General features: G+C 39.5%; 1 protein-coding gene across 1 annotated transcript; it reads left to right on the forward strand.

The window, feature by feature from the left end:
* The first annotated feature begins 5,079 nt into the window (after window positions 1-5,079).
* FAM124A (family with sequence similarity 124 member A) lies at window positions 5,080-42,232 on the forward strand. The gene is made up of 2 exons (XM_053705558.1): window positions 5,080-5,841; window positions 41,271-42,232. Exons 1-2 carry the CDS (start codon window positions 5,080-5,082, stop codon window positions 42,030-42,032), a joined length of 1,524 nt encoding a protein of 507 aa, XP_053561533.1. The 3' UTR covers window positions 42,033-42,232.
* The last annotated feature ends 29,857 nt before the right edge of the window (window positions 42,233-72,089 follow it).

Genomic DNA, 72,089 nt, shown 5'->3' on the forward strand with positions numbered 1-72,089 from the left:
ACAATTAAACCTAATACTACACTATCATTAAATTAATTAAATAAACTACCTACAAATAACTACAATTAAATACAATTACATAAACTAACTAAAGTACAAAAAATAAAAAAAGCTAAGTTACAAAAAATAAAAAATTAAGTTACAAACATGTTAAAAATATTACAACAATTTTAAGCTACTTACACCTAATCTAAGCCCCCTAATAAAATAACAAACCCCCCCAAAATAAAAAAAATCCTTACCCTATTCTAAATTAAATAAATTTCAAAGCTCTTTTACCTTACCAGCCCTTAAAAGGGCCATTTGTGGGGGCATGCCCCAAAAAGTTCAGCTCTTTTGCCTGTAAAATAAAAATACAACCCCCCCCCAACATTAAAACCCACCACCCACATACCCCTAATCTAACCCAAACCCCCCTTACAAAAACCTAACACTAATCCCCTGAAGATCATCCTACCTTGAGTCGTCTTCACTCAGCCGAGCCACCGATGGAACTGAAGAGGACATCCGGAGCGGAAGAAGTTAATCCTCCAAGCGGCGCTGAAGAAATCTTCCATCCGATGAAGTCATCATCCATGCGGCGCTGAAGAAGTCTTCGATCCGGCCGATGTCATCTTCAAAGAGGCGCTGAAGAGGTCTTCTATCCGGGCGAAGTCATCTTCCAAGCCGGGTCTTGAATCTTCCTTCCGCCGACGCGGAACCACCTTCTTCACCGACGGACTACGACGAATGACGGCTCCTTTAAGGGACGTCATCCAAGATGGCGTCCCCTCAATTCCGATTGGCTGATAGGATTCTATCAGCCAATCGGAATTAAGGTAGGAAAATCTGATTGGCTGATGGAATCAGCCAATCAGATTCAAGTTCAATCCGATTGGCTGATCCAATCAGCCAATCAGATTGAGCTCGCATTCTATTGGCTGGTCGGAACAGCCAATAGAATGCGAGCTCAATCTGATTGGCTGATTCCATCAGCCAATCAGATTTTTCCTACCTTAATTCCGATTGGCTGATAGAATGCCCCCACAAATGGCCCTTTTAAGGGCTGGTAAGGTAAAAGAGCTTTGAAATTTATTTAATTTAGAATAGGGTAGGGATTTTTTTTATTTTGGGGGGGTTTGTTATTTTATTAGGGGGCTTAGATTAGGTGTAAGTAGCTTAAAATTGTTGTAATATTTTTAACATGTTTGTAACTTAATTTTTTATTTTTTGTAACTTAGCTTTTTTTATTTTTTGTACTTTAGTTAGTTTATGTAATTGTATTTCATTGTAGTTATTTGTAGGTAGTTTATTTAATTAATTTAATGATAGTGTAGTATTAGGTTTAATTGTAACTTAGGTTAGGATTTATTTTACAGGTAATTTTGTATTTCTTTTAGCTAGGTAGTTATTAAATAGTTAATAACTATTTAATAACTATTCTAACTAGGTAAAATAAATACAAAGTTACCTGTAAAATAAATATAAATCCTAAGATAGCTACAATTTAATTATTAATTACATTGTAACTATCATAGGGTTTATTTTACAGGTAAGTATTTATTTTTAAATAGGAATAATTTATTAAAGTATAGTGTAGTGTTAGGTGTAATTGTAACTTAGGTTAGGATTTATTTCACAGGTACATTTCTCTTTATTTTAGCTAGGTAAGCTATTAAATAGTTAATAACTATTTAATAGCTATTGTACCTGGTTAAAATAAATTGAAAGTTACCTGTAAAATAAAAATAAATCCTAAGATAGCTACAATATAATTATTATTTATATTGTAGCTATATTAGGGTTTATTTTAAAGGTAAGTATTTAGTTTTAAATAGGATTCATTTAGTTAATAAGAGTTAATTTATTTAGATTTATTTAATTAATATTTAAGTTAGGGGGGCGTTAGGGTTAGTGTTAGACTTAGGTTTAGGGGTTAATCATTTTATTACAGTGGCGGCGGCGTAGTGGGGGGCAGGATAGGGGTTAATAAATTTATTATAGGTGGCGACGGTGTAGGGGGGCAGGATAGGGGTTAATACATTTAATATAGGTTGCGGCGGGTTCAGGGAGCGGCGGTTTAGGGGTTAATACATTTATTATAGTTGCGGTGGGCTCCGGGAGCGGCGGTTTAGGGGGTAATAACTTTATGTAGTTGCGGCGGTGTAGGGGGGGTCAGATTAGCGGTGTTTAGACTCGGGGTACATGTTAGGGTGTTAGGTGTAGACAGCTCCCATAGGAATGAATGGGATGTCTGGCAGCAGCGAACTTGTACTTTCGCTATGGTCAGACTCCCATTGATTCCTATGGGATCCGCCGCCTCCAGGCTGGCGCTTTGAAAAAGTGCCGAGCGTACCTGCTAGTTTTTTGATAACTAGCAAAAGTAGTGAGATTGTGCCGCACTTGTGTGCGGAACATCTGGAGTGACGTAAGAATCGATCTGTGTCGGACTGAGTCCGGCGGATCGAAGTTTACGTCACAAAATTCTACTTTTGCCGGTCTCGAGCCTTTGATAACTAAGGCGAATCAGCCTCGCCACAAATACGCTGCGGAATACGCAGCGTATTTGAGGTTGACGGCTTGATAACTAGGCCCCTAAAGCTAAAATTAACTCTACAAGCTCCCTACATGCTCCCTAATTAACCCCTTCACTGCTGGGCATAAAACACGTGTGGTGCGCAGTGGCATTTAGCAGCCTTCTAATTACCAAAAAGCAACACCAAAGCCATATAAGTCTGCTATTTCTGAACAAAGGGGATCCCAGAGAAGCATTTACAACCATTTATGCCATAATTGCACAAGTTGTTTGTAAATAATTTCTGTGAGAAACCTAAAGTTTGTGAAAAAATTTGTGAAAAATTGAACAATTTTTTTTATTTGATCGCATTGGCGGTGAAATGGTGGCATGAAATATACCAAAATGGGCCTAGATCAATACTTTGGAATGTCTTCTAAAAAAAAATATATACATGTCAAGGGATATTCAGGGATTCCTGACAGATATCAGGGTTCCAATGTAACTAGCGCTCATTTTGAAAAAAAGTGGCTTTGAAATAGCAAAGTGCTACTTGTATTTATTGCCCTATAACTTGCAAAAAAAGCAAAGAACATGTAAACATTGGGTATTTCTAAACTCAGGACAAAATTTAGAAACTATTTAGCATGGGTGTTTTTTGGTGGTTGTAGATATGTAACAGATTTTGGGGGTCAAAGTTAGAAAAAGTGTGTTTTTTTCCATTTTTTCCTCATATTTTATAATTTTTTTAATAATAAATTATAAGATATGATGAAAATAATGGTATCTTTAGAAAGTCCATTTAGTGGCGAGAAAAACGGTATATAATATGTATGGCTACAGTAAATGAGTAAGAGGAAAATTACAGCTAAACACAAACACCGCAGAAATGTAAAAATAGCCCTGGTCTTTAAGGGAAAGAAATTGAAAAATGGCCTTGGTCCTTAAGGGGTTAATAAAGAGGACAGCACCTAAACTGAGAGTCCATCAGTCTTTTGACAGGAGACATCTAAACATTGTGTGTGAGAATTATGCTTGTCAGCTGATCTCCATTAAAAATGGACAACCTCTGGGGTCACACAATGACCACAGCACCAATGCTCTATCTTAATCCACTCTTGATTTTACCATGTATCTTTTTCACAACAAAACAGTCATTATATCCCATGGCTGCCAGTGATATACAAATCAATAATTGAACCTCTTTGGTTGCCAGAAAACGGAAGAAGGTTTCCATTTGTGGCATTCTGCTCTTTTCAGAGTCAGATTTGTTCTTGTAAAAGTTCAACACACTAAGATCTGTGCAAATCCAGATATTAGTGTGTTGAACTTTCACAAGAATAAATCCGGCTTCAAATAGAGCTTAATGCCACAAGCAACAAAGGATCCGAATGCACAAGTCTAGTTGCTAATAACACATCTAAACTGTAAAGATTTGACCCCCTCTTGACTGCCCCTCATTTTTTTCTGCTCCATATTTGTAATGTATTTAGGAATATGAGGCTTTTTACATTTAATACTCAGGGACTATAACGAAACTGGACATTTAAAGGGACACTAAACCCACATTTTTTCTTTCATGATTCAGATAGAGAAAACAATTTTAAACAATATTCCGATTTAATTATGTTATCTAATTAGTTTCATTCTTTAGATATCCTTTTTTAAAGAAATAGTAATGCACATGGGTGAGCCAGTCACACAAGGCTTCTGTGTGCAGCCAATAATCAGCAGCTACTGAGCTTATCTAGATATGCTTTTCAGCAAAGGATATCAAGAGAATAAAGCAAATTGGATAATAGAAATAAATTAAAAAGTTGTTTAAAATTATATGCTCTTTCTAAATCATGAAAGAAAAAAATGTGGGTTTTATGACCCTTTAAGTGACCAGTATTTTTCTGAAGATTTTACTGGACAGCCTGCTAAAATACTGGACTGTCTGGTTAAACACTGGGCACCTGGAAACCCTAGTGAGAAGAAGTGAGGAGAAAGCTGTTGGTGTTCCTGGCTGTTACTTAGCACCACTTACTGCAGCCTTTTTCTGCAGGTTGCTACACACACTGCTACTACATAGTGCTCAGAACACATGCACGTTCCTGAGCTTGCTTCAATAGACCCTCATAGGAGGGGCTAAGTTTCAACCAAGGAGACCAGAGTGAAAAGATAATAAAGTAAATTGGAAAAAAAATGTTTTATTAGAAGTTATATCTAAATCCTGAAATTTAAAATTGACTTTTGCTCTGTTCCTTTAAATAGTTGTTTTAGTCAATTTATGTTCTTTTAGCAAACCTGATAAAAAAAACTTTTTGGTATCCAAAAGTTTTTTAAATTAGAGCTTGAGAGATTGTTTTATTATTGCATTCAAAATAATTACATATCTGATGGAACTGATGTGCTTCAGTCCCACATTCTCTATTATAACACTGGTTATGATTTAGTTTTCTTGTTACAATCACATACTCAAGTTCTGAAATTTGTAATGCAAAATGGTTATTTTGGAATAAATGTTCACTTCAAAATTTAGGACATCAAAACTAGAAATGTAATTGACAGAAGCTATAAATAAAGTACAATCTGGAATAGTTATGAACAATCTTCTTTCTTCAACAGGTGAACTCTCAGTGGAAGATTTCCAGGACCCTTTCCTAGTCAGTATCCATATTATTGCTGATCCTGGTGAGTCCAGAACTCTACAAGATGCCATTGACAAGCTGCTTGCATGGATCCATCCTGACCTTCAGCTATTCCGTGTCTCAGAGCGAAGGGTTTCAAAAAAAAGAAAAATTCCTAAAGGATTGACATCACAACCTGCTGTCGCCGTGATTCTGTTTTTGCAAGAAGAATATGGTGAAGAGCAGATCCTACATCTTCATGAATGTTTTCGGAAACCACCTTGGCAATTTCATCATACAGAGCGGGTGCATGGAAGATTTCTCCCTTACATGCCGTGCAACCAAGACTTCTTCACTCTTGCACATGGAACACCGCTGTGGGCAATTAGACAAGTGCACTATGGGAAAGAAATAATCCGATTCACTATCTACTGCAGTTACGAAAACTTTGTAGATATAATGAAAATGTATGAAATAATACTAAAAAAATCTGTTTGGAAGAAAAAAGCAGATTTTTGTGTCTTTCCGATCTATTCAAACATGGACGTTGACATAGAATTTTCTCTAAAAAGACTACTTAAAGGGCAAACACCAGTGCCCATGGAATCATCATTGCTGGAGTTTAGAGTGAAAGACTTTGGACAACTCATCCCACTCTTGCCCAACCAATGTAGCCCCATCAGTGAAGGTAGATGGCAAACTGAAGATCATGATGGGAATAAAATTTTATTACAGGTAAGTAAAGAATTTGTCAGTCTCAAGTTATATCCTGAGCATATTATGTATAAATACAATGGCCTAGATTTCAAGTGAAGCGCTATTAATAGAGCAGGGTGTGCTCTATAGCGTGCAATCTGGTATTATAAGTCAATGGTAAAACTGAATAACCAATGGTTAGCACAGCTCATATTCTTTTAGTGGTTCAATGGATAGCACAGCCACATTAAACATTGCTTTTATTACAACTTGAAGGTTGAGTGCAAAACATAAAGTGAGTGCTAATAAAGTTAGCATGACTTGAGACCTGAAGTAAAGTGTTAGGGCTAGAAACAAGTATAACAAAACACATGTGAAACATATTTAAATAAAGTATTACACTCATATTTATACATTATAAATATAAGTTTATTATTATTATTTAAAAAAAAAAAAAAAAGTATAAAAAGTGTTAAAAAGAGATATATGTCAAGGAGTTTGACTGGGAAGGACTCAAAGGTGCATTTGTGTGTGTGTGTATATATATATATATATATATATATATATGTGTGTGTGTGTGTTGTGTCTGTGTATATATACAGTATATATATATATATATATATATATATATATATATATATATAAAAATATATACAACACACAGAGAAAGTCCAGCACTCACGTACAAACTCTAATCTAAGATTAAAAGCAAAAATGGAAGGGTTAGTTACCGCATTTGGCCAAATGGGACAAGCCCAGGTACCACGACAAGGTCCCTTCCAAAAACCTGGGACCCTAAAACAGCCACACAATGCAAGCTCTCAATCCAACAAACTGGTAACTAACCCTTCCATTTTTGCTTTTAATCTTAGCTGAGAGCTTGTAAGTGAGTGCTGGACTTTCTCTGTGTTGTAATTATTTGTTTTGTAATTTTCCCTATGGTTCTTGCACCCAGACCTGTCTGGGGTTAATTGCCTGTGACTCTGGGGACAGCACAGCTTCCAGTGAGCACCCAGGGCTGAGCATGTTGCAGGGTCATGGATGTGTACCCGGTCCGGTATGAGAGTGCAGTCCCCTTCCGTGTTTTGTATATATATATATATATACTGTATGTCTATTTGTATGTGTGTATGTATATGTGTTTAATAATGTTTTCTATGTGTACATATGTATAGTATTTGAACACATATATACACACATATACAGACACACACACAAACATATACACATTTGTATATACACCTTATGTCCTTCCAAGTCAAACCTTTTTTTTTTAATAGAAATACTTCAAATACTTTTGTTCTTAAAGTAATAGAAAATGCTTTTTTATTTTTAAATATATATCTATATGTACACAATATATATCTATTTATATTCATACAGATATGTAACTATAGATATATATTTTAAATAAATACATAAATATATATCCTATATTTGACCTATATTTAAATAGTTATTGTCCTGTCTAAGTTATGCACTCTCCTCTTCCTTGTTATTTAAACGTTATTCAGGAATAAAAATCTTAAAGGGGCATAATAGTGAAAAAAAATATATGCTCTCATTCGTTAGAGCATGTAATTTAATCACTATGGCCTAGATTTAGAGTTCGGCGGTAAAAGGGCTGTTAACGCTCCGCGGGTTTTTTTCTGGCCGCACCATAAATTTAACTCTGGTATCGAGAGTTCAAACAAATGCTGCGTTAGGCTCCAAAAAAGGAGCGTAGAGCATTTTTACCGCAAATGCAACTCTCGATACCAGAGTTGCTTACGGACGCGGCCGGCATCAAAAACGTGCTCGTGCACGATTCTCCCATAGGAAACAATGGGGCTGTTTGAGCTGAAAAAAAACCTAACACCTGCAAAAAAGCAGCGTTCAGCTCCTAACGCAGCCCCATTGTTTCCTATGGGGAAACACTTCCTACGTCTGCACCTAACACCCTAACATGTACCCCGAGTCTAAACACCCCTAACCTTACACTTATTAACCCCTAATCTGCCGCCCCCGCTATCGCTGACCCCTGCATTACACTTTTAACCCCTAATCTGCCGCTCCGTAAACCGCCGCCACCTACGTTATCCCTATGTACCCCTAATCTGCTGCCCTAACATCGCCGACCCCTATGTTATATTTATTAACCCCTAATCTGCCCCCCACAACGTCGCCGACACCTACCTACACTTATTAACCCCTAATCTGCCGAGCGGACCTGAGCGCTACTATAATAAAGTTATTAACCCCTAATCCGCCTCACTAACCCTATCATAAATAGTATTAACCCCTAATCTGCCCTCCCTAACATCGCCGACACCTACCTTCAATTATTAACCCCTAATCTGCCGACCGGAGCTCACCGCTATTCTAATAAATGTATTAACCCCTAAAGCTAAGTCTAACCCTAACACTAACACCCCCCTAAGTTAAATATAATTTTTATCTAACAAAATAAATTAACTCTTATTAAATAAATAATTCCTATTTAAAGCTAAATACTTACCTGTAAAATACATCCTAATATAGCTACAATATAAATTATAATTATATTATAGCTATTTTAGGATTAATATTTATTTTACAGGCAACTTTGTAATTATTTTAACCAGGTACAATAGCTATTAAATAGTTAAGAACTATTTAATAGTTACCTAGTTAAAATAATTACAAATTTACCTGTAAAATAAATCCTAACCTAAGATATAATTAAACCTAACACTACCCTATCAATAAAATAATTAAATAAACTACCTACAATTACCTACAATTAACCTAACACTACACTATCAATAAATTAATTAAACACAATTGCTACAAATAAATAAAATTAAATAAACTATCTAAAGTACAAAAAATAAAAAAGAACTAAGTTACAGAAAATAATAAAATATTTACAAACATAAGAAAAATATTACAACAATTTTAAACTAATTACACCTACTCTAAGCCCCCTAATAAAATAACAAAGCCCCCCAAAATAAAAAATTCCCTACCCTATTCTAAAATACAAATATTACAAGCTCTTTTACCTTACCAGCCCTGAACAGGGCCCTTTGCGGGGCATGCCCCAAGAATTTCAGCTCTTTTGCCTGTAAAAAAAAACATACAATACCCCCCCCCCAACATTACAACCCACCACCCACATACCCCTAATCTAACCCAAACCCCCCTTAAATAAACCTAACACTACCCCCCTGATGATCTTCCTACCTTGTCTTCACCATGCCAGGTTCACCGATCCGTCCTGGCTCCAAGATCTTCATCCACCCCAAGCGGGGGCTAGACATCCACTGAAGAAGTCCAGAAGAGGGTCCAAAGTCTTCCTCCTATCCGGCAAGAAGAGGACATCCGGACCGGCAAACATCTTCTCCAAGCGGCATCTTCTATCTTCTTCCATCCGATGACGACCGGCTCCATCTTGAAGACCTCCAGCGCGGATCCATCCTCTTCTTCCGACGACTAGACGACGAATGACGGTTCCTTTAAGGGACGTCATCCAAGATGGCGTCCCTCGAATTCCGATTGGCTGATAGGATTCTATCAGCCAATCGGAATTAAGGTAGGAATTTTCTGATTGGCTGATGGAATCAGCCAATCAGAATATAGTTCAATCCGATTGGCTGATCCAATCAGCCAATCAGATTGAGCTCGCATTCTATTGGCTGATCGGAACAGCCAATAGAATGCGAGCTCAATCTGATTGGCTGATTGGATCAGCCAATCGGATTGAACTATATTCTGATTGGCTGATTCCATCAGCCAATCAGAAAATTCCTACCTTAATTCCGATTGGCTGATAGAATCCTATCAGCCAATCGGAATTCGAGGGACGCCATCTTGGATGACGTCCCTTAAAGGAACCGTCATTCGTCGTCTAGTCGTCGGAAGAAGAGGATGGATCCGCGCTGGAGGTCTTCAAGATGGAGCCGGTCGTCATCGGATGGAAGAAGATAGAAGATGCCGCTTGGAGAAGATGTTTGCCGGTCCGGATGTCCTCTTCTTGCCGGATAGGAGGAAGACTTTGGACCCTCTTCTGGACTTCTTCAGTGGATGTCTAGCCCCCGCTTGGGGTGGATGAAGATCTTGGAGCCAGGACGGATCGGTGAACCTGGCATGGTGAAGACAAGGTAGGAAGATCATCAGGGGGGTAGTGTTAGGTTTATTTAAGGGGGGTTTGGGTTAGATTAGGGGTATGTGGGTGGTGGGTTGTAATGTTGGGGGGGGGTATTGTATGTTTTTTTTTACAGGCAAAAGAGCTGAAATTCTTGGGGCATGCCCCGCAAAGGGCCCTGTTCAGGGCTGGTAAGGTAAAAGAGCTTGTAATATTTGTATTTTAGAATAGGGTAGGGAATTTTTTATTTTGGGGGGCTTTGTTATTTTATTAGGGGGCTTAGAGTAGGTGTAATTAGTTTAAAATTGTTGTAATATTTTTCTTATGTTTGTAAATATTTTATTATTTTCTGTAACTTAGTTCTTTTTTATTTTTTGTACTTTAGATAGTTTATTTAATTTTATTTATTTGTAGCAATTGTGTTTAATTAATTTATTGATAGTGTAGTGTTAGGTTAATTGTAGGTAATTGTAGGTAGTTTATTTAATTATTTTATTGATAGGGTAGTGTTAGGTTTAATTATATCTTAGGTTAGGATTTATTTTACAGGTAAATTTGTAATTATTTTAACTAGGTAACTATTAAATAGTTCTTAACTATTTAATAGCTATTGTACCTGGTTAAAATAATTACAAAGTTGCCTGTAAAATAAATATTAATCCTAAAATAGCTATAATATAATTATAATTTATATTGTAGCTATATTAGGATGTATTTTACAGGTAAGTATTTAGCTTTAAATAGGAATTATTTATTTAATAAGAGTTAATTTATTTCGTTAGATAAAAATTATATTTAACTTAGGGGGGTGTTAGGGTTAGGGTTAGACTTAGCTTTAGGGGTTAATACATTTATTAGAATAGCGGTGAGCTCCGGTCGGCAGATTAGGGGTTAATAATTGAAGGTAGGTGTCGGCGATGTTAGGGAGGGCAGATTAGGGGTTAATACTATTTATGATAGGGTTAGTGAGGCGGATTAGGGGTTAATAACTTTATTATAGTAGCGCTCAGGTCCGCTCGGCAGATTAGGGGTTAATAAGTGTAGGTAGGTGTCGGCGACGTTGTGGGGGGCAGATTAGGGGTTAATAAATATAACATAGGGGTCGGCGATGTTAGGGGTAGCAGATTAGGGGTACATAGGGATAACGTAGGTGGCGGCGATTTGCGGTCGGAAGATTAGGGGTTAATTATTTTAAGTAGCTTGCGGCGACGTTGTGGGGGGCAAGTTAGGGGTTAATAGATATAATACAGGGGTCGGCGGTGTTAGGGGCAGCAGATTAGGGGTACATAAGTATAACGTAGGTGGCGGTCGGCAGATTAGGGGTTAAAAATTTTAATCGAGTGGCGGCGATGTGGGGGGACCTCGGTTTAGGGGTACATAGGTAGTTTATGGGTGTTAGTGTACTTTAGGGTACAGTAGTTAAGAGCTTTATAAACCGGCGTTAGCCAGAAAGCTCTTAACTCCTGCTATTTTCAGGCGGCTGGAATCTTGTCGTTAGAGCTCTAACGCTCACTGCAGAAACGACTCTAAATACCAGCGTTAGAAAGATCCCATTGAAAAGATAGGCTACGCAAATGGCGTAGGGGGATCTGCGGTATGGAAAAGTCGCGGCTGAAAAGTGAGCGTTAGACCCTTTAATCACTGACTCCAAATACCAGCGGGCGCCCAAAACCAGCGTTAGGAGCCTCTAACGCTGGTTTTGACGGCTACCGCCGAACTCTAAATCTAGGCCTATCTATCTTGTGGATCTTGGTGCAGAGAACCTCTGGTACCAAAAGGAAACTACCACTGACCTAATTAGCAGTACTAGTTGCATAGCTTGGTTGTGTGACTAGTTCTGCTGATTAGGTTAACAACAGTTTCAGCTTGGGACTAGCAGTTCTCTACAGCTCCCCAAGGGGTTCTTTAACTATGCATTTAATTCCATTGCAGGAGTTAAACACATCAATCTGCAGGGTTGATAGTGATAAGAGGACATGCTCTAGCAAATGAGATAATGTAATTTTTTTCACTATAATGGCCCTTTAAAGGGAAGGGTGATAAATGAATTGTTCATACACTGATGTGAAAACTGTATTTCAAGGATTTCCTCTTCCTAAAAAAATAAAATCTGTGGATATATTTATCCACACTGTAGGTATTATGTTTGCAAGATGGATCCAAATGTACATATGGAGCAAAGTTGTTATTTCCATTAAGCAGTTTGTCATGTACGTAGGAAGGAAGACGTATCAGGGCTGACAATTCCACACATTAGATTTGACCTTGGTCTTAAATGGACGTAAAGTCAAAGATAAACTTTCATATTTCAGAAATAGCATGTGATTAAAAACGACTTTCCCATTTTTTTCTATTATCAAATTTGCTTTGCTTTGTTCCTATCCCTTATTGAAGAATATTGCTAGGTAGGAGCTCAGGAGCGTGCACGAGTCTTTAGCAGTCTATAGTAGCAGTATTTGGATCTATGTATAAGATTGATATAAACAATGTTGCAAACACCACTGTCAGATGACTATAGAAACATGCACCTAGGACTACTCTTTAACAAAGGAGAGCTAAGCAAAATTGATAATATAAAAATTGGAACGTTGCTTAAAAGTAGGGTGACCATATTGCCGCTTTAAAAAGGGACACATATGAAAAATACATACATGTTTAAAGAAATGTTTTGTATAAGAACCCTGCCATATGTATTTTTCATATGTGTCCCTTCTTAAAGCTGCATTATGGTCAGCCTACTTAAAAGGTGTCCAATCCATTGAAGTTTAATTTTGCCTTTACTGCCTGTATTTAGTTATACCAAATACAAGGGCGTTAGGTGCACTGTATAGTAGAAAAGTGTTAATTTCTCTGATAAAAAAAAAATTAAAGAAAGAGAAACAAATATTTTTTATACTACCCACAAAAACTCTGTAACTTCCACAAAGGACTTAAACCTGTGAGTAGTCTTTCTTGGAATGCACAAGCACAGCCTGTAATTGATTGTGCAACTTCCACTGCTGATGTGTCCTGCTCAGGACCAGCAATTCTCTGAAGCTCCCAAGAGTGTTTAAAGCGACATAAAACAAGTTGGGATAGAGACAAAATATAATAATATGTACTTAATTACTTTACCTACAATTTTTTTTACTGCAGTGCCTCGCCATTAACCCTTTCTTTTAAGTTTATGAATTGTACAGCTCTAATTCCCCCCACACATTTCCTTTTATGGCTGTATCTATATCTACCATTGATTTGGTAGACTGCAGAAGTGAACACTCATTGTATGCTGGAGCATTACTAGAAGCAAATAAACTGCTGTGAAATACAATGCCTGTGTTTCTGATGCTAAAGAGATGCTTAACACTGATAAGGAGAGGTGGATTAGACTACTCAAGACAGAATAGCTTTGTAACTAATTTTGCTTATTTTTGAAAATTATTTTAAAATACTTGCCAGCAATTTTTAAACAATTGTATGCAAACTATTTTTACTTAATTAACCCTTTTAGGATATGCACAGATCTCAACCTGTTTTATGGCAATTTAACCCATTTGTGGTGTTAAAAAAAAAAAGTTTGCACTCCAATGTTGATATCAGAGATCCTTAAAGGGACATGAAACCCCAACATTTTCTTAAATGATTCATGTGTGGGGACTTCTAAGAACTAGATATGTTTATACTTTTAATCAATATTAGGCAGAAATGTTGGGCCTATGGTTCTTATGTGCCATTTAAATCTTTGTTTCTATGTTTATATAAAACATACCATTTTAATCAACTTTCCAATTTACTTCTATTATCAATTTTGCTTCATTCTCATGGTATCCTTTATTGAAAGATCAACAATGTACACATCACTAAGTCAATGACAAGAGGAATATATCTGCAGCCACCAATCAGCAGCTATTTTCCAGCAACTGAGCCTACCTATATATGCTTTTTAACAAAGGATACACAGAGGACAAAGCAAATTAGATCATGAAAGCACATTGAAAAGTTGTTTAAAATTGTATGTTCTATCTAAATCATGAAATAAACTTCTTGGCTTTCCTATCCCTTTAATGAGGTTGAAGAAGTCTGTTTATTGACTGTTTATTGATTATTATATTGATTATTATATAGTAGGAATAAGGGTTCATTTAGGAGATTTAGATTTTAGCTGCAGTTCCAAAACCTAAAGGGACAATTAAACACCTTGTAATTATTATTGAAATTATTATTATTATCGGTTATTTGTAGAGCGCCAACAGATTCCACAGCGCTAATTACAATATTGTTTTGCAGTCTTGCAATGAATTAACACAGTGAGTGACTTTGAAAATGTTTTTGATTCATACACACCTTGTTTGCTGCAGTAGTTCTTCAACAGCCAAAATCCAACCACCACTTGCCTTATTTGGGTGAGCCAATCTGAACCTGTTATTGGAGAAGTCCCAGCTGGCCACAATTGTGTTAGCAAAATCCCCATTGTTTTGCAGTTCCTTATCTGATAATCTCTGCTGAAGCAGATAATTGGCAGATATGTGACAGGGTTACAATTGTGAAGTCTGTCACACTTCCAGTTATCAGAATCTGAAAACTCTCAATTTTCAGTCTTAAAGGGACATTCTTGTGCAGACATGCATGCTGTAAAGGGGCACTCACATCAAAATAAACTTTTATGATTCAGAAAGAGCATGCAGTTTTAAGACACTTTCCAATTTACTTCCATTGTAAAAAAAAATTATGTTTTTATATGCACACTTTCTGGGGAACAAGCTCCTACTGAGCATGTGCACAAGCTCACAGGATATATGTATACTAGTCTGTGATTGGCTGATGTTTGTCACATGGTACAGGGGGCTGGAAAATGGGAGAAAAAATAAATTTGACAGAAAAAAAATCTAATGCTTATTTGAAATTCAGAGTAGTTATTATTATGCACTTGTTAATTATGCAATTCTACTATATTTAGTGGTCCTTTAATTATAAACACACCAAAGTCATTTTTTTTGCACTAGAACATCCCTTTAAATTTCATGAACGATGGAAAAATAGATAATAAAATTATAATGCAAAGTTGTTTTACTACACTTCCTTAGATATTTTATATTAACATTTTAACACTCCATGAAAGTAGTTTGCAACTATGTATAACAGTGCTACAAACATTGTTGCAAACTGCTTCCGTAAATGTGCATACTCCTGAGCTCCCATGAGCCTACCTAGATTTATGCTTCAACAAAGGATACAAATAGAAAAAAAGCACATTTGATAGTATAAGTAAATTGGAAAGTTGTTTAAAATTATATGCTCTGTAGAAAAAAGTTTGATTTTGACTTTACTATCCCTTTAAGGGACATGAAAATCAAAATGAAATGTAAATGATTAAGATAGAACATGTCATTTTAAGACACTTTTAAATTTAAAATGTACTTCTATTCTCAAATGTACTTTCTTCTCTTGGTATCTTTGGTTGAAAAGCATATGTACATGTGATCAGCAGCAATGCACTACTGGGACTGGGAGCTATCTTGTGATTGGTGGCTAAAAAAAATTGCCTCTTTTAATTGACTCACCAGATATGTCCAGCTAGCTCCCAGTAGTGCATTTCTGTTCTGGAGCTGAGTTTAACTATGGGCAAGGGTTAAACATATAGTTATAAGCAAGCAATAAGGCAATAATAAAATGCTCTAACACATTTGAGCTTTTTCTTTTTGCACTTTTATGTCCCTTTAAGAACTCCCTAATTTTCGAGTTGCAATGGGTTTTTCTGCAATATATTAGTTTCACAAACAGATTTTATTGAATCTACATAATTGTCTCCATACACTGCTCCTCTGGGGATAAATACAGTGATTACAAGTGCAGTTTTTCTAAAAACTGGAGTTAAAGATTGTAAGGAGACCTCAATAGAGAAATATACAGCCATCCTTTTCCTTTCATCCTATTGGCTGATTTGAATTTGAAGAATCAAATCAGCCAATAGGAATGCAATGGTACCCCTATATAAAAAGGGTACCTTGCATTAAATTTTCAGTATGTGGATGGAGACCGCATGAAGAGGACCTCCATGTCGCCTGGCTGAAGATGAGGACTACGCCTCCATCGCTGATGACCATGCTGCCACCCCCAGGATGAAGATAACAGATGGACCGCGGCCGGGAAGAAGATGGACCCGCGATGGATGAAGATGGAGTGCCGCCCATCATCATTGGTGAGTACCAATTTTGGTCTTAGTGTTATTTATTTTTCCCGGGTTTTTGGGGGGGTTTCGGGTCAGAAAAAGAGCTGAAAACCTTTTAAGGGCAATGCCCACCCAAATGCCCTTTTCGGGGCAATGGGTAGTTTAATTGTTTTTTTTATTAGGATTTTTTTATTTTGGGGTGTTGGGGGTGGGGGGTTGTAAATGTTACGGGGCAATTGTTTTATTTTATGCAAAGGAGCTGTTAGCTTTAGGGAAATGCCCTACAAAAGGCCCTTTCAATGCCTATTGGTAGTTTATTTGTAGAATAAGGTTTTTTATTTTGGGGTGTTTTTTTGGGGGGGGTATTAGAATAGAATTATTTTTGGTAATTTCGTTTGTTATTTTTTGTAAGGGTAGGTTTTGTTATTTTTTTGTAATGGTAGGCTTGTTCGTTTTTGTGTAAATGTTAGGTTTGTTTTATTTTGTAAAGGGTAGGTTTTTTATTTTTGTGTGTGTAAATGTTAGCTTTTTATTTTTTGTAATGTTATTTTTTTTTTAGGGTAAGCTTAAGTTTAAATTTTATTTTATAGAAAAGTTTTTATTTATTTTAAGGTAGTTTGGATAGTTTTAATTTAATTTATGGGTATTTTAATTGGGGTTAAGTTAGGGGGTTTAGTTATTAGTTTATAACTATGCGATGTGGGGGGATGGCAGTTTAGGGGTTAATAATTTATTTAGATATTTTGTGGAAGGATTTGCGGTTTAGGGTTAATACTCATATTTAGTGTTTGTGATGTGGGGGTGGCGGTTTATTTAGATAGTTTATTTAGATAGTTTGCGATGTGGAGGGATGGCGGTTTAGGGTTTATAAGACTAGGTGCTTATGGTAGTATTTTTTCACTTTTTTCTTCTTCATTGATTTCTATGGTAGAAGATATGCACCCGCACGCCAAAGCTCCCCTAGTCACGTTTGCAATTCTCTGGCTACCACTAGCGAAAAAAATTATTTTTTTTCAACTTGTAATACAAGCAGATCCTGAGAATTGCAAAAACCATATCACTAGTGGTGTTTTTGCTAACGGTAAATTTAGATTTACCGGACGACTTGTAATCTGGCCCTAAGTGAAGATGCCACTATTGCTTAAATTAGAAATCAGTTTCAGCTAACAATGTCATTAAATCATTTACAGCTATTTGTCTTCGGTATGTACAACAAACCCTAGTCTAAACGCATATTTGACAGATGACTTGTGAAATACTAAAATAATTGTTCTTGCTTTTATTTGTTTTTATTCAAGGTTAGAAACTTATAATTATTATTTTTTTTTGTTCCCTTTTTTTCCCCCTAAACAAATTCTGTTTCTTCCCAGAGTCAGCACTGGTAACTTTAGTATATTGTGTAAGAGCCTATCTTAACTGTATGCTTCCTGTTCTCTCTGGTAAAGGTGCCCTGGTGAAACAACTAATGACCTCGCTGCTACTAAATAACATGGTCGTTATCCCTTATAATCCTTTTCACTTTTTGTTGCCTTTCGTATAGTTGACCTCACTCACTTTCACATCCTATTTATCTTGGCAAGGAAAGAATTTTGCTTTGCTTTTTGTCCATGCTTAAAATATTCTTTTGACAGTTTTCAAATTCTTCTGTCCACAAATGGGTTCAAGTAGTGTGTTGACCACTGTTTTTGTTATCTGTCCTTTTAACCAATTACATTTTTTTTTTTACTTTTTAGCTTTAATTATCACCTTTGTGGGATTTTTGGAACCAACTTTGTCCTTCAGTGATTTTTTATTTATCACTTTCTGCCCCCTATAATCATATTAAACTGATTGTAGACTTTAAGTATTTACTGCCTATTATATAAAATTATTATTTAAAACAGGGGCACTTTCACTGATTACATTTTTTTAAGACGCTTAATTTCTAAAATATTTACCATTTAGAGACGGAAAACATTGCGCCGTTCCTCCGTGCGATGGGCTACATTACAAGTGAGGCACTATCTTAATGTGTGCCTGTATAGAGGGACATTTGCCCGTTTACGGGCGCACGTTAAATAACCAGCCATTACAAGTGTCTGTTTAATGTGACTGCAAGCTCACATTTTTACTTTGCGCTAAGCACACTTAACCAGAGGTCAGATCCCTGGTTAAAAATTAAAAAATTGCCCCAGTTGCCCCCAAAATAAAGAGGACAGTGCAGTAGCATAATATAAGTATATAAACATTTGGATTTTTAAAAAAATAACGGCACAAAGCAGTTATAAGGGGTTATTGTGAGTGGTTGTGGGGTATTAGAAAAAAACAGCACCTAAAGTGCCTTTACATAGGAGTCAATGGGGGACTGTGTTTTCTCCATAAATATATATGTATATGCTTATTTACATATGTTTATATGTGCACATAAGTGCAGCAAGCTCCATTACTTTCAATAGGAGACATCTCGCCACTTGCAAGGACTGCCCCTTTTTACAATGGTTGGTGAGAAGACTGGTGAAGTTTAGATTAGGGGGCCCTATGGGCCCGATTATCTAAAGCTCTCCACTCAGACGAGATGATCCAAGGTTTCTCGTCAGTATGGAGTGATCCCTAATAAAAATCATAGAAACACAAATTGTCGTTTGAAAGTTAAATCCTCTCATCAATCTAGGACTAAATGTAAATAATAAGCTTGACACTGTATAATGCAAAGCATAGTCACAAATCACCTGATTTCAGACCTGCCAACTTTGAAAAATGTTTTATAGTGTGCACTCATTTGCATATTCAACAATGTCACAGGAAGTGATGTCACAGGAAGCGTGTATAAACCAGTAATGGTGAACACATACAAAAACACACATACAAAGGCACACACACACATATGCAGTATATATATATAGATATATATATACACACACAAATGTAGCACCACTTTAAAATATACTTAAATCAGTTATGATATACATAATTACAAAAGTATCCATGTCCCTAAATCGCTTAAAGTAATTGTAAACTTGAGCATAGTCGCTCAAGTCATAGAAAAGAATTAAAAAAATGAATGAGACTTTCATTCATGAAATGTGTAGGATATACTTATCTTTTCATATTTTCAGCTTGTAATGCCAGAACGGTAAGCGATGTTCCGCCGCCTGCTATATCCGTTAATTGATTGACAGATGACTCCTCTGAAATCCGCTAATCATTACTAATATTACTATTTTAAGATGTGCCTTGACAATAGTCACACCATTTACAGAATCAGTACCTCTTTGCAGAGCCCAACAAATTGACAGAGACTTCAACTACAGACTTGATCTGTTGCTAGATAAATTTATATTCAGTTTCATATCACTCATTTTCTTCCATATACATTCATTTTACTCTGCATTATTTTACATATTCTCTTATTAAACCATTGAGTGAAGTGGAGCAATATTTACTGTTAGTGAATAAAATGCAGGTGGCAATTTTGCCTAACATTTGATAACCTGCAGTTACACTTGTGAAGATTTCTAATCGTAAACAATGGGACAAGTTTTTACAATACAGGTGGCCCTCGGTTTACAACTGTTCAATTTACACCGTTCCAGAATAACAACCTTTTTTTCCAGTCATGTGACTGCTATTGAAAAGCATTGAGAAGCAGTGCATTTATTAAAATAGCCAGTAGGTGGAGCTGTCCACTTGTGTTGCAGCAAAGCCAAGCAAGCTGAAATTAATCAGTTTAACCAGACCTGAACTATCGAGCAGATTTCAAAGGAACAAGTTCTTCCTGTCTATAAATCAGTCCAGATTGGAATGCATAGAAATAACTGTTTGCAGAAAAATGCAAGTGAAGTCTGTGTTGTGTGATTATTTTATTAGGTTTATAATGCTGTTTAGCAAATGTTTTTGTTCATTTAACTTAGTTTAATTATATATTCTGTGTTGTGTGATTATTTTATAAGGTTTATAATGATGTTTAGCATTTAAAGTCTTCATTTCAAAGCTTTAAAAATAATGTATTAGGTGTTACTTGTCACAATTTTGAGAGGGGCCTGGAACCTAACTCTCTCACTTCCCATTGACTTACATTATAAACTGGGTTTCAATTTACAACGGTTTTGATTTACAACCATTCCTTCTGGAACCTAACCCCAGCGTAAACTGAGGGCTACCTGTATATGTTTCCTATTGTGAATATGCATTATTATAAGTAGAATTGAATACAGTGCCATTTTAATATATTTTTTAATTGACTACAGTTAAAATTTTGTTTTAAAGAATTAAATTGCTTTAAATGATTAATTTCACAGCAGCCAGTTTGTTCATATATAATGATGAGGTTCCCAACCTTTTTGCTATATATTTTACATGGTTTCCAAGTGTTCTATTAAATCAATCCAGTGATAGACTGACTGTGTGCCACAAAGCAAGTAGATACAATCAGTGTAGTACTGTAGTGTATAAGGGAGAAGGACAAAGACTAAAGTGGGCTCCTTAGTCACTGACTCACCGGTCTCTGTACTCTGTAGTCTGTGCCGGCTGATCATGTATCTTGGGATGCCCTCAGCTGGTGGGTGGGGACTCTGCCCCCCTCTTCGTATTTCAACAAAACATCACTGACTAGAACAGGAGCGTGCTGCTATCTGGTTCTGTAAGGGGAGGGCTCTGTCTTCTTGGCAGCGCAGCAATCTGTAAGTTATATGCACCAAGGAAGGGAATAACAGCTGCATACAACTAGCCAATCTCACTGGTTCCCAGGTCACTGTGTTATTGATGTAGATCACCGAGTGACCATAAGAAAACACAGCAAATCATGTGTCACACAGCCAGACAGTGTGAGCTGGCAGGTCTGTGATTTAATATAAACAATCTAAATGATGACTCCTATTATTTCTGTGTTTGTAGCACAGGTGATCTAATACACATAAGCCAACAGAAATGTATACTTTCCTGAAAAAGCGAAAAGTAAATGTCTGTACACGTCCTTTAGGGTAATGACAATACCATGTGCAGCAAATCATTGGAGTGAAGCAGTTGGTGCGCAGACCAACTAATCGAATGAGATTAGTTCTTGCAACTCTATTTGAGAAGCAGAAATGAAAATAGAAGATCAATCTAAAAGATAACACTATCCAAAAAATAGGCAACTAGCACATCTAGGTAAGTATTGCCTTTACAATAATCCTATAGCATTTTATTAGCATAAATAGATTTGTGACCAAGGGTACATATGCCTTGAAAAGCAAAATTCCAAATACTGTTCTAAGTTCAGTGATTTTTGCAAAGTATAAGCCATACCCAAATGTCACATCAGACACCGCAGCTTAGTAGCCCATCTGTCAACCACATACCTGTATCAGATCTGAACCATTCCCCAGCAGCACCTCTGGCAGCCTGTAGCCCCTGATTGGCTGTAGCACCTGCAGCTTTTTTGGGGGTGAAAAAAATTACAGATAAAGTTAGTTTGGAAAGAGAGTTTAATTTATAATATGCATAAATGAAACATGCATATTTTAAACACTTTCCGTACTGCAGTCATCCCTGAGGTGTAGCATTAAAGTTAACTCATAATTTTAAATGCCCCTTTAATGAAAATTCTGTCATTAATGTTTCTAACGACATAACAGTTATTATATTAAATATAGCTTTGTAATGTTTCCTTCATTTTGTGTCATTATGTAGTCGATTAGGCCAGCAATGACCTAATATCATAGTAGTCAAAGCCAAAAACAAAAAATAGAGTCTCTTTGCATTTGATTTCCTGGAGATTCAGTAAGGATGAAATCATCTAACAAAAACAGTAAGACACTACTCATCAATGATGAACGATCTTGTTATTGCAAACCTTGTATTTACCAAAGCGTACAACAAATGAATTAATGTACCAGATGTGCATAAGTCAAAGTTGTCTTTGTCTTTCTTAACTTTAAAAAAATGTTAATTCCCATACACTTTGGCAATGCATCTTTGCACCTTTAAAGTGATTCATTTTTGGAAAAACATTATGCTACGGCAGCAAAAACGTACTTTGTATTAACAAACCTATTCTACACCTGTTTTCTCTTAAAGTGATGGTAAACGTAAAGAATTAGTGAGCAAAAATACTAACAGTAGCGTTTTTATTTTCTGTTAGTGCTATAAAAGTCGTTATTTGCATACTGTTTTTACTCGCACCCTTCTTGTGATTCTTCACCTGCCCCTCTTCGTACACTTTTTTTTTTTTTTTTTTAAATAGTGGCGTGTGTCATCCAATTTTAGTGTAGGTGTGTGTGTGAAGCGCTAAGCTAGACCCACCTAGCCAATCTACGATGACTGCCTCCTTCCCTGACAGTTATAAATGAGCAAATTTTCAAAAATGGAATATGTAGATGGCGCTTTAAACTGTGGGAATGATTTTCAAGATACAACAGAAGTATGAGTATAAGTACAAATATATTTCAATAATTTGGCTGAAAAAGAATCACTTAAAAGTGAATTACAAATACTATTTTAATAGGTTTCTGCAGTCTTAGCACCAAAAAATCGATAAATATAAATAAAAATATTAATAACAATAATCAATTCAACACACCTCATTCATATCACTCATTCATCGGAAACTACAATGAAACATCAAAAATTCGTCTAACAATTTAAAGCATTATTACACTCCTCAGGTTATAATTTTAAAAGACCCTCTATCTAAACAATCAGCAGCAATTCGTTAAATGTTCAATCCAAACGTATATACAAAGTGTCCTTTTTGATTCGAAGTAAGTCTCCAAATGTAACTGAGAGCAAAAAAAAGAAAAGGCAAAAAGTATCTTATAATTTCAGGGTTAATTCCCTTTAAAGTTCCTTTAAAGTAGGTTTTAAACACGGGAGCTGCTCCTTATACAGGCAAACTGTTCACAAATTTTCTGTTTACTTTATTATTCAAGATTCCACAGTCAATTGTACGTTAAAGTTGGACTGACCAACTTATTATTCTTCTTTATTATTTCATTTTACAGTTGGATTATAGAAGTATTTTACCATACTTGTATCTTCTTTTGTGGTTTATTTTCTGCGCTTGTGAGATACAGGTTAATATATAATATTTTATATTCTGCACGCTATTGATATTGTTATTTGTTTTCATATACTCTTAAGCTCTTGCGAGCGCTCCCTAGTATATTTTGTATATTTATGTAGAATTTTTATAGGCTTGTAGAGAGATTACTATATTCTAGTTGGAGTGTGTAGTATTTTTTATTTGGCGCTGGTCACTGCATTCTTTGCTTTACCATAAATATGATTTTACATGTTTTTAGCTACTTGACTGCAAAGTGCTCCAATGCAGTTATGTGTCTATATATGTTTTTATATGTGTAAATATCTCTGTAAATACATATATACACATATATATATATACATAAATACATATGTACACTTATATATACATACATATACAAATTTAGACTTGTGTATGTAGGTATCTGTGTTAAATCTTAGAGCCCTTTTCTCTTGTTAAGTGTGTTCAGTCCACGGGTCATCCATTACTTATGGGATCTATTCTCCTTCCCAACAGGAAGTTGCAAGAGGATCACCCAAGCAGAGCTGCTATATAGCTCCTCCCCTCACATGTCATACCCAGTCATTCTCTTGCAAGTCTCAACAAAGAAGGAGGTCGCGAGAGGAGATAGGAGTTTTTTACCTAATTATTCTTCAATCAAAAGTTTATTATTTTAAAATGGCACCGGAGTGTGCTGTTTTTTCTCTCAGGCAGTATTTAGAAGAAGAATCTGCCTGCGTTTTCTATGATCTTAGCAGACGTAACTAAGATCCACTGGCTGTTCTCGCACATTCTGAGGAGTGGGGTAACTTCAGAAAAGGGAATAGCATGCTGGGTCTCCCGCAAATGAGGTATGTGCAGTAATATTTTCTAGGAATGGAATTGACTAAGAAAACACTGCTGTTACCCATATGATGTAAGTACAGCCTTTAATGCAGTAGTAGCGACTGGTATCAGGCTGATAAATCTATGCGCAGTTGAGTTATTTTTTAGGGACTAGAATTTGACTGAGAAAATACTGTTAATACTGAAATAAATGTATGAGCCTTAACTGCAGTAGAAGCGACTGGTAGCAGGCTTAGTGATAACTTTGCATAACACTGGAAAGTTGTTTTTAAAACGTTTACTGGCATGTTATTCGTTTTGTGAGGTACTTTAGTGATAAATCTTTTTGGGCATGATTTTTTTCCATATGGCTAACGTATATTTCTGCATAGAAACCGTTGTAACAGGTCTCCCACTGTTGTAATATGAGTGGGAGGGGCCTTTTTTAGCGCCTTGTTGCGCAGTTAAAATTCTAGCACAGTCTTCCTGCTTCTTCCTCCTTGATCCAGGACGTCTCCAGAGAGCTCAGGGGTCTTCAAAATTCATTTTTGAGGGAGGTAATCAGTCACAGCAGACCTGTGACAGTGTGTTTGACTGTGATAAAAGCGTTAAATCATAAATTGATTATCCGTTTTTGGGTATTGAGGGGTTAATCATCCGTTTGCTTGTGGGTGCAATCCTCTGCTAAATTCATACATTTACTGTTAAAATTATTGGCTATAACTGAATTAGTTCATTGTTATTTCAACTGTGACAGTTTTTTGTGTTTTTAAAAGCGCTGCAGCGTTTTTTCTATTGCTTGTAAATTTATTGAAAGATTTTTTCCAAGCTTGCTAGCCTTCATTGCTAGTCTGTTTAAACATGTCTGATACAGATGAATCTACTTGTTCATTATGTTTAAAAGCCAATGTGGAGCCCAATAGAAATATGTGTACCAATTGTATTGATGTTACTTTAAATAAAAGTCAGTCTTTACTGGTAAAGAAATTATCACCAGACAACGAGGGGGAAGTTATGCCGACTAACTCTCCTCACATGTCAGTACCTTTGCCTCCCGCTCAGGAGGTGCGTGAGATTGTGGCGCCAAGTACATCAAGGCCCTTACAAATCACTTTGCATGATATGGCTAATGTTATGAAAGAAGTATTATCTAATTTGCCTGAGTTAAGAGGCAAGCGCGATAGCTCTGGGTTTAGGACAGAGCGCGCCGATGACACGAGAGCCATGTCCGATACTGCGTCAAAATTTGCAGAACATGAGGACGGAGAGCTTCATTCTGTGGGTGACGGATCTGATCCGGGGAGACCGGATTCAGAAATTTCAAATTTTAAATTTAAGCTTGAGAACCTCCGTGTATTGCTAGGGGAGGTGTTAGCGGCTCTGAATGATTGCGACACGGTTGCAATCCCAGAGAAATTATGTAGGCTGGATAAATACTATGCGGTACCGGTGTGTAGTGACGTTTTTCCTATACCTAAAAGGCTTACAGAGATTATTAGCAAGGAGTGGGATAGACCCGGTGTGCCCTTTTCCCCTCCTCCGATATTTAGAAAAATGTTCCCAATAGACGCCACCACACGAGACTTATGGCAGACGGTCCCTAAGGTGGAGGGAGCAGTTTCTACTTTAGCCAAGCGTACCACTATCCCGGTGGAGGATAGTTGTGCTTTCTCAGATCCAATGGATAAAAAATTAGAAGGTTACCTTAAGAAAATGTTTGTTCAACAAGGTTTTATATTACAGCCCCTTGCATGCATTGCGCCCGTCACTGCTGCAGCGGCATTCTGGTTTGAGTCTCTGGAAGAGGCTATTCGCACAGCACCATTGGATGAGATTATGAACAAGCTTAAAGCCCTTAAGCTAGCTAATGCATTTGTTTCGGATGCCGTTGTGCATTTAACCAAAATAACGGCTAAGAACTCCAGATTCGCCATCCAGGCGCGCAGAGCGCTATGGCTTAAATCCTGGCCAGCAGATGTAACTTCTAAATCTAAATTGCTTAATATTCCTTTCAAAGGGCAAACCTTATTTGGGCCCGGCTTGAAAGAAATTATTGCTGACATTACTGGAGGTAAGGGTCACACCCTTCCTCAGGACAGGGCCAAATCAAAGGCCAAACAGTCTAATTTTCGTGCCTTTCGTAATTTCAAGGCAGGAACAGCATCAACTTCCTCCGCTCCAAAACAGGAAGGGACTGCTACTCGTTACAGACAGGGTTGGAAAGGCAACCAGTCCTGGAACAAGGGCAAGCAGGCCAGAAAACCTACTTCTGCCCCTAAGACAGCATGAAGAAAGGGCCCCCTATCCGGAAACGGATCTAGTAGGCGGCAGACTTTCTCTCTTCGCCCAGGCCTGGGCAAGAGATGTCCAGGATCCCTGGGCATTGGAGATCATATCTCAGGGATACCTTCTGGACTTCAAAACTTCTCCTCCACAAGGGAGATTTCATCTGTCAAGGTTATCAACAAACCTAATAAAGAAAGAGGCATTTCTACGATGTGTACAAGACCTCTTAGTAATGGGAGTGATCCACCCGGTTCCGCGGACGGAACAAGGGCAAGGTTTTTACTCAAATCTGTTTGTGGTTCCCAAAAAAGAGGGAACCTTCAGACCAATCTTGGACCTGAAGATCTTAAACAAATTCCTAAGGGTTCCATCGTTCAAAATGGAAACTATTCGAACCATCCTACCCATGATCCAAGAGGGTCAGTATATGACCACAGTGGACTTAAAGGATGCCTACCTTCACATACCGATTCACAAAGATCATTATCGGTACCTAAGGTTTGCCTTTCTAGACAGGCATTACCAGTTTGTAGCTCTTCCCTTCGGGTTGGCTACGGCCCAGAGAATTTTTACAAAGGTTCTGGGCTCGCTTCTGGCGGTACTAAGACCGCGAGGCATAGCGGTGGCTCCGTACCTAGACGACATTCTGATACAAGCGTCAAGTTTTCAAAATGCAAAGTCTCATACAGAAATAGTTCTAGCATTTCTGAGGTCGCATGGGTGGAAAGTGAACATGGAAAAGAGTTCTCTGTTCCCACTCACAAGGGTTCCCTTTCTAGGGACTCTTATAGATTCTGTAGAGATGAAGATTTACCTGACGGAGTCTAGGTTATCAAAAATCCTAAATGCTTGCCGTGTCCTTCATTCCATTCCAAGCCCATCAGTAGCTCAGTGCATGGAAGTAATCGGCTTAATGGTCGCGGCAATGGACATAGTGCCATTTGCGCGCCTACATCTCAGACCGCTGCAACTATGCATGCTAAGTCAGTGGAATGGGGATTCTGTCCCCTTTACTAAATCTGGACCAGGAGGCCAGAGATTCTCTTCTCTGGTGGTTGTCGTGGGTTCATCTGTCCAAAGGAATGACTTTTCGCAGACCAGATTGGACGATTGTAACAACAGATGCCAGCCTACTAGGCTGGGGTGCAGTCTGGAACTCCCTGAAGGTTCAGGGATCGTGGACTCAGGAGGAGAAACTCCTCCCAATAAACATTCTGGAATTAAGAGCAATATTCAATGCTCTTCTAGCTTGGCCTCAGTTAGCAACACTGAGGTTCATCAGATTTCAGTCGGACAACATCACGACTGTGGCTTACATCAATCATCAAGGGGGAACCTGGAGTTCCCTAGCGATGTTGGAAGTCTCGAAGATAATTCGCTGGGCAGAGTCTCACTCTTGTCATCTGTCAGCGATCTACATCCCAGGCGTGGAGAACTGGGAGGCGGATTTTCTAAGTCGCCAGACCTTTCATCCGGGGGAGTGGGAACTTCACCCGGAGGTGTTTGCTCAACTGATTCTTCGTTGGGGCGAACCGGAGCTGGATCTCATGGCATCTCGCCAGAACGCCAAGCTTCCTTGTTACGGATCCAGGTCCAGGGACCCGGGAGCGGTGCTGGTAGATGCATTAGCAGCCCCTTGGGTTTTCAACATGGCTTATGTGTTTCCACCATTTCCGTTGCTACCTCGACTGATTGCCAGGATCAAACAGGAGAGAGCATCGGTGATTCTGATAGCGCCTGCGTGGCCACGCAGGACCTGGTATGCAGACCTAGTGGACATGTCGTCCTGTTCACCATGGTCTCTGCCTCTGAGGCAGGACCTTCTAATGCAGGGTCCTTTCAACCATCCAAGCCTAATTTCTCTGAGGCTGACTGCATGGAGATTGAACGCTTGATTCTCTCAAAGCGTGGTTTTTCGGAGTCGGTTATTGATACGTTAATACAGGCTCGGAAACCTGTTACCAGAAAAACTTACCATAAGATATGGTGTAAATATTTATATTGGTGTGAATCCAAGAGTTACTCATGGAGTAAGGTTAGGATTCCTAGGATATTGGCTTTTCTACAAGAAGGTTTAGAAAAGGGTTTATCCGCTAGTTCGTTAAAGGGACAGATTTCTGCTCTGTCTATTCTTTTACACAAACGTCTGGCAGAGAATCCAGACGTCCAGGCTTTTTGTCAGGCTTTGGCTAGGATTAAGCCTGTGTTTAAAACTGTTGCTCCTCCGTGGAGCTTAAACTTGGTTCTTAAAGTTCTTCAGGGTGTTCCGTTTGAACCCCTTCATTCCATTGATATTAAGCTTTTATCTTGGAAAGTTCTGTTTTTGATGGCTATTTCCTCGGCTCGAAGAGTCTTTGAGTTATCTGCCTTACATTGCGATTCTCCTTATCTGATTTTTCATTCAAACAAGGTAGTTCTGCGTACTAAACCTGGGTTTTTACCTAAGGTTGTTTCTAACAGGAATATCAATCAAGAGATTGTTGTTCCTTCATTATGTCCTAATCCTTCTTCAAAGAAGGAACGTCTTTTGCATAATCTGGACGTAGTCCATGCCCTGGAGTTCTACTTACAGGCAACTAAAGATTTTCGGCAAACTTCTTCTCTGTTTGTCGTTTATTCTGGTCAGAGGAGAGGTCAAAAGGCTTCGGCCACCTCTCTCTCTTTTTGGCTTCGTAGCATAATACGTTTAGCCTATGAGACTGCTGGACAGCAGCCTCCTGAAAGAATTACAGCTCATTCCACTAGAGCTGTGGCTTCCACCTGGGCCTTTAAGAATGAGGCCTCTGTTGAACAGATTTGCAAGGCTGCAACTTGGTCTTCACTTCATACCTTTTCAAAATTTTACAAATTTGACACTTTTTCTTCTTCGGAGGCTGTTTTTGGGAGAAAGGTTCTACAGGCAGTGGTTCCTTCTGTTTAATGTTCCTGCCTTGTCCCTCCCATCATCCGTGTACTTTAGCTTTGGTATTGGTATCCCATAAGTAATGGATGACCCGTGGACTGAACACACTTAACAAGAGAAAACATAATTTATGCTTACCTGATAAATTTATTTCTCTTGTAGTGTGTTTAGTCCACGGCCCGCCCTGTCTTTTTTTTGAGTCAGTTCTAAATTTTAATTAAAACTCCAGTCACCACTGCACCCTATAGTTTTTCCTTTCTCGTCTTGTTTCGGTCGAATGACTGGATATGACATGTGAGGGGAGGAGCTATATAGCAGCTCTGCTTGGGTGATCCTCTTGCAACTTCCTGTTGGGAAGGAGAATATATCCCATAAGTAATGGATGACCCGTGGACTGAACACACTACAAGAGAAATAAATTTATCAGGTAAGCATAAATTATGTTTTTATTGCAATTGTTTTCAATCATTTTTATCAGATAGTGTTATATAAAACTTGTGTTTTGTGAAAATGTTTTGTCTTGCGTAACAGTTAACAGGAGCTCTGAAGTTGCATTATCCCAATGCACGTTAAATTGAATTGCTCTCAAGCTAACACGTTTACTTTCAACCTGTACTTCCGCCGCGTGCAAAGAGCTGCAATAAACCCCTTTTTCATATAAAGATACCAAGAGAATGAAGAAAATTTGATAATAGGAGTAAATTAGAAAGTTGCTTAAAATTGCATGCTCTATCTGAAACACAAACAAAAAATTTGGGTTCAGTGTCCCTTTAATCTTGCATTTTAATCTCATATTGCTAAAATTACAATGTTGTGCAAGCATAATGCTTCCATGGCAGAACGAAAAAAGCCATTCTTTTGTTATCAGGGTTAAACTATCCCACTTCAAATGTCATTTTTTTTATTGTGAGCAGCTAACGGTTTTAACTATTCTCCAATCGAAGTGGGTATTTGAATTACAGCGCAGCATTAAAAAGTAAGTTATAGCGCATCTTCATTACAACTGATTAAACTACATCTAAAATATTGCATTCCGTATCTTTTTATACAAAGGGGAAAGTTTTCCATCACTTTAAAGGGACAGTAAAGTCATAATAAGACATTAATGATTTAGACAGAGCATACAATTTTAAACAACTTTCCAATTTACTTCTATTATTTAATTTGCTTCCTTCTCTTGTTATCCTTTGATGAAAGGTTTATCTAGGTAAGCTCAGGATCAGCAAAGAACCTAGGTTCTGTCTGCTGATTGGTGGCTGCATATATATACCGATTGTCATTGGTTCACCATGTGTTCAGTTAGAAACCAGTAGTGCATTGCTGCTCCTTCAACAAATGATACTAAGAGAATGATACAAATTTGATAATAGAAGTAAATTGGAAAGTTGTATACAAATGTATGTTCTACCTAAACCATGAAAGAAAAATGTTGGTTTTCATGTCCCTTTAAGGAATTTTTTTTTTTACTTACCCAGAGCATAAAACTACGCACCTGTTATTTTTTTTTTATGAAAGCACTAACCTGTAGAGTTGTACAGCACCAGGAAGCATGCCTGGATCACTTTCTCTGTCCCTTCTAATATTAGTGATCACCTTTTACCATGCTCTGAGCATATGTACATATGCCTCATACATCTGCAGTATTGCACCTGCTCAGAGAGCCCACAATGACATTTGTAAGCAATGAAACAAAAGGCAGGTATATTATAAATAATGCAATCCTGAAATGTAAGGCTTTCATGTGCATTGCAATTGTGAGTTTTATGTCTCTTTAAAGTATTCTAGTGAATTAGAGCATATTATTTATCTGTTTCTTTTTTAATGTTGGTCTTATCTACATCCTAAAATAGTGATAATGGTTAATTACTAGTTTAGAAAAGCAGATTAGAAGCTTCTGACTATTCTACTTAGATAAATAATTTATGTTAAATGTTCAGATATATTTGTTTTGATCCCTTTAGCTACTTTAGCATTTTTAAAATAATAGCACCACCTGCTGGAATTTATATATCAATGCACCTGTTCCATCATTGTAAGACCACAATAGCGTGTAATTAGGGCTAAAATAATATTTATTAAAGGGACGTACAACCCAATTTATTTTCTTTCGTGATTCAGATAGAGCATACAGTTTAAAAGAATCTGTTTCCAATTTACATTATTAAATTTACTTGGTATTCTATCCTTAAGACAATACCTATTTAGGTAATGTGCACGTCTGAAAGACTGTATGGCATAATTTTTGCAAGAATGCTTCTGAGCGCAAGAAGTAAAGAAATAAAACGTTTTTGAATGTACACTATATGGCAACTGTATGTGGACTGTCCCACTAATAATTTAATTTAGTTGTTTTAGCCACAACTTATTGCTGACAGGTGAATAACTCCAGCACATAGCCATGAAATCTACATAGACAACCACTAGTAGTACAATGGGTCATACTAAAGCCCAGTGACTTTAACCATGGCACTGTCATAGGATGCCACCTTTGCCACAAATTAGTTTGTTAAAAATGTTGCTGTACTAGATCCGCACAGTTAACTGTAAGCGCTATTATGGTGTACTAAAAGCTAAGTCACAAAATGGTAGACCACACAAACTCATAGAGTGGGCTGCCAAGTTCTAAAGCGCATACGACATAAAGGGCTAGATTACAAGTGGCACGCAAACGGTTGCAAGCAAGCAATAAGGAGCTTATAACTCTCTGCATGCACTGGAAGAAACGTATTACACGTTGAAAGTAAACAGGCACAATTTAATTTAACGTGCATCGGGATAGCGCAACTTAAGAGCTTTGGTTAACTGTTATGCGGGACAAAAAAAACATAATTTATGCTTACCTGATAAATTTATTTCTCTTGTAGTGTATTCAGTCCACGGGTCATCCATTACTTATGGGATATATTCCCTTCCCAACAGGAAGTTGCAAGAGGATCACCCAAGCAGAGCTGCTATATAGCTCCTCCCCTCACACGTCATATCCAGTCATTCGACCGAAACAAGACAAGAAAGGAGAAACCATAGGGTGCAGTGGTGACTGGAGTTTTAATTAAAATTTAGATCTGCCCTAAAAGACAGGACGGGCCGTGGACTGAATACACTACAAGAGAAATAAATTTATCAGGTTAGCATAAATTATGTTTTCTCTTGTTAAGTGTATTCAGTCCACGGGTCATCCATTACTTATGGGATACCAATACCAAAGCCAAAGTACACGGATGATGGGAGGGACAAGGCAGGAACTTAAAAGGAAGGAACCACTGCCTGTAGAACCTTTCTCCCAAAAACAGCCTCCAAAGAAGCAAAAGTGTCAAATTTGTAAAATTTTGAAAAAGTGTGAAGTGAAGACCAAGTTGCAGCCTTGCAAATCTGTTCAACAGAGGCCTCATTCTTAAAGGCCCAGGTGGAAGCCACAGCTCTAGTGGAATGAGCTGTAATTCTTTCAGGGGGCTGTTGTCCAGCAGTCTCATAGGCTAAACGTATTATGCTACGAAGCCAAAGGGAGAGAGAGGTTGCCAAAGCTTTTTGACCTCTCCTCTGACCAGAGTACACGACAAACAGGGCACGGACTACGTCCAGATTATGCAAAAGTCGTTCCTTCTTTGAAGAAGGATTAGGACATAATGATGGAACAACAATCTCCTGATTGATATTCCTGTTAGAAACTACCTTAGGTAAAAACCCAGGTTTAGTACGCAGAACTACCTTGTCTGAATGGAAAATCAGATAAGGAGAATCACAATGTAAGGCCGATAACTCAGAGACTCTTCGAGCCGAGGAAATAGCCATCAAAAACAGAACTTTCCAAGATAAAAGCTTAATATCAATGGAATGAAGGGGTTCAAACGGAACCCCTTGAAGAACTTTAAGAACCAAGTTTAAGCTCCACGGAGGAGCAACAGTCTTAAACACAGGCTTAATCCTAGCCAAAGTCTGACAAAAAGCCTGGACGTCTGGAACTTCTGCCAGACGTTTGTGTAAGAGAATAGACAGAGCAGAAATCTGTCCCTTTAACGAACTAGCAGATAAGCCCTTTTCTAAACCCTCTTGTAGAAAGGACAATATCCTAGGAATCCTAACCCTACTCCATGAGTAACCCTTGGATTCGCACCAATATAAATATTTACGCCATATCTTATGGTAAATTTTTCTGGTAACAGGCTTCCGTGCCTGTATTAAGGTATCAATAACTGACTCCGAGAAGCCACGCTTTGATAGAATCAAGCGTTCAATCTCCATGCAGTCAGCCTCAGAGAAATTAGATTTGGATGTTTGAAAGGACCTTGTATTAGAAGGTCCTGCCTCAGAGGTAGAAACCATGGTGGACAGGACGACATGTCCACTAGGTCTGCATACCAGGTCCTGCGTGGCCATGCAGGCGCTATCAGAATCACCGATGCTCTCTCCTGTTTGATCTTGGCAATCAGTTGAGGTAGCATCAGAAATGGTGGAAACACATAAGCCATGTTGAAGACCCAAGGGGCTGTCAGAGCATCTATCAGCGCCGCTCCCGGGTCCCTGGACCTGGATCCGTAACAAGGAAGCTTGGCGTTCTGGCGAGACGCCATGAGATCCAGATCTGGTTTGCCCCAACGATGAATCAGTTGAGCGAAGACCTCCGGATGAAGTTCCCACTCCCCCGGATGAAAAGTCTTAGAAAATCCGCCTCCCAGTTCTCCACGCCTGGGATGTAGATCGCTGACAGGTGGCAAGAGTGAGACTCTGCCCAGCGAATTATCTTTGAGACTTCCAACATCGCTAGGGAACTCCTGGTTCCCCCTTGATGGTTGATGTAAGCCACAGTCATGATGTTGTCCGACTGAAATCTGATGAACCTCAGTGTTGCTAACTGAGGCCAAGCTAGAAGAGCATTGAATATTGCTCTCAACTCCAGAATATTTATTGGCAGGAGTTTCTCCTCCTGAGTCCATAATCCCTGAGCCTTCAGGGAGTTCCAGACTGCCCCCCAACCTAGAAGGTTGGCATCTGTTGTTACAATCGTCCAATCTGGCCTGCGAAAGGTCATACCCTTGGACAGATGGACCCGAGAAAGCCACCAGAGAAGAGAATCTCTGGTCTCTTGGTCCAGATTTAGCAGAGGGGACAAATCTGAGTAATCCCCATTCCACTGACTTAGCATGCATAATTGCAGCGGTCTGAGATGCAGGCGCGCAAATGGCACTATGTCCATTGCCGCTACCATTAAGCCGATTACTTCCATGCACTGAGCCACTGACGGGCGTGGAATGGAATGAAGGACACGGCAAGCATTTAGAAGTTTTGATAACCTGGACTCCGTCAGGTAAATTTTCATCTCTACAGAATCTATAAGAGTCCCTAGAAAGGAGACTCTTGTGAGTGGTGATAGAGAACTCTTTTCCACGTTCACTTTCCACCCATGCGACCTCAGAAATGCCAGAACTATCTCTGTATGAGACTTGGCCATTTGAAAGCTTGACGCCTGTATCAGGATGTCGTCTAGATATACGGAGCCACCGCTATGCCTCGCGGTCTTAGAACCGCCAGAAGTGAGCCCAGAACCTTTGTAAAGATTCTCGGGGCTGTAGCCAACCCGAAGGGAAGAGCTACAAACTGGTAATGCCTGTCTAGAAAGGCAAATCTTAGGTACCGATAATGATCTTTGTGAATCGGTATATGAAGGTAGGCATCCTTTAAGTCTACTGTGGTCATGTATTGACCCTCTTGGATCATGGATAGGATGGTTCGAATAGTTTCCATTTTGAATGATGGAACTGATGGAATTTGTTTAAGATTTTTAGGTCCAAGATTGGTCTGAAGGTTCCCTCTTTCTTGGGAACCACAAACAGATTTGAGTAAAACCCTTGCCCTTGTTCCGTCCGCGGAACTGGGTGGATCACCCCCATTACTAAGAGGTCTTGCACACAGCGTAGAAATGCCTCTTTCTTTATTTGGTTTGCTGATAACCTTGAAAGATGAAATCTCCCTTGTGGAGGAGAAGCTTTGAAGTCCAGAAGATATCCCTGAGATATGATCTCCAACGCCCAGGGATCCTGGACATCTCTTGCCCAAGCCTGGGCGAAGAGAGATAGTCTGCCCCCCACTAGATCCATTTCCGGATAGGGGGCCCTCTCTTCATGCTGTCTTAGGGGCAGAAGTAGGCTTTCTGGCCTGCTTGCCCTTGTTCCAGGGCTGGTTAGCTTTCCAGCCCTGTCTGTAACGAGCAACAGGTCCTTCCTGTTTTGGAGCGGAGGAAGTTGATGCTGCTCCTGCCTTGAAGTTACGAAAGGCACGAAAATTAGACTGTTTGGCCTTTGATTTGGCCCTGTCCTGAGGAAGAGTATGACCCTTACCTCCAGTAATGTCAGCAATAATTTCTTTCAAGCCGGGCCCGAATAAGGTCTGCCCTTTGAAAGGAATATTAAGCAATTTAGATTTAGAACTCACGTCTGCTGACCAGGATTTAAGCCATAGCGCTCTGCGTGCCTGGATGGCGAATCCGGAGTTCTTAGCCGTTAGTTTGGTTAAATGTACAACGGCATCAGAAACAAATGCATTAGCTATCTTAAGTGCTTTAAGCTTGGCCATAATCTCATCCAATGGAGCTGTGCGAATGGCCTCTTCCAGAGACTCAAACCAGAATGCCGCAGCAGCAGTGACAGGCGCAATGCATGCAAGGGGCTGTAAGATAAAACCTTGTTGAACAAACATTTTCTTAAGGTAACCTTCTAATTTTTTATCCATTGGATCCGAAAAAGCACAACTATCCTCCACCGGGATAGTGGTACGTTTAGCTAAAGTAGAAACTGCTCCCTCCACCTTAGGGACCGTCTGCCATAAGTCTCGTGTGGTGGCGTCTATTGGGAACATTTTTCTAAATATCGGAGGAGGGGAAAAGGGCACACCGGGTCTATCCCACTCCTTGCTAATAATTTCTGTAAGCCTTTTAGGTATAGGAAAAACGTCAGTACACACCGGTACCGCAAAGTATCTATCCAACCTACATATTTTCTCTGGAATTGCAACTGTGTTACAATCATTCAGAGCCGCTAATACCTCCCCTAGCAATACACGGAGGTTCTCAAGCTTAAATTTAAAATTAGAAATCTCTGAATCCGGTCTCCCTGGATCAGATCCGTCACCCACAGAATGAAGCTCTCCGTCCTCATGTTCTGCAAATTGTGATGCAGTATCAGACATGGCTCTCACATCATCAGCTCGCTCTGTCCTTAACCCAGAGCTATCGCGCTTGCCTCTTAATTCAGGCAATTTAGATAATACCTCTGTCATAACAGCAGCCATGTCTTGCAAAGTGATTTGTATGGGCCTCTCTGATGTACTTGGCGCCACAATATCACGCGCCTCCTGAGCGGGAGGCGAAGGTACTGACACGTGAGGAGAGTTAGTCGGCATAACTTCCCCCTTGTGGTCTGGTGATAATTTCTTTACAGATATAAATTGACTTTTATTCAAAGTGACATCAATACATTTAGTATACATATTTCTGTGGGGCTCCACATTGGCCTTCAAACATAGTGAACAAACAGATTCATCTGTGTCAGACATGTTTAAACAGACTCGCAATGAGACTAGCAAGCTTGGAAAATTCTTTCAAATAAATTTACAAGCAATATAAAAAACGCTACTGCGCCTTTAAGAAGCACAAAAAATCGTCACAGTTGAAATAACAATGAACCAAATCAGTTATAGCAACCAAGTTTTCACAGTAAATGTATTAAGTTAGCAAAGCATTGCACCCACTAGCAAATGGATGATTAACCCCTTAATACCCAAAAACGGATAATCAATTTAACAATTAACGTTTTTATCACAGTCAAACACACTGTCACAGGTCTGCTGTGACTGATTACCTCCCTCAAAATGAGTTTTGAAGACCCCTGAGCTCTCTAGAGACGTCCTGGATCAAGGAGGAAGAAGCAGGAAGACTGAAACTGAATTTTTACTGCGCAAAAAAGCGCTAAAATAGGCCCCTCCCACTCATATTACAACAGTGGGGAACCTCAGTTAACCGTTTCTATGTAGAAATAAACGACAGCCATGTGGAAAATCATGCCCCAAAAGCATTATCACCAAAGTACCTCACAAAAAACGAATAACATGCCAGTAAACGTTTTAAACATGCACTTTAAAAGTTAGATAGTGTTATTAATAAGCCTGGTACCAGTCGCTTCTACTGCAGTTAAGGCTCATACATTACTTCAGTATTAACAGTATTTTCTTAGTCAAATTCCATTCCTTAGAAAATTACTTATTGTACATACATTCATCAGCCTCATACCAGTCGCTACTGCATTTAAGGCTGTACTTACATTACATCGGTATCAGCAGTATTTTCTTAGTCAATTCCATTCCTTAGAAAAATAATTTACTGCACATACCTTGTTTGCAGGATTCCCCACACGCTAATTCCCTTTCTGAAAGTTACCCCACTCCTCAGAATGTGCGAGAACAGCCAGTGGATTTTAGTTACTTCTGCTAAGATCATAGAAAACGCAGACAGATTCTTCTTCCAAATACTGCCTGAGAACAAACAGCACACTCCGGTGCCATTTAAAATAACAAACTTTTGATTGAAGAAATAAACTAAGTATAAAAAACACCACAGACCTCTCACAACGTCCTATCTAGTTGAGTTGCAAGAGAATGACTGGATATGACGTGTGAGGGGAGGAGCTATATAGCAGCTCTGCTTGGGTGATCCTCTTGCAACTTCCTGTTGGGAAGGGAATATATCCCATAAGTAATGGATGACCCGTGGACTGAATACACTTAACAAGAGAAAGTTGCACTAAATACATTTAAAAGTACAGTTACACGTTATAAGTGCTCAAATATATGAGGTCTCAAACATTAGAAAAAAAGGCATGCAAAGGGATTTAACATAGAGATACATACATACATACATATGTATTTGTATATGTATGTATATGTGTGTGTGTGTATATATATATATATATATATATATATATATATATATATATGTGTATGTGTTTATATGTGTGTACATACTGTATGTATTTGCAGACATATATAGACATATAAATACATATGTATATATATATATATATATATATATATATATATATATATATATATACAGACACATATACAGTATCTCACAAAAGTGAGTACACCCCTCACATTTTTGTAAATATTTTATTATATCTTTTCATGTGACAACACTGAAGAAATGACACAAACTGACAGGCTGACCCCCCCTTCAACCTCTGCAGCAATGCTTGCCGCATTCATACGTCTATTTCCCAAAGACAACCTCTGGATATGATACTGAGCATGTGCACTCAACTTCTTTGGTCGACCATGGTGAGGATTGTTCTGAGTGGTACCTGTCCTGTGAAACCGCTGTATGGTCTTGCCCACCGTGCTGCAGCTTAGTTTCAGGGTCTTGGCAATGTTCTTATAGCCTAGGCCATCTTTATGTAGAGCAACAATTCTTTTTTTCAGATCCTCAGAGAGTTCTTTGCCATGAGGTGCCATGTTGAACTTCCAGTGACCAGTATGAGAGAGTGTGAGAGCGATAACACCAAATTTAACACACCTGCTTCCCATTCACACCTGAGACCTTGTAACACTAACGAGTCACATGACACCGGGGAGGGAAAATTGCTAATTGGGCCCAATTCGGACATTTCCACTTAGGGGTGTACTCACTTTTGTTGCCAACGGTTTAGACATTAATGGCTGTGTGTTGAGTTATTTTGAGGGGACAGCAAATTAACACTGTTATACAGGCTGTACACTCACTACTTTACCTCGTCATGGTCGACCAAAGAAGTTGAGTGCACGTGCTCAGCGTCATATCCAGAGGTTCTCTTTGTGAAATATACGTATGAGTGCTGCCAGCATTGTTGCAGAGATTGAAGGGGTGGGGGGAAGGGTCAGCCTGTCAGTGCTCAGACCATACGCTGCACACTGCATCAAAGGAATGTACTTACATAGCACTCAACAGCACATGTTTTGAACTAGCTAGGTACCATAGGTGAGTAAGCCCGTGAAAGGCAGGTTTAAAACTTAACTTTTATTAACTCGATTAAAAAATGAAATAGTTAAAAATATCAGCTAGTGTGACCCAGAACGAAGGTGATTTCAGAGGGGTGAAAAAATATTCCTCCCAAATCCCAATGTGTTTAATATTAATGCCCCTGTATGGTCTCCTGGGGTAATGCCCTTGATAAAAAGGGGAGTAATACAAATGTACCTCTAGATTAGGTTGGTTAAGGTGAGGGTCAATATCACAGTGAGAACAACCCTGCTGTTACTCTCTGTCTGAATCAGGGGATCTCCACAGTAAAGTCACACCTTCCAGGATAAATTATATGGTACAGTTGTCTGTAGGAGATGTGAGCTTACCACAAATTAAGTAATGTTAAATTAGCTATCGGGTACCGGAATAGATAGGGTACTCCTATTATTTACTAGTCAGTGATTACTAGTGGGATTCAGCGCCTATTATCCTCTTATTTATCTTGTATACAATAGTTTACTAGTATTGTTTGGATTATTATATAGGTGGTACTAGGAATACCGTTACCAAACCTGGTACTTATGATATCAATTCTATTGTTATTTTTATTATCCAGTCAGATAATAAGGCCACTGGGGATAAGTTGATTCTAGAGGTGCCCACGCTCTTGTAGCAAATTCACGTTGTATTGGGGTGAAATATTTAAAAAAAAAGGAGAAAAATCTAGTAATTCACAGGAATGGAATAATTATATAATTTTACCCTAATTGTCTCTGTCTCTTCAATATATAGGACACTTATAGTGATATTTACCACTGTGGGGTCGATAAGGCTAGTGTGGCTAGGCCTAAGTTATATTGGATATTCCTGGCTTGTCAATGTTTCCCTTGTGAATGGGAGATAATCTTAATAGCCTCCTCAATAAATGTTCCTTATGTTGAAAATAATTCCCATGTTAAATTACACGAACTAGATCCCCCGAAGTTATTCAATTTTATTGTTAGCTATTGCAGTATAATAGTGTAGAGGAATGCTTGGTGTAACATACTTGGGTGAAGTAAGACTTTAGAGACACTTGCACATTAAATGTGTACCAATCTCTGTTGGTTTATTATTGTTCAATAACGGTATGATTACCGGAGGAGCTGCTTATTTCAGGAAACCGCTATTCCTATATAACCAGTATTTCCCTTGTTCGAATCTGATTAGTTGTATATACTGAGTTGTTTTAAGAAAATGAAAACGATACCCAGACTACTTAATGCACAGATTTTCTCAACTGTGTTAATTCAACAGATATCTTGCACTTAATGTCCATAAGACCGTGACGTAATTTATGCTAATGCCACTGTTGGATTAAATGTGTTATTAATATTGTAATTCGCACTGTAATATCGCTGGGGAGAAAATTTCTTTTAAATATTTGTCATTGGATACTTAAAATTGACTCCCCAAACTCCAGGTTCAGCGGTTACACTCTATTTGTAGCTGACAGTGCAGGTGTCTGGTATATATGAGAGGGAACTATTCTCCCCTCTTCTTGAAATAAGATTTACAATGTAAGCGTACCAATATACAAGTAAATATAATCAGGTTCCTGCTGGTATACAGGTAGCGGTTAAGAATCCTGGCTGTAAGTTTAAATTAAATTATCTCTCCGGTAATTCTATTGTCTTTACTACCGCTAAAAAATAGTAGTTGTAGAATACTTAGGTAAGGTAAATTATGGATTTTTCTTTAGCGTAAATATATTTCAACCAGGCACTCTCACAAACATACAGGTTTAAATTAAATTCTAATAATACATTCGCTCAACAAGTCACACTGCTGTTTAGTTTAAAAAGGGAGAGATAGTCTCCTGTAGCCCTCCTAAGGCTGTACACTCACTACTGTAGCAAAGTGTCATTTCTTCAGTGTTGTCACATGAAAAGATATAATAAAATATTTACAAAAATGTGAGGGATGTACTCACTTGTGAGAAACTGTGTATATATATATATATATATATCGGTAGCAAAAACTTTCACTCACTGGTCTTTCCAAACACCAAACATTTATTATGTTAAACCCACAGTAGTGTAGCTTTGTTAGTCTTAAAATTGTATTATTATTTTTTTCGACTATTACAACCCTTTAAGTATTTGCATTATTTGTTATTACAGAACATTTTTTATACATTTCTAAATTAATTTTCTTGTTTTTTTATACTTTTTGCAGCAAGTACATCGACTTACTAGAAAAACTGTTTTGAAACATCAGAATTACTTGTCAAGGAAAACAGCCATGACGCCACCAAATAGCACCGCCCCACAGAGTTCAAAACCTGACAGAAAAAAGCGATACCATAGCAATGACTGGCTATCATATTATGGCGCCTCACAACAAGAGTCCTCTAAATACCAAGAGGATATACCTTATACTTTAAAAACTACTACCAGTACAACACAGTTATTTCAACGAAGCAAGTCTCTGTTTTGTTTGCCAACTATAAGCTCATTTCCTTCATGTGAATCTTTCCCTTTAAGTGAACCATCTCAGCTTTTTTGTGAGGAATCAACAGATTGTCAAGGGACAGTGTGGAGGGGCAGTCCGAAAATAAACATAGATAGCCTTGAAGGGGCTCAGGAAACAGATGTAGATACAGGAATGAAGTTATCTTCAGATATGTCAGTGGTTTCGGCTTATTCACCGATAAATGGATTGTGCAATGACTTATTAGCGGCACTTCCTTCTGATAAAGAGTCCACGTCACTGCAGGCAAAGTTTAAGCTCCGTGAGCTTTCATATGAACCTTTAAATTCTGTCTCTGAGAGATCGTCACGTTCTTTTATCTCTTCGTCTGTGTTCCCCAGTGATTCTTGTACAAGTTCTCTGGGAGGCTCACAGAAAGAACTAGACAGACATTATAAAAATACTACAGAAATTACCAATCATTTGACAGAAACTGTGGAAAACGAAGAGGAAGAATTTTATATATGAACTATCACTTGACTGTTTGAAATCATTGAATTTATTTGTTTTCATGGCACACTCTGTAGTTTTCATTTTAAATCTCTAGCTTTTTGTGTCTGACGTTAATAGTCATATTGAGTAATTGAAATGTACAGAAATAGATCATTTCATGCAAAACTATCCATGTAAAGTAGTTACGTTATAAATGTCACTTCTGCATTTTAAAAGCCTATTTAACTCATTGTAAGCCATAGGAAGTAGCAGTACCTAAAAGTTTTGCTCATTACATTTTGAACAAATTGGATAAGATGTAGAATATTTCTGTTGCCTTAATCCATATTATTTATAATTAACCTATAGATTCTATGTGAAGATTTCAGTATTGGTTTTCTGCTAAGGTGTATAGCAGTATAAGATGTGAATTAACATTGCAGTTCTGCTCCAGTGGCAATATAATTTCTCCAACATTGGTGTGTCCGGTCCACGGCGTCATCCTTACTTGTGGGATATTCTCTTCCCCAACAGGAAATGGCAAAGAGCCCAGCAAAGCTGGTCACATGATCCCTCCTAGGCTCCGCCTACCCCAGTCATTCTCTTTGCCGTTGCACAGGCAACATCTCCACGGAGATGGTTAAGAGTTTTTTGGTGTTTAAATGTAGTTTTATTCTTCTATCAAGTGTTTGTTATTTTAAAATAGTGCTGGTATGTACTATTTACTCTGAAACAGAAAAGGATGAAGATTTCTGTTTGTAAGAGGAAGATGATTTTAGCAGACAGTAACTAAAATCGATTGCTGTTTCCACACAGGACTGTTGAGATGAAGTAACTTCAGTTGGGGGAAACAGTTAGCAGTCTTTTCTGCTTAAGGTATGACTAGCCATATTTCTAACAAGACCATGTAATGCTGGAAGGCTGTCATTTCCCCTCATGGGGACCGGTAAGCCATTTTCTTAGTTAAACATAAAAGAATAAAGGGCTTCAAAAAGGGCTTAAAAACTGGTAGACATTTTTCTGGGCTAAAACAATTGCTTTACTAGGCATATTATGCAGATTCTAACTAATTATTGGTATTATAATCTTGGGGAACGTTTAGAAAAACGGCAGGCACTGTGTTGGACACCTTTTTCAGATGGGGGCCTTTCTAGTTATAGACAGAGCCTCATTCTGGGACTATATATGGGTTAAATGTAAAAACGGCTCCGGTTCCGTTAATTTAAGGGTTAAAGCTCTGAAATTTGGTGTGCAATACTTTTAATGCTTTAAGACACTGTGGTGAAATTTTGGTGAATTTTGAACAATTCATTCATACTTTTTCACATATTCAGTAATAAAGTGTTTTCAGTTTGAAATTTAAAGTGACAGTAACGGTTTTATTTTAAAACGTTTTTTGTGCTTTGTTGACAAGTTTAAGCCTGTTTAACATGTCTGTACCATCAGATAAGCTATGTTCTATATGTATGAAAGCCAATGTGTCTCCCCATTTAAATTTATGTGATAATTGTGCCATAGTGTCCAAACAAAGTAAGGACAGTAATGCAACAGATAATGATATTGCCCAAGATGATTCCTCAAATGAGGGGAGTAAACATGATACTACATCATCCCGTACTGTGTCTACACCAGTTATGCCCACACAGGAGGCCCCTAGTACATCTAGTGCGCCAATACTTATTACCATGCAACAATTAACGGCTGTAATGGATAACTCCATAGCAAATCTTTTATCCAAAATGCCTACTTATCAGAGAAAGCGCGATTGCTCTGTTTTAAACACTGAAGAGCAAGAGGACGCTGATGATAACTGTTCTGACATACCCTCACACCAATCTCAAGGGGCCATGAGGGAGGTTTTGTCTGATGGAGAAATTTCAGATTCAGGAAAAATTTCTCATCAAGCTGAACCTGATGTTGTGACATTTAAATTTAAATTAGAACATCTTCGCGCACTGCTTAAGGAGGTGTTATCTACTCTGGATGATTGTGACAATTTGGTCATTCCAGAGAAATTATGTAAGATGGACAAGTTCCTAGAGGTTCCGGTGCCCCCCGACGCTTTTCCTATACCCAAGCGGGTGGCGGACATAGTAAATAAAGAGTGGGAAAGGCCCGGCATACCTTTTGTCCCCCCCCCTATATTTAAGAAATTATTTCCTATAGTCGACCCCAGAAAGGACTTATGGCAGACAGTCCCCAAGGTCGAGGGGGCGGTTTCTACTCTAAACAAACGCACTACTATTCCTATCGAAGATAGTTGTGCTTTCAAAGATCCTATGGATAAGAAATTAGAGGGTTTGCTTAAAAAGATTTTTGTACAGCAAGGTTACCTTCTACAACCAATTTCATGCATTGTTCCTGTCACTACGGCAGCGTGTTTCTGGTTCGAGGAACTAGAAAAATCGCTCAGTAAAGAATCTTCGTATGAGGAGGTTATGGACAGAGTTCAAGCACTTAAATTGGCTAACTCTTTTGTTTTAGATGCCGCTTTGCAATTAGCTAGATTAGCGGCGAAAAATTCAGGGTTTGCTGTCGTGGCGCGCAGAGTGCTTTGGCTAAAGTCTTGGTCAGCGGATGTGTCTTCCAAGACAAAATTGCTTAACATTCCTTTCAAAGGTAAAACATTATTTGGACCTGATTTGAAAGAGATTATTTCAGACATCACTGGGGGAAAGGGCCACGCCCTCCCACAGGATAGGTCTTTTAAGGCTAAAAATAAGCCTAATTTTCGTCCCTTTCGCAGAAACGGACCAGTCTCTAATTCTGTATCCTCTAAGCAAGAGGGTAATACTTCACAACCCAAACCAGCCTGGAAACCAATGCAAGGCTGGAACAAGGGTAAGCAGGCCAAGAAGCCTACCACTGCTACCAAAACAGCATGAAGGGATAGCCCCCGATCCGGGACCGGATCTAGTGGGGGGCAGACTTTCTCTCTTTGCTCAGGCTTGGGCAAGAGATGTTCAGGATCCTTGGGCGCTAGAAATAGTTTCTCAAGGTTATCTCCTGGAATTCAAGGAACTACCCTCAAGGGGAAGGTTCCACAGGTCTCAAATATCTTCAAACCAAATAAAGAGACAGGCATTCTTACATTGTGTAGAAGACCTGTTAAAGATGGGAGTGATACATCCAGTTCCAATAAGAGAACAAGGAATGGGATTTTATTCCAATCTGTTCATAGTTCCCAAAAAAGAGGGAACATTCAGACCAATTTTGGATCTAAAGATCCTAAACAAATTTCTCAGGGTACCATCGTTCAAAATGGAAACTATTCGAACGATCCTACCTACTATCCAGGAAAATCAATTTATGATTACCGTGGATTTAAAGGATGCGTACCTACATATTCCTATCCACAAGGAACATCATCAGTTCCTAAGGTTCGCTTTTCTGGACAAGCATTACCAGTTTGTGGCACTTCCATTTGGATTAGCCACTGCTCCAAGGATTTTCACAAAGGTACTAGGGTCCCTTCTAGCGGTTCTAAGACCAAGGGGCATTGCAGTAGTACCTTACTTGGACGACATCCTGATTCAAGCGTCGTCCCTGTCAAAAGCAAAGGCTCATACGGACATCGTCCTAGCCTTTCTCAGATCTCACGGATGGAAGGTGAACAAAGAAAAAAGTTCTCTGTCCCCGTCAACAAGAGTTCAGAAAATCAAAACTTCTAAGCTCTTGTCAAGTACTTCATTCTGTTCCTCGTCCTTCCATAGCGCAGTGCATGGAAGTAATAGGATTGATGTTGCAACAATGGACATAGTTCCTTTTGCACGAATTCATCTAAGACCATTACAACTGTGCATGCTCAGACAGTGGAATGGGGATTATACAGACTTGTCTCCGACGATTCAAGTAGATCAAAAGACCAGAGATTCACTCCGTTGGTGGCTGACCCTGGACAATCTGTCACAGGGAATGAGCTTCCGCAGACCAGAGTGGGTCATTGTCACGACCGACGCCAGCCTAGTGGGCTGGGGCGCGGTCTGGGAATCCCTGAAAGCTCAGGGTCTATGGTCTCGGGAAGAGTCTCTTCTCCCGATAAACATTCTGGAACTGAGAGCGATATTCAATGCTCTCAGAGCTTGGCCTCAACTAGCAAAGGCCAAATTCATAAGGTTTCAGTCAGACAACATGACGACCGTTGCATATATCAATCATCAGGGGGGAACAAGGAGTTCCCTGGCGATGAAAGAAGTGACCAAGATAATTCAATGGGCGGAGGATCACTCCTGCCACTTGTCTGCGATCCACATCCCAGGAGTGGAAAATTGGGAAGTGGATTTTCTGAGTCGTCAGACATTCCATCCGGGGGAGTGGGAACTCCATCCGGAAATCTTTGCCCAAATAACTCAATTATGGGGCATTCCAGACATGGATCTGATGGCGTCTCGTCAGAACTTCAAGGTTCCTTGCTACGGGTCCAGATCCAGGGATCCCAAGGCGACCCTAGTAGATGCACTAGTAGCACCTTGGACCTTCAACCTAGCTTATGTATTCCCACCGTTTCCTCTCATCCCCAGGCTGGTAGCCAGGATCAATCAGGAGAGGGCCTCGGTGATCTTGATAGCTCCTGCGTGGCCACGCAGGACTTGGTATGCAGACCTGGTGAATATGTCATCGGCTCCACCATGGAAGCTACCTTTGAGACAGGACCTTCTTGTTCAGGGTCCATTCGAACATCCGAATCTGGTTTCCCTCCAACTGACGGCTTGGAGATTGAACGCTTGATTTTATCAAAGCGTGGGTTTTCAGATTCTGTAATAGATACTCTGATTCAGGCTAGAAAGCCTGTAACTAGAAAAATTTACCATAAAATATGGAAAAAATATATCTGTTGGTGTGAATCTAAAGGATTCCCATGGAACAAGATAAAAATTCCTAAGATTCTATCCTTTCTACAAGAAGGTTTGGAGAAAGGATTATCTGCAAGTTCTCTGAAGGGACAGATCTCTGCTTTATCTGTTTTACTTCACAAAAGACTGGCAGCTGTGCCAGATGTTCAAGCATTTGTTCAGGCTCTGGTTAGGATCAAGCCTGTTTACAGACCTTTGACTCCTCCCTGGAGTCTAAATCTAGTTCTTTCAGTTCTTCAAGGGGTTCCGTTTGAACCCTTACATTCCGTAGATATTAAGTTATTATCTTGGAAAGTTTTGTTTTTGGTTGCAATTTCTTCTGCTAGAAGAGTTTCAGAGTTATCTGCTCTGCAGTGTTCTCCGCCCTATCTGGTGTTCCATGCAGATAAGGTGGTTTTGCGTACTAAGCCTGGTTTTCTTCCGAAAGTTGTTTCCAACAAAAATATTAACCAGGAGATAGTTGTACCTTCTTTGTGTCCGAATCCAGTTTCAAAGAAGGAACGTTTGTTACACAATTTGGACGTAGTCCGTGCTCTAAAATTCTATTTAGAGGCTACTAAAGATTTCAGACAAACATCTTCCTTGTTTGTTGTTTATTCTGGTAAAAGGAGAGGTCAAAAAGCGACTTCTACCTCGCTTTCCTTTTGGCTTAAAAGCATTATCCGATTGGCTTATGAGACTGCCGGACGGCAGCCTCCTGAAAGAATCACAGCTCACTCCACTAGGGCTGTGGCTTCCACATGGGCCTTCAAGAACGAGGCTTCTGTTGACCAGATATGTAAGGCAGCGACTTGGTCTTCACTGCACACTTTTGCCAAATTTTACAAATTTAATACTTTTGCTTCTTCGGAGGCTGATTTTGGGAGAAAGGTTTTGCAAGCCGTGGTGCCTTCCATTTAGGTGACCTGATTTGCTCCCTCCCTTCATCCGTGTCCTAAAGCTTTGGTATTGGTTCCCACAAGTAAGGATGACGCCGTGGACCGGACACACCAATGTTGGAGAAAACAGAATTTATGCTTACCTGATAAATTACTTTCTCCAACGGTGTGTCCGGTCCACGGCCCGCCCTGGTTTTTTAATCAGATTTGATGAATTATTTTCTCTAACTACAGTCACCACGGTATCATATGGTTTCTCCTATGCATATTTCCTCCTGTACGTCGGTCGAATGACTGGGGTAGGCGGAGCCTAGGAGGGATCATGTGACCAGCTTTGCTGGGCTCTTTGCCATTTCCTGTTGGGGAAGAGAATATCCCACAAGTAAGGATGACGCCGTGGACCGGACACACCGTTGGAGAAAGTAATTTATCAGGTAAGCATAAATTCTGTTTTTATTGTAATAGAAAGTAAATTGTCACCCTTTTTGTTAATTTTAAACATAAAACTGGAATAAGCAAAAACTACTTACTAATAAAAATATAGAGTTACCATCTTGCTGAAAAGAATAAAGCATCAGATATTATTTTATATGGGCTGTATACATTAGTATTAATGCTTATTAAGGACAGGGATATGTCCCAAGAATTGTGGAAACTTTGTGGACAAGTTTCCATATGTATAAAATTAAAGAAGTGTCAAAAGATTGCAATGTTGTGATAATTTTACTGCTAGAAACTGTATTAGAGCCAAGCAGAAATCAGTGGTTGTATTACAAGTTGATGGTTAAGCATTATACTCGATTGATAATTAAATCAACACTGAAAAAATTAACTAAAGTTAAAAGTTCTGGTAAAGTCATTGTTGCTCATACAGGACTTGATAAACCACAAAACTGACCTCTTAGGTTTTATTTTTCACACTATTTCCAAACGTTTTATAAAGGAACATTGGTTTTGTACAAAGACAAGACACTGATGCCATTATAGATTTACCTAATATACTATTGTCTAGATTAAAGGGCCAATCCAAAGAAGCAATCAGCAGCGCTAGTCACACAGCGGTATTTCTACTACGGGGTTTAACCCCTTAAAGGTACATTATACACTCATTTTTTCTTTGCATAAATGTTTTGTAGATTATATATTTATATAGCCCATAAAGGTTTTTTTTAAATGTATAGTTTTGCTTATTTTTAAATAACATTGCTCTGATTTCCATACTCCTAACCAAGCCCCAAAGTTTTAGAAAAATACCGTCAGATACCTACTCCAGCTTGCTCCTGTTTGTGTAAAGGGTCTTTTCATATGCAAAGGAAGGGGGAGGGTCTTATTTCCCATTTGCAGTGGGCTTCCCAATATCTTTTTAACAGAGCTAAACTGAGATCTTCTAAGTAAGTTTTTAAACAGTTTTATACTGGATTTTTATATCAGTATCTGTGCATCTTATTCTTTATAGTAGTGTCTATTACATGCAGTTATATGAAAATGTGTGTATACTTTCATTTTAAGGACCGGGCACTTCAGACAAAAACTTCCCCAAAAGACCAGAGCATCTATCAAAACTATATATATTTTTTTTAGTAGACAACCCAAAGTATTGATCTAGGCCCATTTTGGTATATTTAATGCCATCATTTCTCCGCCAAATGCGATCAAATAAAAAAAATCGTTAACTTTTTCACAATCTTAGGTTTCTCACTGAAATGATTTACAAACAGCTTGTGCAATCATGGCACAAATGGTTGTAAATGCTTCTCTGGGATCCCCTTTGTTCAGAAATAGCAGACATATATGGCTTTGGCATTGCTTTTAGGCAATTAGAAGGCCGCTAAATGCCGCTGCGCACCACTTGAATTATGCCCAGCAGTGAAGGGGTTAATTAGGTAGCTTGTAGGGTTAATTTTAGCTTTAGTGTAGAGCTCAGCCTCCCACCTGACACATCCCACCCCCTGATCCTTCCCTGACCCCTCTCAAACAGCTCTCTTCCTTCCCCCACCCCACAATTGTCACCCCCATCTTAAGTACTGGCAGAAAGTCCACAACATCATTCCAATTACTAGTGGGAATATCACTCCTGGCCAGCAGGAGGATGCAAAGAGCACCACAGCAAAGTTTTAAGTGTCACTCCCCTACCCATAATCCCCAGTCATTCTCTTTGCCTCTGTCAATGGAGGAGGGGAAGTTTGGTGTCTGAAGATATTTTTCCTTTTTTGGGGTACTTTTCCTTCATACAAGCAAGGATTTGGGTTTAGCTGTGTCCACGTCAATCTCTTGAGTAAAAGTAGTGGTGGCTTTTAAGCAGTTAGAAAGTAGTGAGGTGGTCCTTGCTCAGTTTTTCTAACATAAATTGCTGCCCTTGGTATAGAAAGCCAGAGTTGGTTACTCTGTTCTTTCTTTTTCTACAGGCCTCTGTAAGGAGTATGTGTCCTTTCACACCTTGTGAGCTGCCTTCCTGCCGGACAGCTAGATTTACAGGTAAGTGCTTTTGTCTTCTAGGTCCTGGAGACTTGCACTTCAAAAAATTATTGCTGCAATATTAATTGTGACACACATTTCCTTTATTGGGGAATTACTTTGGCAGGGTGGAGGCACTTATTATGTGACAGAGACTTAAGGGCTAATCTCCTTAATTGTGTGGGGAGAATTCCTTAGCATCAAAATGTTTTATTATGTGGCTCATTAGTTTCTTATGGGATTTTCAGTGAGAGCTGTGTTAACAGCTTCTTTGATGGTTTAAGCTCAGCAGAGCATTACTTAACAAGGGACTGTAGAGTGACAGTCTCGTAGTGATTTTACATTTATTTAGTCTCTGATACGCATATTGCCGGGTTTCAAATTGGCTGTTGAGAGAAACCTGCACTTTTGTTAGTTGCGCAGTTTCTTTTTGGCTGATCACGTGACCCGCTTCGCTTCCGTTTACAGTCTGAGTGGAGCGGCGGTTTGTGTCTCAGCCTCGCTAGAGCACTTCTGGAAGCCTGTTGCAGAATTTCTCTCTGCTTCTATATCGTATTTACTCAAGAAGGGTCAGGAAGGGCACTTCAGACTGTCTGAGGTGTAGAGGTCCTTATTAAAGGTTTTTTATCTGAGTAAAAATCGCTCTGAGGGAATTTAACTCTTAAAGGGACAGTAACAATTTAATTATTTTTGGCATTCCATTAATTTTAGTGAATAATGTCAACTGTGGATATGGAACATAAGCTGTTCTTATGGATAAATGTTTTTTTTTTTTTAAATCATCTTTATTAGATTCCAACAGGTTTGTACATTTTCATATAATTCCAAAGAAAACAGGCAAAGACATCAATAGGCGGTCCACAAAATATTATGCCTATAAACAAAAGAAAAATGAGGAACCCCCTAGTTTTCAGCCCACATTAACCTAATTAAATTGAATTCCATTCTGTCATTCCTTAATTTTTATAATTTCCCTGTTGGAATATATTTTTTCCCCGTTTTTTCCCTTCCCCTCCCCTCCCCCCTAAGAAGAGTCAAAAACAGCAAGAACAATGACCAGGAATAAAACCAAGAACAGTCCTTCCCTCTCCCCCCTCCCCTTACATCATATATCGTCAACACAAGGAAATTACAGTGTGTTTCTATAGACCACAGTGATAATCATAGATTATCTCTGTATCGCTGTAATATCAGTAAGTTCAAAAAAAAAAATTTATAAAGGGGAAGGGGAATCCTCTCACACCATACCATAGGTAGAGGGGGAGAAATTACAATATAACTCACTTTTACCATATTCCCAAAAGTACCATTTCTGAATTTTGAAAGGGAAATATTATATGATTGATTTCTGGCACTGTAAGTGATTTGATAAATGGTGCCCACTTTTAAAAGAAAGATTTGATATCAAGTTCCTTATCAATGTTGGTATCTCGCTGCTCTACAATACATTGTTTTTTAAGAAAGTTTTTAATCTCTGGTACTGTTGGTAAGTTTCTTGACTTCCAATTCTTAAAAATTAAGTACCTAACTGCCAAAATAATTGAAGTAATTAACTTTCTATTGGGCATATGTTCTTCTTGATTCTTTAAACAGAATATAATCTGGATCAGTGAGAGATCCAGAGGGGAGATTTTAAGTGACGTTTTTACCCAGAATTCAACTTTGAGCCAGCATTGTCTAATCAATGGACAGTCCCAGATCATATGTCTCAGATCTGCAGCCTTCATGGAGCATTTAGGACATTTATCGAAGTTCAAGTTCTTAAGCTTGGATGCTTTCTCAGGGGTATAATAGTATCTGTGTATAAGTTTTAGATGAGCCTCTCTCCAGGAAGCTGAGATTGTAGCCTGAGATATTCTACAGATGGAGGTTTTTATAAATTGGCTGTCGATATGGTCTTGTATCAGGACTAGATTCCAGTCCTGGGTTAGTTTTTCAAGAAGATGTTTCCCTTTACCTTCCCCCAGTAGATGATAACATGGGGTGATTGACATCAACCCATTCCTTGCCAATGTAAGCCAGCCCTCCAGACTGCCTAAGTCCCATCGCCACATAGCTGTCCGCATCATATCTGTGATATAATGCCTTGTCTATAGATACGCGAAAAAGTCCTTGTTTGAGAGGTTAAAGTTATTTTTAAGTTCATCAAATGCTTTAATGCACTTTCTCTCTTGATCCACAAATTGTATAAGTCTAACTAATCCTAATGTATACCAGTGTTTAAACACAGGTGAGTCTAAGCCTGCCTGAAATTTAGGGTTACCTATTAGAGGTAGGTATTGAGATATCTGACAATTTAAATCCAAAAGCTTTCCTATTCTCCTCCAGGCCCTCAGGGCGTTTGAAAGCATTTTAAGTGCTCTAATATCAATTGGCCACTCTTTAGATTCACAGTGTAATAAAGCTATAGGTGTGTAAGGATAGCAGATTTTCTCTTCAAGTTTATTGTTCAAAACGTAATCCTTAGAGAAAATCCAGTCAGCTGCAATTCGCGCTAGGAAAGCCAGATTATACAGCCTTATATCTGGCAGTGCAAAGCCTCTGCTTATGGATAAATGTTTATTGTGTCTGGAGGCCCAAATTGTTTTACCTATGCAATTTTGGTCCTCATGTTTAGAAAGGACATTGACATGTAAAGATACATTTCTTTTTTCTGAGCCTAATATCTCTCAGGATGATGTTGTTCAGGCAATGCCACCGCTTTCTCCTCAAATGGCCCAAGCATCAATGGCGTCGCATACAATGCCCTGCAGTTCTTCTCAGCCTCCTGGTGGCATATATTTGCCTGTAGATTTTGTGGCTCAAGTATCTTCTGCAGTATCTGCGGCATTGTCTGCTTTTCCCATGTTGGGGAAGCGCAAGAGGAACACTAAACAATCTTCAGACAGTAAGGTGTCTGTCCAATCTTCTACTAAGCAGGTTGCCCTCCTTCATAACTCTGATGAGGAGGTTACCTCGGTAGCTTCTGGGGGTGAAATCTCAGATTCTGACAGTATAAGTCCTTTGTCTGAGGCTAAAGAAGTAAACTTCAGGTTTAAGCTTGAACACCTTTGTGTACTGTAAAAGGAGGTATTGGCTACTTTGGACGACTCTGATTCTTCTGTCGTTGTCAACCCTAATCTAGTAAACTTAATAAATACTATGATGTCGCTTCCTCTGTGGAAGTGTTTCCTGTTCCAGACCATGTGAAGGAGATTATTTCACAGGAATGGGAGAAGCCAGGGATACCTTTCTCCCCTTCTCCTGTCTTTAAAAAGATGCTGACTCCGTTAAAGGTTCATGGGGCATGCTGCATAAAGTAGAAGGGGCTATCTCTACTTTGGCTAAGAGAACTATGATCCCTATAGAGGATAGCTGTTCCTTTAAGGATCCCATGGACAAGAAGCTATAGGCTTATTTAAAAAAAGATGTATGTTCATCATGATCTTCAATGGCAACCTGCAGTTTGTATTGCCACAGTAGCAAGTGCTGCATCTTACTGGTGCAATGCCTTGTCTGAATCAATTTTAGAAGAGACTCCAATTTGGAGGAGATCCAGGATAGGATTAAGGCTCTTAAACTAGCCAATTCCTTTATTTCCTATGCTAACATTCAAGTTATTAGACTGGGAGCCGAATGGCTTTGTGGCTAAAATCTTGGTCAGCTGATGTTACCTCCAAGTCCAAGCTACTGGCGCTTCCTTACAAGGGTAAAACCTTGTTTGGCAGAAATAATTTCTGATATTATGGGTGGAAAAGAGACTTTACTACCACAATACAAGAAAAACAGACCTAAATGACTTCAAAGTGATTTTTATTCCTTTCATAACTTCAAGGGTCAAAAGTCTTCCTCTCCCTCTTCCAAGCAGGAGCAGTCCAAGTCTTCTTGGAAACCTAATCAGTCTTGGAACAAGGGGAAGCAACCAAAAGAAACCCTCAGCATGAAGGGTCTGCCCCCAGTCCGGGATTGGATTTAGTGGGGGCAGACTTTCCCTGTTTAGACAAGCCTGGATACGGGATGTCCAAGATCCTTGGGCTGTGGACATAGTATCTCAGAGTTACAGAATAGATTTCAAATCTTGCCCTCCCAGGGGCAGATTACACCTCTAAAGATTATCTGCAGACCAGGTAAAAAGAGAGGCATTCTTGAACTGCGTTCAGGACCTCTTCTCCCTGGGAGTGATTGTTCCAGTTCCACTAAGGGAACAGGGTGTAGGATTTTATTCAAATCTGTTTGTGGTTCCCAAAAAAGAGGGAACTTTTCGACCCATTTTAGACCTGAAGTATCTCAACAAATTTCTCAAGGTACCGTCTTTCAAAATGGAAACCATTCGTTCCATTCTTCCTTTGGTCCAAGAGGGTCAGTTCATGACGACCATAGACCTGAAGGACGCGTATCTTCATGTTCCCATCCACTGGGATCATCACAAATTCCTGAGATTCGGTTATCTAGATAAGCATTTTCAGTTTGTGGCTCTAAAGTTTGGCCTTGCCACAGTTCCCAGAATTTTCTCAAAGGTTCTGGGGGCTCTCTTTGCAGTGGTTAGGTCTCGGGGAATTGCAGTGGCACCCTACCTGGATGACATATTGATTCAGGCGCCTTTTTTTCAACAAGCAAACTCTCATACATAGATCTTGTTGTCTTTTCTATGTTACCACGGATGGAAAGTGAATCTGGAGAAGAGTTCCCTTGTTCCAGCACCAACAGGGTTGGTTTTCGTAGGGACCATCATTGATTCCCTATCTATGAAAATTTTTCTGACGGAGGTCAGAAAATCCAAAATTCTTTCCTCTTGCCTCTCTTTTCAGTCTACTGTTCGGCCATTATTGGCTCAATGTATGGAGGTAATTGGTATGATGGTCACTTCCATGGACATCATTCCCTTTGCTCGATTCTGTTTGAGAGCTCTGCAATTATGCATGCTCAGACAATGGAACGGAGACCATTCCGATCTGTCTCAGACGATAGATCTAGACCAGTCGACAAGAGACTCTCTCCCATGGTGGCTTTCTCAGGAGCATCTGTCTCAGGGCACATGCTTTCGGATACCTTCCTGGGTGATCGTGGCTATGCCTGTTACGCTGGGGAGCAGTCTCGGACTTGTTAAAGGCACAGGGACTATGGACTCGGGAGGAGTCTGCTCTCCCCATAAACATCTTGGAGTTTAGAGCGATTTACAATGCTCTGATCGCTTGGCCTCAATTGTCCTTAGCCCGGTTTATCAGGTTCCAATCAGACAACATCACCTCAGTGGCTTACATCAACCACCAGGGAGGAACTTGGAGTTATTTAGCCATGAAGGAGGTGGCACAGATTAATCAGTGGGCAGAAGCTCACAATTGTTGTCTATCTGCCATCCACATTCCAGGAGTGGACAACTGGGAGTCGGATTTCCTGAGCAGACAGACATGTACTCCCGGGGAGTGGGCTCTCCATCCGGAGGTGTTCTCCAGGTTAACCCTCAAGTGGGGGGTGCCGGAGTTGGATCTGATGGCGTCTCATCAGAACGCCAAGCTTTCAAGGTATGGTTCAAGGTCAAGAGATCCTCAGGCTGCCCTGATAGATGCTCTGGCGGTTCCTTGGGTTTTCGGTCTAGCATATCTGTTTCCTCCATTTGCGCTCCTTCCACAAGTCATTGCTCGTATCAAACAGGAGAGAGTGTTGGTAATTCTAATAGCTCCTGCATGGCCTCGCAGGATATGGTATGCAGACCTAGTGATGATGTCATCTCTGCCACCTTGGAGGTTGCCTCTGAGGAAGGATCTTCTAACTCAATGTCCATTCCTTCATCCAAATCTCTGAAAGGTCAGATTTCTGCATTATCTATTCTTTTACATAAGCGTCTGGTGGATGTGCCAGATGTTCAATCTGTTTGTCAGGCCCTGGTCAGAATCAGGCCTGTTTTTAAACCTATTGCTCCTCCTTGGAGCCTTAACCTTGCTCTTAAAGTTTTGCAGCAGGCTCCTTTTGAGCCAAAGCATTCAATAGATATTAAGTTGTTATCTTGGAAGGTTTTGATTCTTATTGCTATCTCTTCTGCTCAGAGAGTTTTGGAACTCTTGGCTCTGCAGTGTGATTTGCCTTACCTTATATTTCATGCGGACAAGGCGGTTTTTCATACTAAATTGGGGTTTCTCCCTAAAGTGGTTTCAGATAGAAACATCAATCAGGAAATTGTTGTTCCTTCTCCCTGTCCCAATCCTTCTTCTCATAAGGAACGTCTGTTACATAGCTAGGATGTAGTGCGTTCTCTAAAATTCTACCTACAGACGACTAATGATTTTGGCCAGTCTTCTGCCCTGTTTCTTTGTTTTTCAGAAAAGCGTAAGAGTCAGAAGGCTACTGCTACTTCTCTTTCCCTCTGGTTGAGAAGGATAATTCGTTTTGCTTATGAGACTGCTGGTCAGCTGCCTCCTGATCAAATTACAGCTCATTTCACTAGGGCTGTCTCCTCTTCTTGGACTTTCAAAAATGAAGCTTCTGTGGAAAAGATTTGCAAGACTGCAACTTGGTCCTCTCTGCATACTTTTTCCAAGTTTGATACTTTTGCCTCAACTGAGGCCTCTTTTGGGAGAAAGGTTCTTCAAGCGGTGGTGCCTTATGTTTAGGTCTGCCTGTCATGTTCTCCCTCCCTTCATTCTATGTCCTCTAGCTTGGGTATTGGTTCCCACTAGTAATTGGAATGATGTCTTGGACTCGCCATGTCTTAGGAAACAAAACAAAATTTATGCTTACCTGATACATTTCTTTCTGTATATGGAGAGTCCACGACCCCACCCTTAGCTAGACAGTTATTTTTGAATAAACCTCAGGCACCCCTACACCTTTGTGTTATTCCTTTTTCCATTTCCCTTTGGTCGAATGACTGGGGATTATGGGTAGGGGAGTGACAGTTAACAGCTTTGCTGTGGTGCTCTTTGCCTCCTCCTGCTGGCCAGGAGTGATATTCCCACTAGTAATTGGAATGACGTTGTGGACTCTCCATGTCCAGAAAGAAAGAAATTTATTAGGTAAACATTTTTTTTAAAATTATATATTTACTGCAGGGTAGTATCCACCCTTACCTCCCAACCTCACTGATCCCCCCAAACAGCTCTCTAACCCTCCCCCCTCTACCTATTTGCGGCCATCTTTGGTACTGGAAGGTGTCTGCCAGTATCCAGCTTGCTGCAAAATAGGCATTTTTTTAAAAATATTTTTTTTTTTATAAAATACCCATTTTTCTGCAGTGTAGCTGCCCCCCTCAATACCCAGATCCCTTTTCTTCAAATTATCCCACATATGATCCCCCTCATTGCCCCTTCTCCCTCCTTCCCCCTTAATCATGGAGCTGGAGTTTGTTTTTGTTTTGCCCCTGTAGCATAGCGTAGCGGTCCCGCTCACTCCCGCTCTCCTCCGCCTCCTCCAGTGATGGGCCGCCTACCCACCTCCCTCCTTACGCTCCCACCCACCCACCAACGATCAGTCCCATTGCTGTCCGATGCAGAGAGGGCCACAGAGTGGCCCTCTCTGCTTCGGTAACTCTGCAACTCTATTTCTGCAGTGCTCCACTCGTGGGGCATGCTGAAATAGTGCAATCTCGCAATTTTGAGCGAGGTCTTGGCAGAGAGAAGCCCAGGACTGCAGAGGCGTTCAGGGTACGTCGCTTGTCCTTAAGGGCATAACGACCAGCGTTGTACAAGGTACGGCACTGGTCGTTAAGGGGTTAAACATATACCATTAAAGGGTTTCCTGTCATAAAATGACATGCTCAAATGAGTAATGGCCCTTTAATTAAGGATATATTCACATCTTTTTTATAGTCCTTTGCTATTGGTTGGCTCTGATATTTAAATAAATTAAAGGGACCCCAAATGTTTCTTTTATGATTCAGACAGAATATATAATTTTAAACAATTTCCCAATTAACTTTTATTATCAAATTGCCTATTTTTTAGAATCCTGAGCCTAGCTATGTTTGATTTTCAGAGGATATCAAGCGTACAAAGAAAATTTGATAATAGCTCTATCTGAATCATAAAAGTTTAATTTTGACTTTACTGTCCCTTTGGTTTAAATAGAGCATGCAATAAAAAAAAATTGTCTGTCAAATTTGCTTTGTTCTTTGGTATCCTTTGTTGAAGAATACGCCTAGTTGAGCTCACGAGTGTGCACGTGTCTTTAGCACCGTAAAAGCAAAATTACATGTTGTGCAGTACGGCTATATCGCTGAAAAATTGCCCGTTGAGCGCGGAATATGCAGGTCTCCCGTATTACAAGTTGCGGCAGTAGAGCTATACCGGTAGCGTTTTAGCCTTTACGCAACTCTCCATTCCGCTTTCAAAAAATGGCTTTTGAGTGCAGGATTTTCATTGCGCCAGTATTACAGGTTGTGTGGTATGGCTATAACGCTAGCGTTATAGCTTATACCGCCATGATATATTCTGCTATCTGAGACCAGTAGTTATGCATTTTGCAAAACAAAAATGTTTCACAAAGCTCATAACAAAAATGTAAAAAATGTAACAAAGTACACTAACACCCATAAACTACACTATTAACCCCTAAATCCCCATCATCGCAAATACTTTATTACATTTATTAACCTCTAATCCGCCGCCCACCCACCCACATGGCCAACACTTAATAAACCTATTAACCCCTAAACTGCCAGACCCCCACATCGCTACTACTAAAATAAATCTATTAACTCTAAACCACCGGCCCCGTACATCAATAATACTAAACTAAAACTATTAACCCCTAAACTGCCGCCCCCCCCCATCGCAAAACACTAAATTAAACTATTAACCCCTAAACCTAACCCCCATAACTTTAAATTAAAATTACAATATAACTGCCTTAAAATAAATAAAAACTTACCTGTGAAATAAAATAAAAAATAAGATTAAACTATAAATTAGCCTAACATTACTATTTAAAACAAATTAAATAAACTCAAAATAAAAAAACCTAAATTACAATATTAAAAAATACTAACACTACGAAAAAAAAACTAACATTACAAAAAAAGCCACTAAATTATGAAAATTAAAAATAATCTAACATCGCAAAAAACAAAAAAACACTAAAATTACGAAAAATAAAAAAACACTAAGATTACACAAAATAGTAAACGAAATTATCCAAAATAATAAAAATTAAACCTAATCTAAAAAAAACACCCCCTATCTATCAATAAACTACCAATAACCCTTCAATACCAATAGCCCAACCAACCACCCAAAATAAAAAAACTTGTCTAAAACTTTGTCTAAAAAAACCTAAGCTACCCATTGCCCCTAAAGGGGCTTTTGTATGGACATTGGGCATACACAGCTCCACGCCACCGGGATGAAAATAGAAGATGCCCCCGCAATGGATGAAGATGTCGCCGCCTGGATGAAGACTTCTCGCCGCCTGGATGAAGATGGATGTCCGGACTTCAGGAACCGTGAGTACATATTCTGGGGTTGGTGTTAGGGCTTTTTTTTATTTTAATGGGCACAAAAGAGCTGAATGCCTTTTTAAAGGCAATTCCCATACAGATGCCCCTTTAGGGGCAATGGGTAGCTTAGGTTTTTTTTAGAGTTAGATTTTTTATTTTGGGGGGGTGTTGGGTGGGGGGTTTACTTTTAGGGGGGACTTTGTAATTTTATTATGTAAAAGAGCTGTTTTAACTTAGGGCAATGCCCTACAAAAGGCCCTTTTAAGGTAATTTTAGTGTTTGTTTGTTTTTTGGTAATGTTAGATTTTTTTATTTTCTCGTAGTGTTAGGTTTTTTTTATTTTGTAATTTAGTTTTTTTTTTAATTTTTAGTTTATTTTATTTTCTTAAAATAATTATATTAGGTTTATTTATAGTTTAATCTTAGTTTTTTTTTATTTCACAGGTAAGTTTTAATTTATTTTAAGATAGTTATATTGTAAATTGACTTTAAAGTATAGGGGATAGTTAGATTTAGGGGTTAATAGTTTAATTTAGTGTGTTGCGATGTGGGGCAGTGGTTTAGGGGTTATTAGTTTTATTATAGTAGTAGCGATGTGGGGGGCCGGTGGTTTAGGGGTTAATAGGTTTATTTAGTGTTGGCGATGTCGGGGGCGGTGGTTTAGGAGTTAATAGGTTTATTTAATGTCGGCGATGTTGGGGGCGGCGGTTTAGGGGTTAATAGGTTTATTTAGGTGTTAGCGATGCGAGTGTGGCGGTTTAGGGGTTAACAGTTTTATTTAGTGTCAGCAATGTCGGGGGCGGCGGATTAGGGGTATTTAGACTAGGGGTTTATGTTAGGGTGTTAGTTTTTTTTAATGGGGATTGCATTATAGCAATTGCCATTCTGTGATCGCAGGTGTTAGTTTTTTTCTAACACTTTCTCTCCATTGATGTCTATGTGGGAAAACGTGAACGAGCACGTCAAGTCAGGCTTTGGGTTTTGTGCGGTATGAAGCTTTTCGCACCATATCGCACAACAAAAGAAGGTTTTTCATTAACTTGTAATGGCAGCACTATGGACAGTGCGATACCGCAAATTTTTTTGCGTTATTTACGCACATGGTTTAGCGCATAACTTGTAATTTTGCCGAAAGGCAGCAGTGTTTAAAACAATTTTCAAAGAAATTTTATACATAGTTGCAAACACTGGTGCTATAGAGTGCTAAAAAATTGTGCACACTCCTGAGCTCATCTAAGTTTACTCTTCAAGGATACCAATGTCAGGGTTTTTTCCCTGTTGTTTTTGCAAGAAATGCGGAACCTAGTATTTGATATGGATTTGTAATCTCTCCTTAAGTGTTCTGTCAATATATGTGTCTATTGATATATAAATTCTATCCTTGAACACTTAAAGAGCAGTGCGTAAGCATAAAATGTAAATATTATTTTTTGCCTGTTGTGTTTGCCATGTGCTTGTCAGGTTAGGATTAGGAAATGTCTAGAAGAAGACCCAAATGCTAGGGCGAACTTAAACAACACCCTTGCACTCTGAGTTTAATCCAGGACGTGACCCCACGACAACCTCTAAAAAACAAAGTACTCACGATATGGAGCAGAGTTAGCCTGAGTCCAAAGTAATTCAAGATATCAGCCAAATAGACTTCTGAGTAAGGAACTGGTTTCAGGAAATGTCTTCCACAGAATCAGGAGAGCAGGGATAGTCCACTTATACTCAGACAGAGGAAGGGTAAAACAAGAAACGGTTAATAATGCAGGAATAGGTAACTTGTTATCAGGCAGTTTGAGGGTTAACACTGTGTAGTCAGTCCTTGCAGAGTTTGGCAACAGGTTATCAGGCAGTTTGAAGGTTAATACTGTGTAGTCAGTCCTTGCAGAGTTTGGCAACAGGTTATCAGGCAGTTTGAGGGTTAATAGTCAGCACTTGCAGAGTTAGACAACAGGATATCAGGTAGTTTGAAGGTTAACACAGATTAATCAGTACTTGCAGAGATTGGCAACAGGTTATCATGCAGTTTGAGAGTTTACACTGAATAAACAGTACTTGCAGAGTTTGGCAACAGGATATCAAGCAGTTTGAAGGTTTACACTGATTAAACAGTATTTGCAGAGTTTGGCAAAAGGTTAACATGCAGTTTGAGAGTTTCACAGAATAAACAGTACTTGCAGTGTTTGGAAACAGGATATCAAGCAGTTTGAAAGTTTACACTGAATAAACAGTATTTGCAGAGGTTGGCAACAGGTAAACATGCAGTTTGAGAGTTTCACAGAATAAACAGTACTTGCAGTGTTTGGCAACAGGATATCAAGCAGTTTGGAGGTTACACTGAATAAACAGTACTTGCAGAGTTTTTCAACAGGTTAACATGTAGTTTGAGAGTTTCACAGAATAAACAGTACTTGCAGTGTTTGGCAACAGGTTATCAGGAAGTTTGAGGGTTAACCCAGCATAGTCAGTCTTTGCAGAGTTTGGCAACAGAAAATCAGCAGTTAGAGAGTTTCCACAGCGAAGTCCTCACAGGAGCCACAAAGAGGAACAAACAAACGGGCACTGAAGAAACAGGAAGCCCGGAATAAAAAGTCTGGTAGTGACATCATCAGGAGAGGCCGCTCAGACTACCTGCCAATCAAGCACACAGAGAGGACCACCGGAGCTTCCCAGCGGCTGAGCGTGACAGTGCCCCCTCCTCAAGGACCCCTCCGGGGGACCCGATCGGGCCTGGCAGGGTATTTCTTGTGAAAAGACTTGACAAGAACTGGAGCATGAACATGAGAGGCTGGTTCCTAAGATCGTTCAGAGATAGGATAACCCTTCCAATGGACCAGGTAGTACAGCCGATTGCCCCGTAGCTTGGAATCCAAAATCTGGCTGACTTCAAACTCAGAAGTTCCCTCTACGGAAAGTGGAGGAGGTGGTTTACTCTTGATAGAGTACCGGTTGTAGATGACTGGCTTGAGTAAGGAGACATGAAACACTGGATGGATCTTGAGGGTCTTGGGTAAAGCCAGGCGGTATGCAGAAGAACAAACTTTGGAAACAACTCGAAAAGGTCCAATGTACTTAGGACCCAACTTAGTACAAGGTTGTTTTAGACATATGAATCTGGTGGATAAAAATACTCTGACTCCAGTACGAAGTAAAGGAGCCTTACACCTTCTGCGATCAGCATATCTCTTGTGTCTTAAGGAAGAGGAAAGTAGATTTTGACGAATGAGTTGCCAGTGGTTACTGAGATTTTTCACAATACGATCTGCTCCAGGGACTTCAGTAGAACTGGTAATCATAGGAAAGGTTCTAGGTTCAAAACCATAAGCTGCCTTAAAGGGAGAGGTCTGTAATGAGGCATTATAGCGTGAGTTGTGAGCTAATTCCGCCAAAGGCAATAACTGAAACCAGTTGAAGTGGTAATGGTCTACATAATGTCTAAGAATAGATTCCAAGGCTTGATTTACACGCTCAGTCTGTCCGTTGGATTGAGAATGATGTGCAGTAGAAAGAGATATGTTGATTGCGAAGTGCTTACAAAAAGACCTCCAAAACTTGCAAACAAATTGAACTCCGCGATCTGAGACTATGTCAGTGGGAAAACCATGTAAATGAGATATATGTAGAACAAAGAGTTCAGAAAGTCTTTGAGCTGAAGGCAAGCCTGGAAGAGGTATGAAATGAGCAGACTTGGAGAACCGATCCACCACTACCCAAATGGTCGTATTTCCAGCAGAAACAGGAAGATCTGTTATGAAGTCCATGGATAAGTGAGACCAAGGGTAATGAGGAATAGGAAGAGGGTGCAATAGACCAAACGGTCGATGAGAAGATTGTTTGTTCGAAGCACAAGAACTATAAGCAGCAATATAATCCTTAACATCCCTCCTCATAGTGGACCACCAAACATGCTGCTTCAGTTTCCACAAAGTATTGGTTACTCCAGGATGACCTGCTGAAATGTTGTCATGAGCCCAACGTAGAAGCTTAAGACATAATCCTTTGGGTACATGCAGGATACCAGAAGGTAGTTTGAAAGAAGATGGTACCCGGACTTGAGCAGCATGTAAAGCCTGTACTGGAAAACAGGATACTTGAGCCAAAACTTTGACTGGACGTAGAATAGGTTCAGAATCCAAAGGAGAAGGCTCAGAAGATTGGAACTGCCTAGATAAAGCATCTGCCTTGGAATTTTTTGAACCAGGAACATAGGAAAATACAAAATTAAACCTGGAGAAGAACAAGGCCCACCGAGCCTGACGAGGATTGAGACGAGTAGCTGTACGGAGGTATAAAAGCTCCTTATTGCCCACATCATAATTTAACTCGGCAGGATTGAATTTTTCGAAAAGAACGCCATAGGATGTATCTTGCTGGTAGTCAGATCACGTTGGGAGAGAACAGCTCCAGCTGCTATAGAAGAAGCGTCAACCTCCAAAATAAACTGGAGATCAGGAATTGGATGACTGAGAAGAGGTGCAGAAGAAAATGCTGATTTTAGCATTTCAAAAGCCTGTACTGCCGAAGTGGACCAGTTCTTACAATTTTGCCCTTTCTTAGTAAGAGAAGTGAGCAGAGACGTGATGTCAGCAAAGTTCTTAATAAACTTTCTATAGTAATTGGCAAAGCCAAGAAACCTCTGCAGGGATTTGAGAGTAGTTGGTCTGGGCCAGTTCTTGATAGCCGAAAGTTTAGCAGGATCCATCTCAAAACCTGATTCTGAAATGATATAACCCAAAAAGGGAATGGAACTCTGATGAAAAGAGCATTTCTCCAATTTAGCGAACAGGGAATTGTCTCGTAACCTCTGAAGTACCAGTCTTACATGATGTACATGTTCCTGTAATGTTTTGGAATAGATCAGAATGTCGTCAAGATAAATGATAACAAATTGATTTAGATAATCTCTGAAGATTTCGTTAACAAAGTGCTGAAATACTGCTGGTGCATTGCACAATCCGAATGGCATTACTAGATACTCGTAGTGACCAAATCTAGTGTTAAATGCCGTCTTCCATTCGTCTCCTTTACGGATTCTGACCAAATTGTAGGCCCCACGGAGATCTAACCTGGAAAAAATAGAAGTACCTTGAAGACGATCAAATAACTCAGGAATGAGTGGCAGAGGATAGCTGTTTTTGACAGTAATCTGATTCAAGGCCCGATAATCGATACAGGGACGGAGACCTCCATCTTTTTTCCCAATGAAGAAAAAACCTGCACCCATAGGTGATGAGGAAGGACGAATAAATCCTCTGGCTAAGTTGTCCTTTATGTATTCCTCAAGAGAGACATTTTCTTGACGAGAGAGGGGATAGGTCCTTCCCTTAGGTAGAGGAGCCCCTGAAAACAATTCAATAGGACAGTCAAATATCCGGTGTGGAGGTAACGTCTCAGCCTCCTTTTTAGAAAACACATCACTAAAGGCATGATAGTAATTAGGCAATGAATCAGGAACTTCCACCATAGCTACGACCGGACAAGATGGTTTTGAGGGATTTTGCAGGCAATGTTTGAAACAGTGTATATATATATATAGCCTTACAGCAAAATAAGGGGGCGCTAAGGATAATGGAGGTACTATTGTGAATGTGAATCTATATAATCTTTTTTTAAAAATGCAATTGAATTGGGAAATGTGTATTATATAAAAAATACTTAAGTCCTCTCTAAATGAGAGAAAAATTGCAAAGTCAAGACAAAAAAAGTCCTTTCCAAAGTCAAGCAGAATGCCCAGGGGGGTGTGTGCACATATGTTTGTTACGTAGAATACCTCTCAATATTATACACAGAGATCGCACTCCTCCACCAGCTAAAAGTGCCCACCGTATGCAACACCATATTAAACATAGTGATCGCATATTTAGGCTAACTGTATCCCAGATACCTCTTTCCCATTCTCAAAGGATAAATCTACTAATGGCCTTGAAGACCCCGCAACTTAATGTATGAGCCGGAATATAAATGAACTTAACCTCCATGGGTTCCTCCTACATCTAAAAATATTCAGAGACGAAAAAATTAAAGATAATCAAGAACTAATCTGTCCTCTTATTGAAACATCCTAACATTGTCCCTTAAAGGTACTACCGGAAGTTTCTATATTTTAGTGGCTTTGCCAACAGTGCACACCACAAGCAATATATATGAGATCTATATAGAAACATTAACCCAAAATTGGCTTGGTTCAACTAGATGATATGCACTATATCAAAAATAATGCACTAATGTGTCGATTTTTTGATAAAGTAATATTTAAATTAAATAATATATTCAATCCCCAAATGTGATCAAAATCACACATAATGAATATCAAAATAAACCACAATTGTGGAACAAAACACAATTTAGGGTCTAATATATAAATGTGAAGACAGAATTTTTGGTGCTGTTAACAAAATATTAATAATTCCTTGAATAGTGCATTATGTGGTTTATGATGTATATTATGTATAATATGTGTTTGAATGTGATATTAAGACTAAATGTAACAATAATATTATAGTGATGTGATTCTCTAATGTGATAAATTTGTGTCAAATTTCAAAGAAGTAATTTTCCAGAACCGAGTGATTAAGAACCGAGTATAGGTTTGAAACGTTGCTTATATGATGGACCCTGCAAGAGATTAATAAAGGTCTTTTAAATCTTACTGGAGGCTGGAAAATTACTTCTTTGAAATTTACATTGGGGTCTGGCTAACCCTTTCCTGTGCCCCAGATAGAAAAAGGTGCTGTCTTTCACCACTACATTTATAATAAATTTGTGTCAAAACATACCTATTTGAAAATCAAAAAAATAAATTAAGTTAAATAATTTCTTACTACAATCTAAACTAAGTGGTAGACACTGGTAAATGAAGCCGATCACAATGTAAGCATACATTCTAACTAAACTAAACCTTTACACACATAATATGTATACATGGCTCATATATACGTACATATATGTTTTCGGATAAACAACATAAATGGAGGAATATTTCTATCTACAATACGGGTGGGTATTGATCTTTCTTTTATTTCTCTATCCATTTGGAGTACTAAATATAGGAATGTATTATCACTGTTGGGAGATCTATATAACAGAATAAACAGAAAGAAAGTTTTTTTGTATACATACACGCATATTAGACGTCCACAACATTTTGTAAGACATACTAATTAGGAGGTTAGCCACCTTAGACAGGTGTCAGTGATCAATTGGTAAACACACCCCTTTGAAAGGAGGGGAATGTTTGTTAGCTGGCTATATAAAGCAGAGGTAGGAATAAGAATGATTATATGCCTGATGAAACGGTGCAAAACCGAGAAACGCGTTGCATTATTGGGGTAACTGTTAACCCCTTTTTATCTACTCAACACAGCAACTGTTTTGTTGTGTATTTTTAACCTTTGTTTTTAATAAATATCTGTATTTTATTGTAAATACGTTTTTGAGTGGATATCTTGACCTACCTACTGCCTTGCTGATACACAAGAGTCTCCCCACTCTCCTGGGACCCTGTGTAGCCTATTGGAATCATGTCTACTACAGCATCAAGAAATCTGATTTGGGGTGAGCTACTACACCTGCCTAAAATTTGCAGCTTGTTCCTACCAGCACATAAGTGTGCTCATGGAGTATGTGAGTAACCATTTGTATCACTGAAAACATTGTCAGTTATATTTTTAATGGTCTGCACATGTAGTGCTTTTTTTCCTTCTCTGTGTCTCCCATTCCATCTCCAGCATCACAGCACTGCCTGAGAGGTGAGCTGCCACACCTATATGAATCTGCAGCCTGCTCCTACCAGCACATTGGTGTGCTTGTGAAGTGTGTGAGTACCCATTTGGCTCTACTACTAGTATTACTGGCTTTTATATCTGATGATACTACACATGAGGCGCCCCTCTATTTTCTTCTATTCCTCAATGCTTGAAACAGGTAGTTCCCCAGGAAATAAGTTCTCCTTTAGACCATGAGAAGACTGGATCATGAAGCTGCAACCAAGGTAACCCCAGAATCAACGGTATGTGGGGAGAAGTGATGACGTCAAAACGAATAATTTCAGAATGGAGTATGCCCACAGACAAAATAAGAGGAATGGTAAAATTTTGTATGATACCAGAACCTAGACGCTGTCCACTAACAGTGGTTACCTTAATTACCTGTTTCTTGGCTTGAAGAGGAATCCTGAGAGAGTCAGCAAAGTTTGAATCAATGAAAACTCCAGCAGCTCCAGAGTCAATGAGGGCTTGAGCTCGAAACTTGGTGTTTCCAAAAGTGATAGTTACAGGAACAAAATGTTTAGAATTGAGGGAAGACATGGGATTCTGGCTTAACTCTGTCCCTCTATCAAAAGTTAAGCCTTGGCTTTTACTGGCCGGATAGGACAGTCCTTCAGTAAATGTCCTTTGGTACCACAATACAGACATAATCCAAGAGTATGCCTTCTATGGCGTTCAGCTTCTGACAATTTAATAGCTCCTACTTCCATGGGTTCCACCGACTCAGGAGATTGGGAATTATTATTAGACAGACTTGAGGTTCGAATAGGAGGACGAAAAGAAGATTTAACAAAGGATCTCCGATTCCTATCTCTCTCCTGAAGACGTTCAGTATGCCGGGCGTCAAGAGTAATACACAAATTGATAAGACCCTCCAATGAATCTGGGAGTTCCCGAAATACAAGTTAATCCTTAAGGCGTTTGCAAAGTCCCTTGCGAAAGGCTGCCCGTAAGGCTCCATGGTTTCAATCAGTTTCTGCGGCTAAAGTCCTGAATTCAATAGCATATTGAGCTACCGAAAGGGATCCCTGTCTCAGATCCAACAATCCTGCCTCTGCAGCTGCAGACCTCCCAGGCTTGTCAAAAACAGAAGAATAAATGGACACAAATAATTCCACATCCTGTAGTAAAGGATCATTCTTCTCTAAAAGAGGAGACACCCAGGCTAGAGCCTTACCCTTCATGAGGGATATAATAAAGGTGATTTTGGAAGTAGAATTGGAAAAAACTTGAGGATTGTTTCTGAAGTGTAAACGACATTGATTAAGGAATCCACGGCATTCTTCAGGATTACCGTCATATTTATCTGGAAGTGGAATTTGTGGTATATACTGTCCAACAGGTTGAGGTGGGTTAAAGACAGCATTGGAGCTAGTAGCAGCTGCAGCAGAAGTCGCCGTAGCTTGAGAAGGAGCGGAGAGGTTATGTAGCAGAGCAGTAATCTGGTCAAGCTTGGAATCCAAAGATTGCAAATGAGCAGAATGATTTCCTAGAAGTTGTCCTTGTAGAGCCACAGCCCTGGATAACTCATCAGGGTCCATATTATGGCCCGTTTGTACTGTCAGGTTAGGAAATGTGCAGAAGAAGACCCGAATGCTAGGGCGAACTTAAACAACACCCTTGCACTCTGAGTTTAATCCAGGACGTGACCCCACGACAACCTCTAAAAAACAAAGTACTCACGATATGGAGCAGAGTTAGCCTGAGTCCAAAGTAATTCAAGATATCAGCCAAATAGACTTCTGAGTAAGGAACTGGTTTCAGGAAATGTCTTCCACAGAATCAGGAGAGCAGGGATAGTCCACTTATACTCAGACAGAGGAAGGGTAAAACAAGAAACGGTTAATAATGCAGGAATAGGTAACTTGTTATCAGGCAGTTTGAGGGTTAACACTGTGTAGTCAGTCCTTGCAGAGTTTGGCAACAGGTTATCAGGCAGTTTGAAGGTTAATACTGAACAGTCAGTACTTGCAGAGTTAGACAACAGGATATCAGGTAGTTTGAGGGTTAACACTGTGTAGTCAGTCCTTGCAGAGTTTGGCAACAGGTTATCAGGCAGTTTGAGGGTTAATAGTCAGCACTTGCAGAGTTAGACAACAGGATATCAGGTAGTTTGAAGGTTAACACAGATTAATCAGTACTTGCAGAGATTGGCAACAGGTTATCATGCAGTTTGAAGGTTTACACTGATTAAACAGTATTTGCAGAGTTTGGCAACAGGTTAACATGAAGTTTGAGAATTTCACAAAATAAATAGTAGTTGCAGTGTTTGGCAACAGGATATCAAGCAGTTTGAAAGTTTACACTGAATAAACAGTATTTGCAGAGGTTGGCAACAGGTAAACATGCAGTTTGAGAGTTTCACAGAATAAACAGTACTTGCAGTGTTTGGCAACAGGATATCAAGCAATTTGAAGGTTACACTGAATAAACAGTACTTGCAGAGTTTGGCAACAGGTTAACACGTAGTTTGAGAGTTTCACAGAATAAATAGTACTTGCAGTGTTTGGCAACAGGTTATCAGGAAGTTTGAGGGTTAACCCAGCATAGTGAGTCTTTGCAGAGTTTGGCAACAGAAAATCAGCAGTTAGAGAGTTTCCACAGTGAAGTCCACACAGGAGCCACAAAGAGGAACAAACAAATGGGCACTGAAGAAACAGGAAGCCCGGAATAAAAAGCCTGGTAGTGACATCATCAGGAAAGGGCGGCTCAAACTACCTGCCAATCAAGCACACAGAGAGGACCGCCGGAGCTTCCCAGCGGCCGAGCGTGACAGTGCTGCTGGCAGCCATTTTACTCACCTCTCTTCCTGACTATGGTGCATTGTGGGGGATGCTGCTCATTTCCTGCACTTCCTTTTATGGCCAGACTGGTGTGCATCATCCATGTGAAACAGGATGCAGTCTCAGAATTGTGATGTCATCACTTATTATTTAAAGGGCCTCTGTTCAGTATGCTTTGCCTTTGCGTTGTCTCAGACCTGTTTGTGAGAGTTCCTGTGTATTTCCTGGCTGCCTGACGTCCTTCCTGTTTCCAGATCCCTGGCTTGTTCCTGACTCTGCTGTTTTCCTTGTTCCTGATTCCAGCTCGTCTGACTATTCGCTTTGGCTCCTGACTCGGCTCGTCTGACTACCAGCTTAGGTTTTGACTCCAGGCTTGGTTTTTTACTTTTTATTATTTTTTGCTATTAATAAAGGTGTGATTATTTTTGCACTTCTCGTCTCAGTCTGATTCCTGGCACCCTGACATTACGCAAAGGCAATGAATCCTGATGCTGCTAATTATCCACCTTTACCTGCCATCATTTCCAGGATGGATGTACAGGATCACTGCTTGGATCAATTTGCACTAGCCCTGCAAACCCTGCTGACTCGCACTGCACATTTGGAACTAAGTGTCCCGCAAGTTATGGCTGCTCCTGTTTCCGCTACTGCACCTATGCCTACCAGGAGCATGTCTGGTTCTGCACCTCTACCTCAGCGATATGGAGGCGATCCTATTCAGTGCAGAGGGTTTTTGAACCAGGTGGGCATTTACTTTGAGATGTTACCTCAGGCGTTTCCCTCCGACAGAGCTAAGGTGGGATTTCTCAGCTCTGGCACAGCTCTTGCCTGGGCTAATCCCTTGTGGGAGACTAATAAACCTGTGATTTCAAATTACCCTGAATTTGTGGCCTCCTTTAGAAGGGTATTTGATGTTCCAGCTCGCTCCTCCTTTGCTGCTAAACGACTCATGTCCATTCAGCAAGGTACAAGATCTGTTGCTCAGTATGCAATTGAGTTCCGTACGCTTGCCGCAGAGGTAGGTTGGAACAATGAAGCCCTTGTTGCCGCCTTCTTTCATGGGATCTCTGATGCGATTAAAGACGAAGTTGCTGCCAGAGATTTACCAGAGGATCTCGAGACATTAATGTGTTTTTTTATCCTAATTGACATCAGACTCAGAGAGAGGCCCTCTTTCAAGGAGCGCTTGCGGAAGCCTCCTGTTCCGTTGTCTCATACGTGTTCATTTCCACCCATGCCTCCCTCTCCTCCCATGCCTCCTGGTCCCGAGTCACCAGGTACTGCTGAGCTGATGCAGTTGTGATACACGCGTCTCTCCGTGGCGGAGAGGGCCTTTAGGAGGAGGGAGGGGCTCTGCCTCTATTGTGGGTTACAGGGCCACCTTTTGAAGTCTTGTCCTACACGGCCGGGAAACGCTCACACCTAAGGTCCTGTCGGGGGCAGACCTTGGGTGGTTTATCCTCGTCCCCGGAACCGCTTAAGGAGAAACCTTTGGTCACGGTTGTCCTTTCCTGGGTGGACTTCTCCTTAGTCACTCAGGCTCTTGTTGACTCCGGTGCTGCGGGTTATTTCATTGACAGTGCTTTTGTATCAAAGCACTCCATTCCTGTTTTGCCTCGGTCCGTTCCACTTGCTATTGAGGCCATTGATGGCAGGTCCCTTCAGCCCGCACTCGTTACTCACGAAACTGCTCTGTTGTCCATGGCTTTTGGGGCTCTTCATTTTGAAACCCTCCAGTACCAGGTGATAAACTCTCCGCATTTTCCGGTTGTTCTGGGTTATCCCTGGCTCAAAAGCACAATCCCAGTCTCGACTGGCGCAGGTCCCAAATTTTGTCATGGTCCCCGCAATATATTTCTACTTGTCTTCTGAAACCAGTTAAAGTCTTGTGCACTTCTTCGGTATCTCAATTGCCAGAGGAGTACCGAGAGGTCCTAGACGTGTTTCACATGGTGCGTGCCGGTA

The sequence above is a fragment of the Bombina bombina genome, chromosome 3, assembly GCF_027579735.1.
Source record: "Bombina bombina isolate aBomBom1 chromosome 3, aBomBom1.pri, whole genome shotgun sequence".
NCBI lineage: Eukaryota > Metazoa > Chordata > Amphibia > Anura > Bombinatoridae > Bombina > Bombina bombina.

Bases quoted from the DNA above. Each gene is read 5' to 3' on its own strand.
- FAM124A (XM_053705558.1), top strand. From the start codon at position 5,080: ATGAACAATCTTCTTTCTTCAACAGGTGAACTCTCAGTGGAAGATTTC. The intron at 5,842-41,270 runs GTAAGTAAAGAA...TACTTTTTGCAG, and splicing joins GGAATAAAATTTTATTACAG to CAAGTACATCGACTTACTAG.